We start from the raw sequence: 72,089 nt of genomic DNA on the forward strand, positions 1-72,089 counted from the left end.
ATCACTGCCAGTTGATAGTAAATAGGGTATGGCCCATATCTCTGATATACAGAGACAATCAGTAATGCCCAAACTAACATATCCTCCATATAACCAAAAACTTCCCAACTAACATACCTCTCCTAATAAATGTCCATGATAGATAGGGGTACAATTGGATTGGGTTGCATGACTAGGCTTATAATGCCCTGGTGGTAGTTAGCCTGTTGTATACCTATGAACCTTTCTTAGTATGAGACTGAACTCCCATAATAAGCCAGTTGTAAGTTCAACGCTAACCCCCATTGTCATTCTCTTTGGATTGAAGTTATTCTTTTTAGGGCTGCCAGCTTATTAGAACACCATAAATTGAGACATTCCCAGCTCTCAAATGTGTTGGCTATATACTAATATGATAGTGTTAGCTACTTGACAAAGTTCATGTAGCCTATGCCAACTATCTCTTGCAGTCACCTGACCAAAATATATTCTCATTTTATCCACACTGTCTTACATGAGGAGGTCCTTTGCATCTCTGAAAAAATCTTGCATTTATACATGGCAATCAGTACCTGAAAAAAACACAACCATAAAACAGACACAATAACAGCAGTGATTACTTTTATCAATAAATGACACAGACATCATAGTAGGCTCTCATAACTTGGTTCCTTCTCCATTTTTAACTGCTGAAGATCAAACAGGATTTACTTTAAATAAGTATACATATGATAATATTAAGAGTACTAACCATAATTGAATATGATAATAATTCAAAAGATAACTTGACTCTAATCATCTTGGATATACATTGTGTTTTTGATTCTGTTAATAGGGATTATCGTTTCATTATTTTAGAAGAACCGAATTTCTGTAGTAATTTTATACAACCTATTAATCAACTTTATAAAGGATGTCAGGCCTATGTTAAGATAGGTACATACAACTCTCAGTCCATTCAAATTCTTAAAGGTTCATAGAATAGTACTAGGCTAACTGTCCTCATGGACCATTTTAAGCCTAGCCAGTTACCCCACTGGGGAACTAAATATGTTTGCCCTCTATCTCCTTTGCTTTGCACCCATGTTATTGAGTCATTAGCTAATTTTATAAGGCTGAATTCAGAAGTTGAGGGTATTAAATTAACTACTGATGTAACTTCTAAAATCCAAATTATGTCAGATGTCATCCTTCTTACTATTAAAGGAAATAATGGTTCCCTTTCTGGTATATTTAAGACTACAGAAAGTTTTCAAAGGAAATCTGGTCTAATCTTTAATGACAGCCAAACAAAAATATTTTCTATCGAATCCAATATTACTAATCTGAATACGAGATTTACCAAATATGTTGTTCAAGAAGGTGTAAACTAACATATTTAGGAATAATAGTAGCTAATGATATTAAAAAATGTAATAGATGTTAACATAATAATAATCTAACCATCATAAAGAATCTCAAACAAATGGAACAAACTCTTCTTCACAATGGAAGAGAGGCTTTATTTTTATTAAAATGTTTATTTTACCAAAGATATTATATATTACACTGTCTTTGTCTTTGCCACACCCTAAATCATACATAAAGGATTTGAATTAATTGATCTTAAAACTTTTTTGATTTCCTAATAAACCTAAAGTAGCTCTAGCTTATCAAGTAAGAGACTGGCCTACTGGGGGATTTGGTCTACCAGATTTAGATATGTACTCTGCTTCTTATGTAATAAAAACTATTTCACTATTAACTAACAAGTATTACTCAACCAACTGGAAAATATCTCAAGAAATCCTTTGTTTTAACACTAGTAAGACTTTTAATTCTAATAGAATGTTAATATTAAATAATTCATTTACTTGAGTGTTAAAAGATTATTGCACGGCTAATAATTTTCATATACATACTTCCCATTACATGTCACTTCTAGGAAAGACATTTAGAAATGTTATCTATAGAAATCAAGCTTATAAGGCTTGGATATCCCTTCTTTTTCATATTGTTTTTATGCAAAGCAATATTCCTTCTTCAAACCTCTCTAAGATGATGTTATTTAAGGAAAAGAATCTCATTTATTGCTTTCAACTGTTGACTAATGATAAACTGAACTGAGTAGATTACTTAATTAGTAAATATGACTTAAGTAATGATGTGTGGTTGGAAATATAATATTTTTTTTAATCTTTCTATTTAATGTTTATTTTTTCCTCAAATATTTTTTTTTCAATTAAAATAACATTTACATAATATTTTTAAATATTTTAATCAACTATATACAATATTTACAATACCCTGACTTTCAGTTATATACACTGTTTGTTATTAAATATAGAATTAACAAATCAGTTATCAGAGATACAATATTGATTATTGCAGAGTGTCCAACAAAGATATAACTTTCTTTCAATGCTTATTTATCAATGGCCTGGCATAGATTCATAGTTCTTTGATTTTTATTTCCATCGATGCAGTTGTCTTCAATAAAGTGCAGAATTCTTCCAAGATCGGGGTTGTATTTGAATTCCGTCTTCTGGTTACGCATTTCCTAGATATAGCAAGTATTGTCCATAACAAATACATATCTGTCTTATTCAGGTTTGGACCTTCATTTACATTTAGTATAATCAATACTTTAGTTAAGGTAAAGGATTCATTAAATAAAGCATGTAAAAATGATTGATTCCATTCCAATATGATTTAATTTTATTACATTCATAAAAATATGAATCCAGTCTGCTTTATTTGACTTTTCACACCTCCAGCAAAAAACATTTGTAGTAGTACTGATCATAGGTTCATAGGCAGGTACTAGGCTATTGGTCCTAGAGCCTATATAAGCCTAGCCAAATGGTCCCCTGGCTTTTGCCACCCAAGAAAATAATTTTCCTGTGCCCCTGTCAAGCAGAGCCACAGAAGTGATCCCCGGGGTGAATTTCCTATCTCCCATCCAATCATCAAGATTTTTCTTGAAGAGTGCTAATGAGGAGCTTTGTTTGATATAGATAGGTAGTTTGTTCCAGAGTATGGAAAGTCTCTGAGACAGGAATTTGTCCCTCCAGCATGTTCTGTTTATTGTGGTGACAAGTTTTAGGTCCCTAGAGCATGTAGCTCAGAGGGATTGGGATTTTTTTACGTGGAGCATGTCCAACAGCTCTGGGTTTGACATAGCTTTGTAGGTTAGGCAGAGATCACCTCTGAGTAGGCGATATGTGACAGAGTAAAGCTGGAGTTTTTTGAGACGGTCTGCGTAGAGCATCTGTTTGAGGCCGGTAATTCTCTTTGTGAGGTATTTCTGTGGCCTTCCTAGTTGTTGTAGATGTCTTGTGAGGTACATACCAAAAGGGGCATTGTACTCTATAATGTATCTAATGAGTGATGAGTAGAGGGGAACAATGACTTCTTTTTTCCTGGATGAGAAACCTTTTGTGATCAGTTGTGCTATGTAGAAGGATTTCCTGACTACTGTGGTGATGTGATTATCAAAGGAGAGACTACTGTCCACCTGTATCCCAAGGTCTCTTATCACACATTTGGTGGTAAGTAGACTACCGCCTATGTAGTAGTTCATGGGTACAGAGTTTTTACCAAAAGGGATGACAATGTACTTTTTGGCATTGAGCTTGAGGCCATGGCTTTGACACCAGGCATCTGTCTCAGTGAGGCCCTTTTGTAGAATGTCCACATCATTAGGAGATTTGATTATGGCTCCTAGTTTGCAGTCATCTGCGAACTTTGTTAGCCAAAGACCTTCTGTGATAGCCTGTACTTCAGAGAAGTACATACCAAACAGGAGAGGACCTAGGACTGAACCCTGTGGTACTCCACTTGTCACTGGTCTGAAGTTGGATTTAGAGTCTGCTACTTTCACAGTGTGGGTTTGGTCAGTGAGCCAGTTGGAAACCCATCTTGTGACATAGGGATTTATACCTAGTTTAGTGAGTTTGTCTATAATTCCAGAGTGGGGGATGGTGTTGAAAGCCTTGGCGAGATCTAGATAGGCTGTGTGTACCATCATACCCTCATCTACAGCTTTGGCGACCGCTTCAAAGAAGTCTATCAGGTTTAGGAGACATGATCTGCCTTTTGCAAACCCAAACTGGGTAGGGTCCTGAGTTTGGAGATTACCAATGTCATTGTTTATAAGTTCCATGATGATATGCTCCATAGCCTTGCAGACCAGGCTCATCAGGCTAATGGGGTGGTAGTTCCCAGGGTCCGTGATGGCTCCCCCTTTGTGGAGTGGGATAACCGTTGCTGTGCGCCATTCAGTGGGCACAAAGCCTGAGGTGTTAAAAATACCCTATGTAAGTATTTCCAGTTAAATATTTTCCAGTACTGTGCGCCAGTGGTGTAATTAACTGATAGTAAGATGTTAGTTTTAATTTCTTCTGTTAACTGCAATGACTGACCTTTAGTTAAGAACTACCAGTATGATGGTTTGGGAATTGTTTTATAAGTTATTAACTCTTTATATAGATTTGAAATGAAATTTTTCTTTTCACAACTATTTTATATATAAATTCATACAGAAAACTTATCAGATTTGGAATATCTTTAAATGAGGAATTATTAGTTAAACTGCATAAATCTTGAGTGTACATTAGAATGATTTGTAAGGTTAACCAGTTCTGTGTTGGAATATTGTAAGCAGTTTTTATCATATGTATATCTAAAACATTTAATGTATTTACACAATGAAACCAGCATAAGAATCCATTTTGTTCCCAGGAGGTTATTGTTTCCCTATACATTTTGTGAGGAAAGTTCTTAGTGATGGTAAATGGGGTTAAAAGGTCAAACCAAAGTTTTAGATCTATGTTTGCATTGATAAATTTCTTAAAGGAATTGATGTAACGATTAATCAGTGTTATTTTAGAAGGTTTTGTTATATTATATTGTATACTTATGCATAGTATATACCAGGGTTTATTTGATTTGTCTACTATTAATTTTTTTTAACAGATTAAATTAATTTCTTACTATAGCCATTGCTAATTCTTTCTAGTTGGCAAAATAATTTGGGTTTATCCAGTCTATTGTAGTTTTAAGCACAGATGCTTTTATATATGTTTCTATTTCTGGGAAGTTCAATCCTCCTTGTTTCCAGGGCTTAATGTGATGAGTTTGAGCTACCCTATTCTTTTTGGGATACCATAAAAATTTTATTAAACATGAGTTTATTTCTTTAAGAATGCATCTTTCAGGAATTAACTGTATTGCTAATGCTACATATAGTATTCTTGGCAATAAGACCATTTTTATTAATTGCAATCTGTCTTCAAAAGTTAATATAATTTTTTCCACTTTTCTATATATATTTTTATTGTTTCAATAATGTTTTTATATTTTATTAATATTGTTTCCTTTATATTTTTGCATAACACTATTCCTAAATAATTTAGTGTAAGTTTTTGTTTTCCTATGATGAATTTATCTGTAACTTGTAGTTCTTTTTTCTTATTTAAAAATAGAAATTTTGATTTTGATCTATTAAAGTGTAGACCTGAAATCTTATAAAATGTCTCCATTACTTCTTCTAGCTCTCCTAATGACTCTCTGGAGTTTGATAGGGTTAATAAAATATAATCAGCAAAAAGCATTATTTTAGATATGTACTGGTCATAGACTTCTATTCCTTTTATTCTTGGATTATTGCATATTATTTCTGCAAGTATTTCTATAGCCAAAGCAAATAAAATAGGAGAAGGGGCATCCTTGTTTAGTACCTTTCATTATATGGATAGGTTCTGAGGTGAAAGGACCTAATTTAATGTAGGCTAAGTTATTAATATATATGTTTTTAGTAATAAGATGAAGGGAGGAGGAAATTCAAATAATGCTAAAGCTTTAAATAGATATTTCCAGTTGAGGGAATCAAAGGCTTTTTCTCTGTCTAATCCGATTACAAGTGTTTCTCTAACTTCTTTATTCACATAATATATATGAGTAAGTATCCTTTTAATATTATCATGTGTGTGCCTGTTATATAAAAATCCAGTTTGATCATTATTGTCTTTGAAAGTGGGATTTTCATTCTGTTAGCTAGGATTGACATGAATATTTTGTAATCATTATTCAGTAATGATATAGGTTTGTATGAGGTGCAAAGGTCTGATGGTTTATTATCTTTTAGAATTGGTGTTATGAGAGGATATTTCCAAGAGGGTGGTATTTTTGCTTCTGACTGGACTTCTAGCAAAGTTTTATGAAAAAGGAGATTACTGTTGAAGAGAAGAGTTTGTAAATTTCCGTAATTATACCATCTATCCCTGGAGCTTTGTTAGATTTACTTTCTTTTATCTTGTCAATGATTTCTTTGTAGGATATAGGTTTTTGTAGGTATAATTTTACGTTTTTTAGAATTTTTTTATATTGATAAGGTGTGTATCTAAGTTTATTTGGTCGGTATCTAAATCTTTTTTGAAGTGTTCCATATAATGGAACCAAAATGCTTCAAGGATGTCTCCTATATCTGATACTTTTTCCCTTTCTTTTCATGATATATACTACTAATGTTATTTACTTTAGATTGTATTTTAATTCTTGTAGATAAGTTATGTAGATATCTGGGGTGGTGGCTAATGAGTTTATTTTTAATTTTAAGGCTAGACAAATTTTGTGTGTTAGAATTTCATTATATTTTTTTATTTAATTCCTCTATTTCTTTTTTGACTTCTGGACAACTCTGATTTTTTTTTTTAGATTTTGCTGTCAAGAGTCTGGTTTGCAAGTCTAATGATTCAGATTCCCACTCTCTAACTTTGTTTTTGTACCAGCTAAGGGTCTTACCAAATAAATATGCTTTTAATGAGTCCCATACCATGACTCTACTGATTTCTGTTGTATTTTCATGTATGTTATTTCAAGAAATAATTGTAGTTCTGACAACATCCAGTGTCTGAATTCTTTAATTTTCATGATATATGATGGAATTCTAGTTGAGAGGATTAAAAGTTTAAACTCTATTTGGAGCTTCATTATCAGAGAGTCATGATCTGAGAAGGGGCATGGAACTATTGAGAAGTTGAAGATTTTTGTTTATAAATCTTGAACTACAAATAATTTGCCTGTTCTTGTTTGTGTTCCAAATCTATGGTCTTTATGTGAAAATAATAAGGATTTAACATCTTTTACTTTAAAAGTGTTTATTAAATGAAATGAATCAATCCATCTTTTTAAGGATTTTGAAATAGTTGCTATGCGAAAAGACTTTTTGATGGTTTCAGAAGCTTCTAAGATACAATTAAAGTCTCCTCCCAGTATAAGATTTAGTTTATAATTGTTGGAAATAAAATCTAGGTGTTTTTTAACCATTCCTGCTCCAATTCCTGGGAACCAATATAGATTAGCTAAGGTCCATATTCTGTTATTAAATTTAATTATAACAAATGCTAGTAGACCTTCTTTGTCTTCATATTTATAAATAACTTTTGGAGTGATTATGTTTTTCTTCCAGAGAATCAATACTCCTTTTGTCTTTGTTCTACAGGAGGATTGAGATAAGAATGTATAGTCCTTAGGGTTCCAAACAAAGCTATCATTAGTCTTAAAATGCGTTTCCTGGAGAAATACTACTTGTGCCTTATTTAGATTTAAATATTTTAGTAAGTTTGATCTTTTATTTGCATTATTTAAGCCATTAGTATTTAATGATAAGAATGTTAAATCCATTTCAAGTTATTGTTGGAAGAAACATTTTGCTTCTTTTTTATTTTGATTACAGTAGTTATACCATATTCTCTGATAACATTGAATGTTATTTTTATGTGTGTAAACTTGGGAGTGTAATTTAATGTTCTTTCTTCTTTAAATACATGTAGGGTAAAATTCTGGTCAGGCTTTAAAAAATTACTTCTATAAAACATTAATTGTAAAGTATCAAATACAAGTAAATATGAATTTCCCATTAAACATGGAATGAAAGTCATTCCTTATCCAATAGATAAAGATAGATCTATTGGATATCACTCATACCTTTAACCAACAATATCAACTGAGCTCCATGTGTTAAATTATTATATGGAGAATTTTCTTAAAAGAGATATGAAAAGTTATATTATTCTATTATTGTTCTATAGTATTTTATATATCAGGATGGAATGTTAGTAGTGTAAACAATTATGTTGACTTAGAAAATATCCAATATTTGGTTACCATTAAGAGATCCCAAACATGTCAGATATGTCATTTTGGATAAATTAAATACAACAGAGGAGCATACACTAAATAAGCCAACAACAAACAAATTATTACTAAAAGAAGTTGACTAAAAGGATTCTGCAGGAGACAATGAGTGATTGCCAATGAAATATGAATTTACTGTAGGTGTACTGTCTTCCTTTACTTTCCCACTCTTCAGCTCACCAACTTCAACTCACAGTTATGAAAAGACATGGCTTATCAGTGGTATCCTGACTCTGAGTAGAGGTGCCCTACATTCTAGTGTGCAGTGCTTTTACATATTTATAGATTTACACAGCAGAGTCTAAGAATGAACTATGATGACCCTGACAATTCCTATCCTGCATAGGGCACCTCCTGCTTCTAGAATGGGTAATCACATTAGGTCTAAAATGAATGTGAAGGTACCTATATGGTAATCAAGACTTACCTTAGGTAAGTATTAATCAAATAGTATTTAGATCATCTTAGAGAGTTCTCAGGACAGTTAGAATACTCTTAAGCCTCTCCTCCATTGACCAAAAACAGAGATTTCCCTTCCCTTTCTTTCCCTTGTTTTAAATCAGTACTAATAAAAGAAATTCAGCAAGCATAGGTAAACAGAGATAACATTCAGTAGTTTGTCTTTTACATGACTCACAAACTATTAAACAAGTCAGTGACTAACATCACTTTAGTAAACATTATAAAGACAAATTAGAAATAATTTCCTAGCTCTTTAAATTTTCTGATAAAGCAGAATGTTAACAATAAGCTATTTTAACTAAAAGTATAAAGCATTTAATTTTTGCCTTGCATGTATACATTTCTACTTATATTGTAGTGTCAATAACTGTCTTTGAAATCTGTACAATACTTCACTTCTTCAAATTATTCCTTTTTCAATTCAGGTTTTGTTTTGTTAAAACAGCAACAATATTTCAAGGGCACAATTAATATTTAGACTGATAAAATAAATGAATGCACCACTAGGAGTTAATGCTCTAATGTTCAAAGCTATTGCCAAGTAAATAAACCAATAACATAAGAGCAAGGCAATGAAGAGGTATAAAATGCAAATATACAGTCCCATATACAGTCCCATATACAGGGTAACTCAATGTCCATAAAATACAGTCTGATGCGATCCGATATGTAATAAAAAGAAGGATTTATTGCAATAGAGGTAAGCGCTTTCGCTAAAACAGCTTCATCAGACCTTAAAACAAATAAAACAGCAATTAATCAATGTTTAAATACACAAAAAGGTGGGAAAACCAAAAGCATCCCTTAAAGCTGTATACATAATACAAAAACACAATAATTGAGCATACTATTAAAAGATATATACACCTGTATAGCATAATATCCCTATAAATCAACAATACTCATAATTTCTATACTATAAAATATAAATAATAAAGAATATTATTTATCTATTATGTTTCAATCTCCTCATTTTCAAGAGGGGTCATAAGGGAACTTTACCATTAAGCCCAGGGGACACATCGGATCTAAACTTAATTATCCAGTTCGTTTCCCTAGCTTCAGTGAATGTCTCTATGTCTCCTCTCCTATGGGTTCTTGAAATCTGTTCCAAAATCCTAAATTTAAAGGAGTGACCTTCTCCTCTCTCTTGAGCATGCTTAGCAAGGGCATTGTACTGATGGCCTTTCCTGATATGGTAAACATGTTCACGAATCCTGTCTCTAAGACAGCGATTCGTCTTGCCAATGTAGAACGCAGAGCATCCTATACAGGATGCTATGTATATAACATCTGTTGACATGCAATTACCATGTGCACGTATGGTGTAACTACCAAGACCTAGTGGATGTATAAATACAGGATCTGTTAAAATGTATGAACAAAAGTTACACCTGTTGCATGGTGTGGAGTATGGTGGACCTGCACTTCTATCTGAAGGTGTACTTTTGGGATAACATAACAGATTCTTAAGATTCTTCTTGTTCCTGTATACAAATCTAGGTTTGTCTCCAATCAATTCCCTGATCTTGGGTTCCACTAATAAGACATGCCAGTGTGTCATATAGATATCTTTAATGGAACCTATATCCTTGGTATAGTATACCGGAAAGGTAACTGACTGAGTGTCAACCAATGTACTAGCTCTCACATCTGTATTTCCAGTATTGACCATGTATTGATCAAAAGCACCCCTTGAAAAATATGGCTTGGCTGTGGTATCCCTTAGTCCAGTGATGCCATTGGTACCGTATCTGAGGTCTACTGAGCTATAACTACGTGCTGTTAGCATGTCTTCTAACTCATTCATGCCTGTTAAATATGCAGATTCTATCAGAGTGTATCTAGAAATCCGCATTGATTGTCCTCGGACAATATTTTTATACATATACCCAGGATGCATACTGTGGCGATGCAACAATGTATTCCTGTGGCATGGTTTGCGACACAAGCCTGTGTTGACCATTCCATTGGCTAACTTTTCTACATAGATGTCTAAAAACGGAATGTTGGTATCGGACATCTCTACTGTGAAGTTCAAAAAGTCTGTGACTGCATTAATTTCTTGAACAAAGACACTCAATTGTGTGGATGTACCTGTCCATAAAAGGTACAGGTCATCCACAAAACATCTGTAAAATGGGACATGACTAATATAGAGATCATTCTGAAACAGGTGCCGAATCTCCCATTCAGCCATAACAAGATTGGCGTAGCTATTAGCACATAAAGTGCCCATAGCTATGCCATCCTGCTGTAAATACGTCTGTTCCTGAAAACAGAAAACGTTAGACTCCAATACCACTTCTAAAAAATTCAAGAGCAAATCTATATCTCTATCTGATAGCGTCCCCAATCTTCTCAGGTATGTATCCATTATGTCCACACCCTCTGTGTTGGGGATCACTGTAAAAAGAGATTGGACATCCAGCGTCACAAAGATATAGTCCTCCATAGATGTACAAGTGCTAGTATACTGATATAAATCTAAGAGAAATTGTTTTGTGTCCTTCAAGATATAACTATTCGCATCTACAACCGGTCTCAACTTACTCTCAAAATAAATAGAGAGGGGCTCTGTGGACCAGCCCCTACCAGCCACTATGGGTCTCATAGGTGGATGGAGGGAGTCCTTATGGATCTTTGGAAGCCCTTGTATCATAGGTATCAATGGATGTGGAACTTCCAATAAGTTAAACAGAACAAAATCTATAGTATCGCTAACAAGCAAATCTTTCAACATATCATGAATCCTTTCAATAATAGAATTGACCCTCTCAAATGAGATTGGTTCATAGAACCTCCTATCTTGCAGCATAGTAATCATATCTCTATGGTACCTCCATGTATCAAGAACAACTATCCCGCCCCCTTTATCTGCAGGACGGATAGTTATGTCATGATTATTACGTAGTCTACTTAAGGCCTCTCGTTGTTTAAAATTCAAGTTATGTCTAATTCTATTATATGAACCACATTGTCCCTTCATCTTGTAAAGATCATCTTCGACAAGTTTGCTATATGCCGCCACCAAGGGATGTATTTGTGGTACATAAGTACTCGGCCTCTTATAGGAGTGGCTAGATATCTCATTAGATCCATTATATTCAATTCTCAAGGACAAATTTCTAATAAAAAGTTTAAAATCTCTCAGGGTCACCTCAGGTCTACTAAAAGTAGTAGGAATAAAGGTCAACCCTTTCGATAAGACCTGAAGTTCTTCTTGACTCAAACAATAGTTAGATAAATTAAAAACTATATCATTTTTCTCTCTTCCCACATTTTCTTGATAGTTCGATTGGGTTGTCTGTCAACAGGCAATTTGCGTTTCTGTCGCCCCCTGCTGATGGAACGCGTTCTCCCTTCTCTGGTTAATGACATGATGGGGAAAGGGTGTGTACTATCAAAAACATGTTCTGAATTAGTTACCAATCTGAATTATTGTGACTATCACTAACATTATTGCCATCAATATGTACAATCGCTCGTACATTGTTGACCTTTCTCCGAACCACTGGTTCTGAGTTAGATATTTGTCGCATATCATTAGTGACATTGTCAGTCATAATCTGTGTAGTAGGTGACACAATATCATTATTAACATTAACTATATCAGTTAAAGACTCATTGTTATTACAAGTATTGGTAACTCTATTAATCACATTAATTTCAGAGGTTGAAATATGATTGTCATTTCTCATTACTGTGGATGACATCCACTAGGTCTTGGTAGTTACACCATACGTGCACATGGTAATTGCATGTCAACAGATGTTATATACATAGCATCCTGTATAGGATGCTCTGCGTTCTACATTGGCAAGACGAATCGCTGTCTTAGAGACAGGATTTGTGAACATGTTTACCATATCAGGAAAGGCCATCAGTACAATGCCCTTGTTAAGCATGCTCAAGAGAGAGGAGAAGGTCACTCCTTTAAATTTAGGATTTTGGAACAGATTTCAAGAACCCATAGGAGAGGAAACATAGAGACATTCACTGAACTAGGGAAACGAACTGGATAATTAAGTTTAGATCTGATGTGTCCCCTGGGCTTAATGGTAAAGTTCCCTTACGACCCCTCTTGAAAATGAGGAGATTGAAACATAATAGATAAATTATATTCTTTATTATTTATATTTTATAGTATAGAAATTATGAGTATTGTTGATTTATAGGGATATTATGCTATACAAGTGTATATATCTTTTAATAGTATGCGCAATTATTGTGTTTTTGTATTATTATGTATACAGCTTTAAGGGATGCTTTTGGTTTTCCCACCTTTTTGTGTATTTAAACATTGATTAATTGCTGTTTTATTTGTTTTAAGGTCTGATGAAGCTGTTTTAGCGAAAGCGCTTACCTCTATTGCAATAAATCCTTCTTTTTATTACATATCGGATCGCATTGGACTGTATTTTATGGACAATGAGTTACCCTGTATATGGGACTGTATATGGGACTGTATATTTACGTTTTATACCTCTTCATTGCCTTGCTCTTATGTTATTGGTTTATTTACTTGGCAATAGCTTTGAACATTAGAGCATTAACTCCTAGCGGTGCATTCATTTATTTTATTACTTGTCTGAGCTTATCTGTTCCGCCTGGAGGCATGATGGAAGGGGCACAACAGCAAATTGAGCTACCGTACACTTTGCGAAACAACCAGGAAGTTCTAGAGATGTCACATCCTGCCTCTGACCGTTTGGCAGAATGTATGCGACGGGGCTCCAATCCATTGGAAATGTTTGGCGACGAAGAGAGTGTACAAGATGATTCCAATAGAACTGCTTACGATAGAGAGGGTCTACTTCTAGCGACGGAGAAATTAGAGTTGGATTTAATTAAACTGAAATGTATGCAGACTCAGAGACAGCATTTCGAAGTCTGCATACAGCGACGCTTGATTCCAAGAGGGCTGAGGGTTCTCAAAATGCCGACTACTGCCACCCTGTTTCCTGAATTGTTGTTTGAATGGCAACAATTGAATATTGAGGTAAGCCTCAACTATATGAAACTAATGAATAGGTTTTTCAGTCCGCTTGAAGAAGCGCTAAGACAGGACATACAGAAACAGAACACAGCGATTTATTCTAATTATCCAACTTCTGCTGTGGACTGTGTTTATAACTCAATGTTGGATAATGTTATACAATTTGAAAAACGTGTGTTGAATCAGAAAAGAGCGAAACTTCAAAGAGACATTAATGATTTTAAAATGGGCCATATTTTCACTTGGCTCAGGGGCAGTGGGACTCAAACTGGACATATGGTTTCTACTAATAATGTAAATATCTCAAATGGACAGAACAATGATGGGTCATCCACAGTAATGAGAAATGACAATCATATTTCAACCTCTGAAATTAATGTGATTAATAGGGTTACCAATACTTGTAATAACAATGAGTCTTTAACTGATATAGTTAATGTTAATAATGATATTGTGTCAACTACTACACAGATTATGACTGACAATGTCATTAATGATATGCGACAAATATCTAACTCAGAACCAGTGGTTTGGAGAAAGGTCAACAATGTACAAGCGATTGTACATATTGATGACAATGATGTTAGTGATAGTCACAATAATGACAGATTGGTAACTAATTCAGAGCATGTTTTTGATAGTACACACCCTTTCCCCATCAGGTCATTAACCAGAGAAGGGAGAACGCGTTCCATCAGCAGGGGGTGACAGAAACGCAAATTGTCTGTCAACAGACAACCCAATCGAACTATCAAGAAAATGTGGGAAGAGAGGAAAAATTATATAGTTTTTAATTTATCTAACTATTGTTTGAGTCAAGAAGAACTTCAGGTCTTATAGAAAGGGTTGACCTTTATTCCTACTACTTTTAGTAGACCTGAGGAGACCCTGAGAGATTTTAAACTTTTTATTAGAAATTTGTCCTTGAGAATTGAATATAATGGATCTAATGAGATATCTAGCCACTACTATAAGAGGCCGAGTACTTATGTACCACAAGTACATCCCTTGGTGGCGGCATATAGCAAACTTGTCGAAGATGATCTTTACAAGATGAAGGGACAATGTGGTTCATATAATAGAATTAGACATAACTTGAATTTTAAACAACGAGAGGCCTTAAGTAGACTACGTAATAATCATGACATAACTATCCATCCTGCAGATAAAGGGGGCGGGATAGTCGTTCTTGATACATGGAGGAACCATAGAGATATGATTACTATGCTGCAAGATAGGAGGTTCTATGAACCAATCTCATTTGAGAGGGTCAATTCTATTATTGAAAGGATTCATGATATGTTGAAAGATTTGCTTGTTAGTGATACTATAGATATTGTTCTGTTTAACTTCTTGGAAGTTCCACATCCATTGATACCTATGATACAAGGGCTTCCAAAGATCCATAAGGACTCCCTCCATCCACCTATGAGACCCATAGTGGCTGGTAGGGGCTGGTCCACAGAGCCCCTCTCTATTTATATTGAGAGTAAGTTGAGACCGGTTGTAGATGCGAATAGTTATATCTTGAAGGACACAAAACAATTTCTCTTAGATTTATATCAGTATACTAGCACTTGTACATCTATGGAGGACTATATCTTTGTGACGCTGGACGTCCAATCTCTTTTTACAGTGATCCCCAACACAGAGGGTGTGGACATGATGGATACATACCTGAGAAGATTGGGGACGCTATCAGATAGAGATATAGATTTGCTCTTGAATTTTTTAGAAGTGGTATTGGAGTCTAACGTTTTCTATTTTCAGGAACAGACGTATTTACAGCAGGATAGTGTAGCTATGGGCACTTCATGTGCCAATAGCTACGCCAATCTTGTTATGGCTGAATGGGAGATTCGGCACCTGTTTCAGAATGATCTCTATATTAGTCATGTCCCATTTTACAGACGTTTTGTGGATGACCTGTTCCTTTTATGGACAGGTACATCCACACAATTGAGTGTCTTTGTTCAAGAAATTAATGCAGTCACAGACTTTTTGAACTTCACAGTAGAGATGTCCGATACCAACATTCCATTTTTAGACATCTATGTAGAGAAGTTAGCCAATGGAATGGTCAACACAGGCTTGTATCGCAAACCATGCCACAGGAATACATTGTTGCATCACCACAGTATGCATCCTGGTTATGTGTATAAAAATATTGTCCGAGGACAAGCAATGCGGATTTCTAGATACACTCCGATAGAATCTGCATATTTAACAGGCATGAATGAGTTAGAAGACATGCTAACAGCACGTAGTTATAGCTCAGTAGACCTCAGATACGGTACCAATGGCATCACTGGACTAAGGGATACCACAGCCAAGCCATATTTTTCAAGGGGTGCTTTTGATCAATACATGGTCAATACTGGAAATACAGATGTGAGAGCTAGTACATTGGTTGACACTCAGTCAGTTTCCTTTCCGGTATACTATACCAAGGATATAGGTTCCATTAAAGATATCTATATGACACACTGGCATGTCTTATTAGTGGACTCCAAGATCAGGGAATTGATTGGAGACAAACCTAGATTTGTATACAGGAACAAGAAGAATCTTAAGAATCTGTTATATTATCCCAAAAGTACACCTTCAGATAGAAGTGCAGATCCACCATACTCCACACCATGCAACAGGTGTAACTTTTGTTCATACATTTTAACAGATTCTGTATTTATACATCCACTAGGTCTTGGTAGTGACACCATACATGCACATGGTAATTGCATGTCAACAGATGTTATATACATAGCATCCTGTACAGGATGCTCTGCGTTCTACATTGGCAAGACGAATCGCTGTCTTAGAGACAGGATTCGTGAACATGTTTACCATATCAGGAAAGGCCATCAGTACAATGCCCTTGCTAAGCATGCTCAAGAGAGAGGAGAAGGTCACTCCTTTAAATTTAGGATTTTGGAACAGATTTCAAGAACCCATAGGAGAGGAGACATAGAGACATTCACTGAAGCTAGGGAAACGAACTGGATAATTAAGTTTAGATCCGATGTGTCCCCTGGGCTTAATGGTAAAGTTCCCTTACGACCCCTCTTGAAAATGAGGAGATTGAAACATAATAGATAAATAATATTCTTTATTATTTATATTTTATAGTATAGAAATTATGAGTATTGTTGATTTATAGGGATATTATGCTATACAGGTGTATATATCTTTTAATAGTATGCGCAATTATTGTGTTTTTGTATTATTATGTATACAGCTTTAAGGGATGCTTTTGGTTTCCCGCCGTTTTGTGTATTTAAACATTGATTAATTGCTGTTTTATTTGTTTTAAGGTCTGATGAAGCTGTTTTAGCGAAAGCGCTTACCTCTATTGCAATAAATTCTTCTTTTTATTACATATCGGATCGCATTGGACTGTATTTTATGGACATTGAGTTACCCTGTATATGGGACTGTATATGGGACTGTATATTTACGTTTTATACCTCTTCATTGCCTTGCTCTTATGTTATTGGTTAATATTTAGACTGATGTTTCAAATAAATAACTTGTCATTTGCCAATTGAGTTAGTTTAGAATGCATGGTTAATGCAAATATAGCATGTTGCAAAAATAATATGTATTTTTTGTGTGCTCTAGAGACTGTAATGTGCAAGTGACATATATAATGTAGCATATATAGAGCAGATAGCTTATTGATTCAGGCAGTTTCATTTAAATTCACAAGTAATTTGGGGACATTTCAGTTGAGTTTCCAGGAATGTGTAGTCCAAACTGAGTCCACTTTTCCTCATAAACAAAGCAGAGTCTAACATCTTATAGGTTCATAGGTTCATAGGTTTATACTAGGCTATCTACCCTAAGGCATTTATAAGCCTAGCCCAAAGTTTTTGGCTTACGCCACCCCTTATATGAAAAAATACTGTGCCCATTAGTTTGTTGTGCCTCTGTCCAGCAGTGACACAGAGATGATTCCCAGGGTAAACCTACAATCTCCCATCCACAGGCCAAGATTTCTCTTGAACAGAGCCAGTGAGGTGCTCTGCCTCACATGGACCGGGATTTTTTTCCACAGCATAGGGAGTCTCTGAGTGATAAATCTATCCCTCCAGCACGTCCTATTGATATCTTTGCTAAGGTTTAAGTCGCTTGCTCTGTTGGTTTTGGTGGATTTGGATTTTTTGAGGTGGAGCATGTCCATTAACTCCGGGTTGGACATGGCCTTGTATGTCAGGCACATGTCACCTCTGAGCAGACGGTATGCGACTGAATAGAGCTGGAGTTTCTTCAATCTGGCAGCATATAACAGATTTTGGAGTCCCTTTATCCTTTTGGTGAGGAACTTTTGGGGTCTCTCCAATTGCTGCAGATGTCGGGTGAGATACATCCCGAATGGGGCATTGTACTCGATCATTGTTCTGATAAGTGAAGAGTACAGGGGAACAATGACCTCACTAGATATGGATGTGAATCCCTTCATGATCAGGTGGGCAATGTAGAAGGTCTTTCTAACCACTTTAGCAACGTGAGTGTCAAAAGAAAGGCCACTGTCAACCTGGGTCCCCAGGTCCCTGATAACCTCTTCTGTGCTTAGTGGATTGCCACCTATATGGTAGCTTGGGGTTACCTTGTTTTTCCCGAAGGGTATGACTATACATTTTTTGGCGTTTAACTTCAGGCCATGGCTCTGGCACCAGCTATCTGTTTCTGTGAGTCCCTTCTGAAGGCTATCCGTGTCTGATGCACTTTCCACTATGGCACCCAGTTTGCAGTCGTCTGCAAACTTTGTCAGCCAAAGTCCTCCCATGTTGGCCTGTACTTCTGAGAAGTAGATGCCGAACAATAGGGGGCCAAGGATCGAGCCCTGTGGGACACCACTTGTGACCGGCTTGGAGTCTGACATAGCGCCAGCAACTCTAACCCTGTGGGTTCTGTCCAGTTTGCAACCCATCTTGTGACATATGGGTTTACATTTAAGCTGGTAAGTTTTTCTACAATACCCGAGTGGGGTATTGTGTCGAAAGCCTTTGCAAGGTCAAGGTAGGCTGTATGGACTGCCTTTCCCTCATCAATGGCCTTGGTGACTGTTTCGAAGAAGTTGACCAAGTTCAAAAGGCATGATCTGCCCTTGACGAAGCCAAACTGGGTCGGGTCCAATGTCTGCAAGTCCCCTATATCTAAGGCCAATTTTGAGAGAAAAATTGCCATGGATTCAAAGGACAATCATAAGGCCTTTTTCAGCTATGTATCTGTCTAATAATAATTATAAAGACAAAGAATAGTAATTTCCTAGCTCTTCAAACTTTCTGGTATCGCATAATGTTGACAGTAAGCTATTTTAACTGCAAGACACATATACTATGTATGTTGATTTGCAGTATAAATATTTTATGTGCTATACATAGCTGGCCTAAAGCATAGGCCAACTAGGTGGCCGCCTAGGGCGCCAGTCTAGCAGGGGCACTTTTCTAGTATTTATTTGATGTAGTTAGACCAGGATGGGGGCACCAGGTAGTGTAGTGGGTGCGCCATGGAGCCCTTTTGCCTAGGGCACCAGTTTACCTAAGGCTGCTGCTGGTGCTATATAACCGTCCTTCTGTGAAAGAAAAGTCCTCTGTTTTACATACCTGAGGTAATGTGAAAACTCTCATGTGTCATCTATTTTCAAAAAATATAAAGATTCCAGTAGTTAGTTAACTTTGTTTTAAAATTCCAAGCAGTAACATTGGTCCTTTAAAGTAATGTTAAAATAATTCATATCACAGTAGATGCTTTGAGAGATTTAGTTGTAACAGCATCAGTCTTTTGCTTCTTCTTTTTAACATCTGTCCAGACATTTGTTTCTTTTGTTCTCTTGAGAGAAGGTGGCATCCAGTCCATATCTTTTGGTAAAATAATCACATTATTATTTTTAATAAATGAAGAGGCTTCCTGTAAGTCAGTAAAAGTCCTCATCTCGTTGGCATACAGTATTCTTATCTTAGCTGGATATGCAAGTTGTGCCTTGATGTTATTCAGTTTCAGAAACTGTATCATTGGCCACACTTTTTCCTTTGTTCCATTATTCTAGGTGAATAGTCGTTATCAAACCTTATCAGGCTTTGTTTATATTTTAGAGGTGCCTTCCTCCAAGCAGATCTTAAAATTAATTCCTTGTCCAAGTATGAAAGAAATTTCATAATTATTGACCTAGGAGGAGGTTTCCCAAGAGCTTGGTGTGCCTTTTCAATGCCAAAGGAAAGTCCTTCTTTTAAATTTAAAAAGTCAGGGATCCAGCTTGATAAAAAGGAAATAATATCCTCACCTTCTGTGTTTTCAGGTAATCTGAAAATCCTGATGTTTTCTCCTCTCCCTGTTTTCCAGGTCATCTACTTTATTAACCAACCAAGTGTTTTGTTTAAGAAGCAGTTCTTTCTGTGTTTCCTCTTCCTTAAGTCTACTTTCTAAGTCATTTAGAGAAACCTCTATTCCTGTTATCTTTGTCTTGTGGTGGTGTAGCATTTCCTTGAAGGTGTCAGCCTGTTTTTGACTGCTTGTTTTAAGATTTTCTAGGTACTCTTTAAAATCATCCATCTTCAAAGGCAACTCCTGCAGGGTATATGCCATCTGCTGTAGTTTCTTCTTTAAGGCAGCATCCTGGTGAGAATTCCTTGAGTTGCTCATTTTAACAAGTGAATATATCTCCAAGCTTTTTGACAGGAAATTATTTGTAAAACTTCACCAGAGTTTCTAATTATGTAAATTAGTTCTTTGTCTATAAGATTTTATACTTTGAAAAAAAAAATAATATTTTTTCCTGTCTTATTTAACTAGTTATATGGAGCTCTAAAATACTGCTGCTTTCAGTTAGACATTCAGGCTCCACCCCTCTATTTAATGTTTAATGGATCTGGAAATATAATCTTGTAGACAGTTTGTGGATAGTAAAATTGACTTAATGTCACCAAGAATAAGAATTTCTGTCCCTAAGTTATTACATTTTTTGATAATATTTATACAGGATAATTTATCTAATAAATGCATGCTTTTTAAACTATATAAAGTGATTTGAAATGAAACAAAAAGTTACACTGAGAGTTACTGAGATTACTTTACATTAGTTAATAATAACCCACCTAATGAAAATGATAAGAACAATTCTGGTATCATCTAAACTCACTACCGCTTCTCTTAAATGGAGATTGTTATCCTGGAAAGTTAGGTATGGGTCCTTTTTTTACATCACATAAAATTGAGCTAATCAGTAAGAAAAAGGTAGCTTGTTGGAGATGTAAATTGGAGACTAAGGCTGATTGGTCACATGTTTTGACTGTGTAGCTCTTAAATTCTACTAGTACAGTATTAATATTTTCTTACAGGCATTATTTTCTGATAATTTCATTTTAATCAAATCACTGATTCTGTTTAATATATTGATTTAAGTAATTTTTTAAATTTAATTGCATTTATTTTAAATGTATTTGCTTTAATATTGCTACACACTCAAGTGTGCTAGCTTGCACTGCATTTAAAATATTTTTATTACTGTTTTAACTGTTTTTTTCCTACAAAAAACAAACAAAAAAAGTTCTAAGCTTGGTTCCCACCCTTTCCTGTTACTAGAGAGTCCAGATACAGATTTGCCATGTCCTGGACTGTTTTCTAAGTTTCTGAATTCCCCAGACCTTTCTGTGTTAGAAGGAAGCCTTCCAGCTTATCAGTGGGAGTGGTAAGCACTAGATAGCCTATCTACCACAAGAGGAGTGTTTTTTGGCTCTGAAATTGTAGTTCATTGGCCGTTTGGGCAGTTTTTCTATCCCTTTCAACTTTTTGATTTAAAAGCCTGTGTTTGCATAGGTTTGCGCTTGTTTAAGCTCAGAGGATCCTGTTTTGGCATCCTGCAGACTAAAAGAGCAACAGAAAGGAGAAAGAGAGAATTTAAGTGCCTCCATTTTGATTTTTTTCTGATTATACTGCTTTCTGCACTTAATTTAAGTCATTTTTTTTCATTTTACTGCATTTATTTTAACTGTAACTGCTTTACTATTGCTACACACTCGTGTGCTAGTTTGCACTGCATTTAAAGTATATTACTGATGCCAGAAAGTCTGCTCTTCAATTTTCCGTTAGATCTTGCTAGCTCTCTTCTCTCTTGCACTTTAATTAGCTTATTTACCTAGCACTTCATCAGGCATTTTGTAGCAATTATTGTAGCACCAGGGGCGGCTCGTGCCATAGGACTGCCGGACTGCAGCCCTCCCACCTACAAAACAAAATAAAAACAAACTGAGAAACACAAACATTAATTCCCGGACAGTACGCATGTGCACATGTTCTCAGACTGCTTTCTCAGCAGTCTAGATAAGGGGAAAGGCAAGATGCCCAGAAGTCTATGCGGCGATGACATCACGACATAGAGGCACTCCGGACTGCAGCAGTCACAGGCAGGACCAATCGTGGGTTTGGACTGCAGGGAATCCTTTGGGATGGACCAATCGCGCAAGGAATGCGGGTAAGGGGCTGTTCGGATATCCTGAGCGTTCGTTGGTGGTGGTGGTAATGGAAGCAGGTATTTCGCTCGTTGGTGGGCTGGGGCCGTTCATCGACAAGGTAGGAGTGTGTGTGTGTGTGTGTGTGTGTGTGTGTGTGTGTGTGTGTGTGTGTTTTGTTTTGTTTTTTTTTAGCAGCATTGTATTTATATGAAATGAAGTTGAAAATATTACTGTAGCCTATATCTTTTATTTTGTTACAGTCAGCTATCAGAGATGTACACACACAAAAAAGTAAGTATAATTGCTGGGTAGGGGGTGATCTGTGGATTAACATGACTGACTGCAATCATTTGCTCAATATTTTGGTTTTGCAGGCCTGATGTGATTTGCGTGAAGCAGTTTGGTATACTTTGGCAATGTTTATGTGAAACAGTTATATGCTACCATGACTTTTACATTTATAAGCAATGCAAATGCTTTATTAATACCACATTTTAATTCTTACATACTGTGCAAGATCCTTACATGGTGCACTTTTTATTTCAACACTAATTGCTATTACAGATATATGTTTGTATAATATTAATGAACTACTTAATGTCAATCAGTTGTTGCAATTAATGTTCATTAATTTGCCATTGTTAAGCATGTAGTGTATTTACTGAAATCAGTATAAACCTACCGCTGCTGCAGTTTATGCTTCTGTGTAAGTGTGTGTTGCAGTGTATTTTAGAGTAACAAGTTACCCATAATTTCTTTAACTTTCCATCACAGACTGACATCAGCACTATACACAATAATCAGATATCTATGTATGAAAGCAACTAATCACTTGCGCAGTGACGTAGCTGAGTAACCTTGTCAAAGTTTTTGGTTTTCTATGGCTACTTCTGTGTCAAATCTGAATGTGCATCCTGTCTCTTTTTGGGGTTATTCAAGTGGTCGCAACAGATGAATTGCTAATCCTCCCATTTCTCAGCAGTTAAGTGTCCAATGTTCTATCTTTTGATGGACAGTGTGTGTGTGTGTGTGTGTGTGTGTGTGTGTGTGTGTGTGTGTGTGTGTGTGTGTGTGTGTGTGTGTTTAAACTGCCCCAGTTACTATATACTGGTGGCTAGAGTAGACTCAATGGTGGTGTGTAGGGAATACCTCAGGCTTGAACCCTGTACCTTGTATGCAGGTGTTAAGGGCCTAAATTCCCTACACACCACCATTTGTAAAAAATTTGCAGATTTTTGCCTCATATTTGATCTGTTCTGTTCCACATAATATCTGCATTTTCTAAATATTTAAATGCTTGATGTTTGATGGTGCAGTGGTAGCATTGTTGCCTCACAGCTGTAGGTTCTCAGGTTTGATACTTGGCTGGGGTGCCTTCTGTGTGGGGTCTGCATCTTTTCCCTGTGTTTGTGTGGGTTTGCTTTTGTGTCCTCCCATGTTACAAAGACATGTCTGCATTATTTCTTCCTGGGCCTCTGCTGAAAATAGTTTTTTTGTTCCAAGTCAGACTGTCCTGGTTAACAAATGTTAAATAAAAGTGACAGGCATTTGAATTTCAGACTTCAGGTTTCTGGATGTTTAATTGCTTACATATTTGATGGTGCAGTGGTAGCATTGTTGCCTCACAGCTATAGGTTTTCTGGTTTGATTCTTGGCTGGGGTGCCTTCTGTGTGGAGTCTGCATCTCCTCCCTGTGTTTGTGTGGATTTGCTCTGGTGTTCTGCCATTTTACAAAGACATGTGTCTGCAGTATTTCTCCCTGGGCCTCTGCTGAAAATTGTTTTTGTTCCATCAGAAGCAAAATTGACATGCATTTGAATTTCAGACTTCATATTCTTCAGAAAATACATAGTAACACAACCCTTTATTCTAGCAATTTTCTAAGTTTATAAGATGAATATTTGAAATTTGTCCCTATTTTTGGGACTGTATTCCCCCATTATTGGCTTTGTCCAGGTTGTTTGTGCTAAGGTTGACAGCTATGGCAAGAAATGAATTCACTGAATATGTTTGAGGGCTGTTTTCCCTCATTACTGGGTTTGTCCAGGTGTTTTGTACTAAGAGGTTGACAGCTATGGTGAGAAGTGAATTCACTAAATTATAGCCATTTAAGTTTCAGTCTTCATCTCTTTCACAAAGCAGCTGATTTGGCGTAGTTATATGTTGCTCTGACTGTTTTGCATAGGGATCTTGTCAGTAAAATGTATGGTGGTAACACAGCATTTCTCTTTGACAAAGCAGCTGATTTGGCGTAGTGGTATGTTGCTCTGACTGTTTTGCACAGGGACCTTGGCAGTAAAATATATGGTGGTAACACAGCATTTTATTCTAGCAACTTTCCAAGATTATACAAGCAATGTTTATTGTGTCCCTGGTTTTTGGGCTTTTGACCACCCCCCAATAAACGTTAGCTTTTTCCAGATTTCTTGCGCTGCAAAGTTGAGATGCAGTTGAGTATTGAGTAGATTTTACAAGGAGCTGAGAGCTGCAGGGGAATAGAAGTTTAGTGCTGCTTATGCTGAGTTGGCTTGCATTGTTAATAGCACAACAGGTTGTGTATTTGCTGTTGATGCAGAAGGCTGTGGATTCTACTCCCACAAGGGGTGGATGCTGCCGTACTGAGAATGTCCTCCTTGGTGAAGATACTAACTATGAGCCTGTTATCAGTTTGCCATCCATGTCCTCTTGCAATATTGCTAGCTTATCATTTTTTTTAATGTAATACAGGCAATTTATTCCTCAGGGGCAACAGACACTATTTTTCAATAAAACCATGAAATATAAAGGTGTTTGCTAACAGCAACCTCTTCATTAGTTACAAATTTCTTTAATGTGGAATTATTTAAATGACTTTTGCTTCAGAGATTATGCATATTTACTGATAATGGACTGTAGAATTGTGCATATTTGCTGATAATGGTGGACTGTAGAATTGTGCATATTTACCAATAATGGTGGACTGTAGAATTGTGCATATTTACTGATAATGGTGGACTGTAGAAGTCTGAGTAGACTTTTATGATGGAAATGTTCTGAACTGGGCAGTTTTGTCATTATGGGTGCATGCATTTTGTTTCATTGCTTACTGGAAAAATGTTCAAAACAAATTTAAAACGCCCTCTAACAACTGCACTGTATTGTACAAGGAATACAATTTAGTACAATCAGAACGGTATATCAAAGAGCACATGTATGTTTCATATGCAAGGGGCCTATGATTTGGAAACAGCCCAAAATTAATCTTTATCTGCCACTGGCAAAATGTATTTTCTTTGAATGTGGGTTTCAATGATGTTTCAATGAATGTGAGTTTCAAGGGCAGAGAAGTTTTAATGCTAAGTCTGTTTTCATTGTGAGACTGCATTGCTTTGTTTAGCAGATGTCTTAGTGTTTGTGCTGTAAAATGCAAAATAAAACTTTCAAATGAAGTCCAAATCATCATAGAAGTAATGCAGTATGCACATTAGCGTTTATGGTAAATGGAGTGAAATAGCCAAGTAATGGATCATTGGAATGGCTGCAGATGCTCCATTCGACAATGATTTTGTGAGGGGGGAAGGGCGGCAAACTCAGAGGCTCAGCTGAACTATACCTCCCAACTGTCCAGATTTTCAAAGAATTAATACATTTTTGCTTCTTATTTTTGGTTTGTTCCTCATAAAATTTGTAGTTTTCTGGCAAATCATTTAGGAATTAAGTCACTAAATAATGATACACTGAGTTTCAAACTTCATAACCTTCAGAAAAATGCATGCTAAAGTAAGACCTGTTATTCTATCAACTGTCTCAGTTTATACAAGAACAATTTTTAGTACTGTTTATATGTTCCCCCAATATATTTGGCCTTGTCCAGATTTATTGCATTAACAGTTTGAGAGGTACATGCAAATAAATTGCTTTATAGAATTAGGCATAGCCAGCCTCTCAACTGTCCCTGATTTTGGCTCAAAATGTTGCTCTTCCCCCTAATAATCCCTCTGCAAAATAGCAATGTTGGAAGAAAACATGGAGGGTTTACAATTAAGAAATAACTGTAATAATCAAAGTTATGGATTACTTGAAATGCATGTAGATTCTTTTATTTTGTCAGCTGCTCAAGTTAGCAGTACTAATATTAAAGTGTCCCTTCTTTGACAGGTTCCCAGCTGTATTGTGTGGCGATTTTATATTTTTGCATCACATTTTTGGTCCCTTTTTCATAAAATTGTGGTTTTTGTTTTGGAAATTAGTGACAAATCATTAAAGACTGAAGTTAGAAAATAATGACAGACATTTTGAGTTTCAGATTTCATACCCATCCGAAAATTCATACTAATGCAAGACCTATTATATTATCTTTCTAAGTTTATAAGAGCAATATTTAAAAATTGTCATTTTTGGGCCTTTGTCCCACGTCTATGTATGGCTTTGTCCAGATTTCTTGCTCTGAGGTTGAGAGGTAGGCCAAATGTGTCAGGGCCATCACAGTCAGCCAGAGACATTTCGAATTGTGACATACTTGTTGCACCCCACTCCCCCATGTAGTGACTCAGGATGTGTCCAAGCAAGGCAAGGAGTAGTTATGCAATGTAACATGTGCAGAGTGTCCCCCCATCCAGGGTAGACACAAGTACTACAGTGGCTTTTCATCTGTCCTTGATTTTGCAGAATAGTCTGGTTTCTGTCATATTTTTGTACTGTTGATTTATGCTTATTACTCAAAGTGCCCGTTGCTTTGTGTTTAAGTAGCAATGCTTTAATGACCATAAGATAAGCTTGTCTGAGATCGTAAGATGCAAGTAAGCTTTAATAAACATACTGTTAAAGAATTGCCAACATTGAAAGCCTTTCTGTTGTTGCCATGCAGAGAATACTTAACTAGATAATGTATAAGCCTTGGGTATTGAAGGACAGGATTACATTATTTTAAAAAGCTCATTACACTTGTTGGAGACTTCCAGTCATCTCTACAGGCTTTACTCGTAAACTAAACAGAATGACAATCATGTGTGGTCCATAACCTGTACAGTAATCCTTTAAGCAATGTATCTTGAGCTTGTTTCTTGTTTGCTTTTCATTTTTTTACTTTGATCACGTTTTCCCCGTGAAACAAGTAGACTGTTGTCAGGCAGCAGGTCTTTTTTGGATAAGAAACATTTTTACAAGTGGGGGCATCACAGAGATTTCTGCTTTCAGCATGTTACTTGGTACTTTAATAAAGCTGAATATAATTTATAATTAGAACTGCAGTGCAAGGAGAAGTTGTTTGAGTTGAGTGCTGCTTGTTTTTCTTATACTTGATTTTGACTGGCATTCCAGTAATGTATTTAAAAAGTAATTTATTTTTTCATGCCTCACAACCTTTTGTTTCCATCTATATATTAAGTAAGCTGTCATGCAGCCAATGCATTGAAATATTTGTATTCTTCTACACTTATTTTTGTCTTGATTGGACTCTCATAATGACAGTTTGGCACCCAGGGCAGCATATTTAATTAAAGTTTTAGTTTTTGTGGTTTTGAACATAGCTCCTCCCGTTTCTAGTTGGTCGCACCCCTTCCCATTGACCCCACCCATTCAGCTGTCTCTTGCAGCCCCCCTTTGATTTGAAGTCACCAGCCACCACTGTGTAGCACACATAAGTGCTATCAGTATAAGGAAACAGCTCCAGTACTTAGTAATGGTGACATCCCTCCTGGCATGTCTAAATGTCAGTTTCCTGTACTTTCTCCTAATAACCTGGGGAACTTGGGCATTCTGAGGTAGTGTAGTAACTGCCTCATGTCAACCCTCTCCTCTTACCTCCCAATACTCAGACTTGTGAGAGATGCACTTATATCTCCAACTTGGAAGCCATCCACTCTCCAGTCAACCATAAGAGCTGATCAAAAGGAGAAGGTCAACACCTGCACCACATCACATGGAACACATAGCCCTCCAGTACACCCACCATCACAGCCCTCACATAAAAACACAAACCAGACACCCACCTTCACAGAGGCTGTCAATAGAAATCTACCCAAACAGCAGAGACCTCCAAGGCAGAAACACATAACTACCACAACACAGCACAAACCACAAGACACACAGCTCACCTACACAGTGTGCCCCTCAACCTAAGCCACTAAGGTAAGACAGCTTGCCCAATACAGTAATCATAGGTGACTCAATAGTGAGGCACACTGATGTCCCACTCACTAGGTTGAATAAGAAGAAGGTAACAGTCAGCTGTCTATAAGGTGCCAGAATCCAACACATACCACACGCTCTCAGGTCACTCTACAACAAGTACAAGTATGACTCTATCATTGTCCATTTGGGTGTGAATGATCTGAGAGACACCTTCCTGGACTACATGAAAAGAGACATAGTGGAGCTCTTAGATTATGTGGCCCAGGCAGGTATGACTCTAGCCTTGATCAGCATCCTACCATTGCCCAGAATGATACTGCAGTACAAACAGAAAATGATTGACTTCACCAATTGGCTAAGTTTCTGGTGTCATTCTAAGGAGATCCAGTATCTGTCTGCTTGGGATGACATGATTGACAGACCTTGATGCTTTGCCAGAGATGGCCTGCATCTGTCACCCCTGGGTTTCTGGGTACTGGCTAAGGCTCTTGCCACCCCTATAGTGCCTTTTTAGGCAATGTTCCAAAGACCAAATTATCACAGTAACAGCTATAAATAAATGCAATCTGAGGGTCATGCTGCTCATTGCTAGAAGTCTAAATCTCAAGATGCACTCGCTCAAAGCACTCCTCAAAATGGAGAACATCGACAGTTGTGCTGTAATGGAGACCTGGTTTAAAGCAGTAGAAAGCACCCCTGCACTACCAGACTATAACTCATTCCACACCTTTCAGCCCCAGAACATGAACTGAAGCTCCAAAGGTGGTGGTGTCTCCATATTCATAAAGGATATGCACACTTCCGGACTAGTAGCCCAGCATAATGCATCTGAGATACTCCAGGTACAACTAACATTGGGTAAGATGGCGATTCCAGTTGAGAGATCGCCATTGCTATAGGGCCCCAGCCATGTCCCAGGACTCTCACTCCAAATTCCTAAGCACCCTGGAAACTAAGATCCAACCCAACACTGTCATACTAGGTGACCTCAACTACCCCTCCATCAACTGGGAAAACTACTCATGAACAGGCACAGGCCCAACACTTCCTGGAATTCATCAGTTCCAATGTCCTGGACCAGCTCATTCTTATCACCACTAGAGGAAGCAACATCCTTGACCTGGTTATTACTAACATGGGCAACTGTTGCTCTACACCAATAGTCATTTCTTCCCTAGTTAGAACCGACCAAAAATTAATCACCATGGAAATCCTCATCTCACCCACAACCCTCACAAAGGTATCCACTATGAAAAACTTCTCCAAAGCTGACTTTAGACTCCTATAAAAAAGAGGTAGCTAACTTCATGGCATCCATACCAATGGAAAATAGATGCATGACTGCCGAATCATACACCAGTGCACTGTACAAACATGTACATAAATGCATGGAACTAGCCATACCCAACAGAACCAAGACACTCTCATCCAAAAAAAAGGAAGCCAATCTGGTGATCCCCTGCCATTAATAAACACTACAACGGAAGGAAGAAACTGTTGCAGAAAAAGGTGAAGTCCCAACACTGGACAGATTCCCGTATTAGCCTCAACAAAAAGTTAAGATCCTGCATTAAAACCTCCAAAGCCAGCTATGAAGGCAGAATTGCAGCAGACACTAAAAACAACCACAAAGCCTTCTATAGTTATATCAAGAATCTCCACAGCAATACCCAGATTTGCTCTGAGTTACTGTACAATGGTACCACCTGTTCTGAGCCAACAGATATTGCCAAAATACTGGTTGACAAATACAGTGCCAACTTTACCCCCCCAAAGGACTAGTCTCAATACCGGAAGAATGCCAGGCACCACCATTACTGCAGCACAGGTGAAAACTGCATTGTCCAAGTCCACGAATACAACTTCCATGGAACCCAACAATATCCCTGGCTGTGTTCTACATGAAATACAAAGTGAACTGGCACCACATCTGTGTGTCCTGTTCACTCACCGCCTCACCTCAGGCTTTGTCCCTACAAAATGGTGGACTGCTACAGTCATCTCTTTCCATAAAGGAGGAGGAGTGACTACAGACCCTGGAAATTATCACCCCATCAGCTCGACAAGTCAAGTCAAGTAAGACTATGGAGCACATCATCATGGACCTAATTAACAAGGATATAGGGAATCTCCAAACTCTAGATCCCACGCAATTTGGTTTTCCCAGATCTCGTATAATGCCTTCGGTGTTCAGTGTGCTACCATCAATGTGGTAATTAGTGGGAACTGAGTTTTTCCCAAAGGGAATGATGATGCATTTTTTGGCATTAAGCTTAAGGCCATGGTTTTGACACCAGTCATTGGTCTCAGTGAGGCCTTTCTGTAGGATATCTGCATCACTTGGGGAGTTAAGACATCCTCCCAGCTTGCAGTCATCTGCGAACCTAGTCAGCCAGAGTCCCACTGTATTGGCCTTGACTTCTGAGAAGTAGATGCCAAACAGGAGAGGACCCAGGACAGATCCCTGTGGAACTCCACTCGTGACTGGTCAGCAGTCTGATTTGGAGTCCACTACTTTCACACTGTGTGTTCCATGTGTGAGCCAATTTACAACCCACATAACAATGTAGGGGTTGATGCCTAGTTTGGTGAGTTTATAAACAATTCCTGAGTGAGAAATGGTATCAAAGACCTTGGCCAGATTGAGGTAGGCTGTATGAACTGCCTTGGCCTCATCCACAGCTCTGGTGACTGACTCAAAGAGGTCAACCAGGTTGGGCAGGCATGATCTACCCTTCACAAAACCAAATTGTGTGGGATCTAGAGTTTGGAGATTCCCTATATCCTTGTTAATTAGGTCCATGATGATGTGCTCCATATCATTACATATCACTCATCAGGCTAATGGGGTGATAATTCCCAGGGTCTGTAGTCACTCCTCCTTTATGGAGAGGGATGACTGTAGCAGTGTGCCATTCTGTAGGGACAAAGCCTGACGTGAGGCTGTGATTGAACAGGGCACACAGGTGTGGTGCCAGTTCACTTTGTAGTTCATGTAGAACACAGCCAGGGAAATTGTTGTGTCCCATGGAAGCTGTATTCTTGGCCTTGGACAATGCAGCTTTAACCTGTGCTGCAGTAATGCTGGGTGCCTGGCATTCTTCCGGTATTGTGACTGGTCCTTTGACGGGGAGAGAGGGGTAAAGTTGGCACTGAATCTGTCAGACAGTGTGTTGGCAATATCTGTTGGCTTAGTATAGGAGGTACCATAGTATAGGAGGTACCACCAGATTGCCACTGTGGTCAGAAAGTCCTTCTATGTGGCACATCTCATTACCAAGGGTTTTGCATCCAGGAAGAAAGAGGTCATCATTTCTCTCTACTCTTTCCTCATTAGACCAATCATAGAGTATCGTGCCCCATTTGGCATGTACCTCACTAGACACCTACAATAGCTAGAGATGCCACAAAAGTACCTCACAAAGAGGATCCTAGGCCTTAAACACATGTCCTACATAGACTCACAAAGCTCCAGCTATTCTCTGTCTCATGTTGTCTACTAAGAAGCAATCTCTGCCTGACTTACAAAGCCATGTCTGACCCAGCTCTGTTAGAAATGCTACATCTAAAGAAATCTCAATCCCTCTGCACCACATGCTACACAGACCTCAACCTCATTACCACAATCAACAGAACATGCTGGAAGGACACGTTCATAACCAAGAGACTGCCCATGCTCTGGAATAGACTTCCCATACATGTCAAGCAGAGGACCTCACTGGCACACTTTAAGAGAAATCTTGATGAGTGGATGGGAAATAGAAAGTTCACCCTGAGGATGAGTCCAGTGGCTGTACTTGATAGAGGGTCTGGGAACTAACGTCGGGCGGCACAATGCCAGGGCACTTTTATGGGCTAGACTTGTAAAGGCTCCAAGGCCATTAGCCTAGTATATACCTATGAACCTATGATTTCTGGCTGTGTTAAAAAAATAAAATATCCTTTGTTATAGTCCATTCTGGCTGTTAGCAGGGAGGTTATAACTAGAAATCGGAAGAGTGAGACTTCACCTTCTTTTACGCAATTTAAGAACACTGCAACCTAAATTTGTTCCTTGGAATTGATTTCTATTAAAATAAGATGCATCAGAATGACTACATCTTATAACCTGTGGACTAAGCTCAAAGAAGTATTAGACAAACAGTTATCAAACATTCAAGAGTAACTGATCTATAAGAAGGACTTCTGTAATTCTTAATTACTAGACGCCTTTGTAAATGCTTTAGTTGTTGATTGTTTTTTTTTCTCTTCTTTGAATTATTTCAATTTCTATATTGCATTTTTTTGTCATTAATTATTAGTTTGTTAAAATTCTATAAAGACCAACATCCCAAACAACATGTAAACAAAAATGTAGGAAAAAACATAACATTTTTTACAGGGGAACAAGACCCCACCCCGGATCCCTCTGTGGGTGGCTACACTCCTAAATCCCCTGCTAATTAGATATATTTACTCCAAAATTGTACAATCCAAATAGAAAGGGGTATAGTACCTAACCCCAGAGACTGCCAGTCTTGCACACCAATCCACCATCTGTTTATTTCATACAAATGGTATCGACCAAACATATGTCAACATTCTATAGTTTCATCCAAAGTAATGGCCTCCATGTGTGTGTGTGTGTGTGTGTGTGTGTGTGTGTGTGTGTGTGTGTGTGTGTGTGTGTGTGTGTGTGTGTGTGTGTGTGTGTGTGTGTGTGTGTGTGTGTGTGTGTGTGTGTGTGTGTGTGTGTGTGTGTGTGTGTGTATAAAGCATGTATACATCATTCCAAAATGAATTTCTGTCAAAACTTAACACATTCTGGATGGTTTCCACTGAATGTATTACATAATGACTGTTCTGCGTCTATATAGTCTGTTATTTATATTCTGTGCATCAGTTTAGATTTCATTTGACAGAATTAACCAGCAGCAATTTAACATTTATAACCACATGATCACTACACAAAGGTGGTAAAACTTGACATGAAGTTAACAATCATCTCCTTAGGAAAGCAAACAGTATCTCAGTGTGTTCTATTCCCTGATAGGTTTGTTTCTATCTGCAAAAACTGTTCCTGTATACACATTATAAATCATTTACTAATGATGCTATACATTTAAAGTTGGTTTAGAGTTTGATTTCCATTTTTTAGTAATTGCCTTTTTGGCAGCCATATATACACATATGTATATATATATATATATATATATATATATATATATATATATATATCTATATATATATATATATATATATATATATATATATATATATATATATATATATATATGGATCTACTTCACAATACCGACATTTCAGAATGCTGACAACCATATGGCCGACACTATATGACTGATTTCCGAAATCTCGACATTGTAAGTAGACCATGTAAAAGGAAAATACATTTTCCGTTCAACTGCTAGCAGGGGGGCTATTCCCCTGCACCCCCATAACTTTAAAATGCCAACTCCGAGATCGCACTACAGTGCAGGAATGGAAATCTTTCCATTCCGTACTATAGTGAGATGCTAGTTCTGCATTGTCGGCATTCCGAATGTCGATCATATGGTGTCACCCATATGATTATCGGCATTCTGGACTATCAGCAATGTCAGGCAGACCTATTTTATATATATATATATATATATATATATATATATATATACACATATGGGTCTACATGATAACACCAACATGCCAAAACACTGACAATGAAATAACCAACACGACAAAACCGAAAGTACAAAAACACAAAACTTCACATGCCTGACAAACCACAATCCCGACAATTAACAAAACAAATAACTTTCCCGAAAAACACACACACAACACAAGCACACCAAAAACCATACAAACCTACACTAAACCTTACATACACAACTAAATATGCACTAACCTTAACCCAAACCCAAACCCTAACCCTAAGGTGTGTCACTATCGCACACCTACCTTACCCGCACCCTAACCCTAACTCACTTAATCTGCCCCTAACCCTTAAGTCTGTCACTATCGCACACTTACCTTACCCGCACCCTAACCCTAACTCACTTAACCCACCCCTAAACCTAATGTCCGTCGCTATCGCACACTTACCTCACCTGCACCCTACCCTAACGTCCGTCATTATCACACACTTACCTTACCAACACCCTGACCCTAACGTCCATCCCTATCACACACTTACCTTAACATGTCGGTGTTCTCAGCGTCAGGATTCTCAACTGTTGGTCTTCTCTGTTGTCCATCTTCCAGTGTCAGTTATCACGTTGTTGTTCTTCTCAGCTTTCAGCGTAATCAGGTAGACCCATATATATATATATATATATATATATATATATATATATATATATATATGTATATATACACACATTATATATATATATATATATATATATATATATATATATATATATATACACGCATATATATGTATATATATACACATATATATATGTATATATATATGTATATATATATATATATATATATATATATATATATACATATACATATATATATATAAAATATATATGTATATATATCTATATATATATATGTATGTATATATGTATAAATATATATATATGTATGTATATATATATATATATATATATATATATATATATATATATATATATATATATATATATATATATATATATATATATATATATATATATATATATATATATATATATATATATATATATATATATATATATATATATGAAAAAAAAAAACTTCTGTGGATAGGAAGAAAAATCAGTCCGAACTGTAGTTTAGCACTTTCATCTTTTTATTGGTATAAAGAACTTCATCAGAACTACAAATGTGCAAGACTTGGGCTTAATATTTATTTATATACTATATTTATTATATTTATTATATTATTATTATATTATATATTATATTATTATATTATATTATTATTATTATATTTATATATTATTTATGTACTTTATATTTAAGCACAAGTCTTGCACATTTGTAAATAGTTCTGATGAAGTTCTTTATACACATAAAAGGACGAAAGCGCTAAACTACAGTTTGGACTCAGTGTGACTTTTCTTCCTATCCACAGAAGTTTATAATTTTTCATTAGTAAGTTTCTTCAGTTTAGTTTTAGTTCAGTTATTTGGATTATATATATAAAAAAAAATGTATATATATATATATATATATATATATATATATATATATATATACATGTATATATGTATATGTGTGTATGTATATATATATATATATATATATATATATATATATATATATAGATATGTGTGTGTGTGTGTGTGTGTGTGTGTGTGTGTGTGTATATATATATATATGTATATATATTATTTCCTGACTACTGTGGTGATGTGATTATCAGAGGAGAGACTACTGTCCACCTGTGTCCCAAGGTCTCTTATCACACTTTTGGGTTAAGTAGCCTACTGCCTGTGTGGTAGTTCATGGGTACAGAGTTTTTACCAAAAGGGATGACAATGCACTTTTTGGCATTGAGCTTGAGGCCATGGCTTTGACACCAGGCATCTGTCTCAGTGAGGCCCTTTTGTAGGATGTCCACATCTTTTGAAGTTTTGATTATGGCTCCTAGTTTTCAGCCATCTGTGAACTTCATTAGCCAAAGACCTTCTGTGTTAGCCTGTACTTCAGAGAAGTAGATACCAAACAGCAGAGGACCCAGGACTGAACCCTGGGCTTCTCCACTTGTCACTGGTCTGAAGCTGGATTTGGAGTCTGCTACTTTCACAGTGTGGGTTCTCACAGTGAGCCAGTTGGCAACCCATCTTGTGACATAGGGATTTATACCTAGTTTAGTGAGTTTATCTATAATTCCAGAGTGGGGAATGATGTCAAAAGCATTGGCAAGATCTAGATAGGTTGTGTGAACCACCTTACCCTCATCTACAGCTTTGTTGACCGCTTATCAAAGTCTATCAGGTTTAGAAGACATGATCTGCCTCTTACAAACCAGAATTGGGTGGGGTCCAGAGTTTGGAGATTACCAATGTCATTGTTTCTAAGTTCCATTATGATACGTTCCATAGCCTTGCAGACCAGGCTCATCAGGCTAATGGGGTGGTAGTTTCTGGGGTCCGTGGTGGCTCCCCCTTTGTGGAGTGAGATAACTGTCACTGTGTGCCATTCAATGCACACAAAGTCTGAGGTTAGGCTATGATTGAACATGATACTTAGGTGGGGTGCCAGTTGGATATTCTCCACTTAAAGAAATCCCAATCCCTCAGAGCTACACACTCTAGGGACCTAAACCTTGTCGCCTCAATAAACAGAACATGCTGGAGGGATAGATTCCTGTCCCAGAGACTTCCAATACTCTGGAACAAGCTACCTATCTATATCAAACAAAGCTCCTCATTAGCACTCTTCAAGAAAAATCTTGATGATTGGAAGGGAAATAGGAAATTCACTCTGGGGATCACTTCTGTGGCTCTGCTCGACAGGGGCACAGGAAAATAATTTTCTTAGGTGGTGAAAGCCAGGGTACCTTTTTGGCTAGGCTTATATAGGCCCTAGGGCCAATAGCCTAGTACCTACCTATGAACTGACTAGAAAGTTAGGGTTCTGGTAACATATATAACAGTAATCTGGCCTTAGACCAACACGTAGCCAAGACAGTGAGAAAATCATTCTGTGTCACCCAACTCATAAGTAAAGGTATAGCTTCCAAGTCCAGGGAAGTTATAATACCACTATATTCAGCCCTTATAAGACCCATTATTGAGTATAGTGCCCCCATTGGCATGTGCCCAACCAGGCACTTGCAACAGTTGGAATGCTTTCAAAGGTTTGTTACCTGGAGAATCCAGGGTATGAGTACCCTGTCCTACACAGATCACCTTAAGGCCCTATTTCAATACTCAGTCTTCTACAGGTTACTGAGAGATGATCTATGACTAGCATATAAGACATCCTCATATCCAGCTGTGAGAGATCTCTTGCACATCTGCAAAACAAACTGCACCAGAAACACTAGATCAAATTACTCAACTTTGCCTGTGACAAATAGAACTCCTGGAGAGACTGCGATGTGGCTCAAAAGATTTCTGTGCTACTGAATAAGCTCCCCTTCTATGTGAAGCAAAGTTTATCCCCTGACCCTATTCAAAAGAAACCTTGATCATTAGATGGGAAACCACAAATTCATCCTCCCCCAGCCCCATGTCTCTGATACACAGAGGGCTAACGTAAATAATTTAATCCCCGACTAACATATCCCCTCATGCAACCCTTAGCTACCTCTTTACTAACATACTGTACCATATAGGCATAAATGCACACACCTGTGGTAGGGGGAAGAAGTAAAAGCAGGCCAGCAGTGCTTCCCAAAACTTCAATTAAAACGTTGAGCGCTTTCATCCCCCAATATTAGAACTTCATAAAAACTAAAAACAAGTACACACCAAACACATCACATCACATGAGACCAAATCAATAAATCAAACCTTAAAAACAATTATTAACAATTAGAAACATTATAATGCTTTAATCTTAAAATGGAATTTATAGAGCAGGCTTCATTTATTCCAGGCTGGTTAGGTTAGTGGTATTTAACAAAACCAGCCATTTAAATTTACAAACCTCCACATGTTCCTTGGTAAACCACCCCTGTAAATCTTATTTCACCCGCTCAGTAAGTAAACATTTAAAATGATGATTACTAAACTGTACAATATGCTTATTTAATGCATTGGTATCCCTTTTTTCTTTATATCAAAGAGGTGTTCGTATACACATAAAAAGTCGCACATAACAGGCATTGGGCTAAACAGACCACCTCTCTAGAACAACAAGTTAAATTGCCCATATATATCTTTTCAGTTATTCCATTAATACAAAAATTATCCCCTACTAATATACTTGAGCATTGTGACCTCCTACACTTGAACGTCCCTAACTTTTGTGAGGTTGAAACCTTACAGCTTTGTGAAATTATAAATAATTTTTAAAAGTTCTGTTTTTTCTAAACACTATGTGGAGCGCCTCCCATAATTTACCTTTAAACTCAATATGAGTTGTAATAAAGCTCCAGTTTTTATGAATACATTATGTAATTGCACCGCTCTCTAAAGTAAAAGTAGAAACAAATTTTATCTTTTTACCAGCAATCCACAAATCCTTGTTAATGTTAACTGCCATATTGGCAGCTAATGGTTGACCAAGAAAATCATCAATAAACAAAGGATAAAAAAAAAACTTTTTTTTACAGGGCAAACCCTTCCCCCCCACCCTGCAACCCTCACTCCTCCTGCTAATTATGTATACAAACTCTGAGTTTGCAGAACAGTGAAGAAAGGGCACTCTCCATGATACCCACTGTTAAACAATCTGATAGTGAAAGAGATGGTAAATTCTCATTAGCCATTGAGAAGTTTTTTTTCCCATAGGCATACACACACACACACACACACACACACACACACACACATATATATATATATATATATATATATATATATATATATATATATATATATATATATATATATATATATATATATATATATATATATATATATATATATATATATATACATTTCATAACAACGAAAGTCACTTCTTCGAAACGAAAGCATCGACCGTTCAAATCATCGACATGACAGCTATGCGATGTTTACGTCTCCGACAATAAAATACAATGCCCAACCAGTAAATGACAACGCTGTTAAGGTACATTGTAAAGAGTCACGTAACACCCTACCCGTGTCTACACGAAAACAAGTGCTAACATGGGTCCTGCAAGGGGGAAGTAAAGGATATGATATTGCGGAGTTTAGTATGGGTACAGTATCATATCATATCCTTTACTTCCTTTACTTGTCATGTCGATGAGTTGAACGGTCGATGCTTTCGTTTCGAAGAAGTGACATTGTTGTTATGAAATGTCGATGTACTCATATGGATTCATATATATATATATATATATATATATATATATATATATATATATATATATATATATATATATATATATATACATGGAAGCACTTTAGTATCTCGAAATACTGAAATCTCGAATTTCAGTATCTCAAGACAAAAGTTCCAAAAGTGCAGTTGAGCAAAACAGCACTTGATCAAATTCAAAATGTTGAATTCACAGTTGTGATGGTGTGGTACATGAGATTTGCTGTGGTTCTAAGGTGCGGTGTGCTGTGAGATATGGTTTGCCTGCCATTGTGTGGATATATGTGGAGACTGAGGTAAGTGCTGTTTTTTAAGGGTTTGGGTAGGGATTTGAGTGTATATGAGTGTGTTGGGAAGTTTTAGTTGTAGGTTAGGGTAGGTAGGTAAGAGTGTGAATGTGTAAGTGTTGAGAGTGATGGTGTTTGTATGAATGTGGTGTGTGTTTATGTAAGGGGAGTATAGAGTATGCAGTGGTAGGTTTAGCGTCTTTGTCTTTTTAGTGCGACCTCAGAGTTAGTATATATAAGTAGCGGGGATGCAGGGGGGCTAGCCCCCTGCTTATATGTAGGGTATATGTGTGTATTTGTGTTGTGTTTTGTTGGTTTGTTGTAGTGTGGGGAGGAAGGTGTATGTATGTTTGTTTGTGTGGTGGAGGGTGTATTTAAAAGTCGGGATTTTGAATTTCGCCCTTTTTAAAGTGAATCTATATATATATATATATATATATATATATATATATATATATATATGTATATATATATATATATATATATATATATATATATATATATATATATATATATATATACACACACACAGAGAGAGAGAGATAGGTATGTATGCATGTATGAAGAACAGGTAACAGGAATGGAAGGCAGCCACAGGAACAGTTAAAACTCCACAGTTTATTTATTAGTCAAAGGTGGTACACAAGGTTAAGAGCTTTCTTCCCTCAATGAATAGGGACTTCTTCAGAACACAAAAACGTATACACCCATGATTAGGAAACCCAGCCTTAAATAATCCTCCCTTAATTGGAACATCAATTACGTATTAAAGAAATTTGAACATTTAAAGAAATATACATCTAAAGTCCAAAAACGAACTACGCACATGTTAAAACACTAAAATAAAAAAATATTAAAAAATTACACACAAATAAATAAATAAATGTTAAACCATTATTGCCAAATATACTATATATAAATCCAAACATAAATCTGAACAACTCAATAAGAAGTTCAAGTAAATCATGTTATATGAACAATAATCCTTACCAAATAAATTTGTAAATGTTGAATATAAAATCTAAATACCCAACATCTAGAATGAAAAAAGTTCATGTGTGTGTTGTAATATATGCCACTCACAAATGGGGATAATAATTATCATAAATAATAAAAAGTTGCTAAAAGCAACCAATTATGCCCCCTATCTCAACCCAAAATATGTCTCAATTTTAAAACACTAGAAATACTAATAGACTCATTTAAACCAGGACAGTTGGCAGCATCAAGACTGAGCTGCTATCTTAATTCACTCATGTCCAAATGGGCATCTAAAACTCTCCCCTGTGGTTCCTTAATTAAATGTTGTATAACCAAAAATTGAAAAAAAATGTGATTGCCCATTTGATGAATATGTCTTGCCAAAGCATTAGTTAATCTATGATGTTTAATATCGGATAGGTGTTCCCCTATCCTATTCTTAAATGATCTAACAGTTTTTCCCACATAAAAAGCAGGACACATTAAGCACTTAGCCAAATACACAACATTAGTGTTACCACAGTTATAATGTCCATGTATCCTAATGGTCCTTCCATTTAACACAAATTTGTCCCGTCTCCAAAATGTGTGGACAAAAACTACAATGTTGGCATTTAAAATTCCCTTTTACTCTATTTGAACTAAAAATGCTATATATCTTTGTCCCTTCAAAAATGTCCTTAAAGGACCTATCCCTTTTATAAATTATTTTTGGTCCTTTGCCCACCTTTTGGACAATATTCATATCAAATTGTAAAATATCCCAATTATTATAAATGATGTCAACAATCTTTTGCACATCTTGGTTAAAACAAATGACAAAACCTAAATCACTAATGGATTCCATTTTTTGAGTCACAGCACTATTACCATCCTTACCATAAATCAAAATTGGTTTATAAAGGCCCCTTTTGCGTTTTACCAAAACTTCCTGAACAATCTGTCTTAACAAGGCTTCTGGATATCCCCTTACTTTGAACATGTTCAAAATGTTCCTTACTTCTTCATTAAAATTAACATCTGACCTGATCATCCGGGCCGCTCTAACCAATTGTCCTTTTATTATAGATGTTTTCTGGCAAAATGGGTGTGCACTTGTAAACTCTAAATATGAATTAGAAAAGGTTTGCTTTTGGTGAATTCTTGATTCTATACCGTACCTTTCAGTAATAAATAACTCACCATCCAAATATACAATGCTTTTCCTACTATGTTGATGAGTAAATTTCAAAAAATTAACAGTCTCATTTATATAAGCATAAAATTGTTGAAGCTCCACATCAGTGCCTTTCCATGAAATGAACAAATCATTCAAAAATCTTGTATAAAAAGCAATATTTGATTTAAATACACTCTGGAATACAAATTGTTGCTCACAGTAAGATATAATATAATTAGCAAAGATGGGGGCACATGCTGCACCCATGGCTACCCCCGTTCCTTGCCTATAATACTGGCCCTCAAAGCATAGATAGTTGTTTGTAAGCACTACTTCCATGAGGGTGACACATACATTTATAATATCCTGGTCATATAAACCAGTATTAAATAACTAAGTTTCTAATCAAACTAATCCCTCTTGGTGTGGTATCACCGTAAAAAGATGTACAACATCTATAGTGAACAAAATGCTGTTCTCATCAAATTTAATTTTGCCCACCTTGTCAAGGAATTCCCAAGAATCCTTACATATATAAAAAAATGTTTTTAACCCGACCTGCAGTTTTTGATCTAAAAATTTACTAATAAAACAGGTTTTTGAACGTTTACCATCCAGTATTGGCCTAAACTGTGGATTCCTAAGTCCCTTATGGATTTTGGAAATTCCAAATATATTAGGTACCATTGGGAATTTGTTAATCATATATGCATGCTCATCCTCATTTATTTGGCCCTGATACAACATGTCATCTATTAAGAGATCAATTTTCTTATACATAACATATATCTCATTAAGGGAACTTTCAACATAAGTGCCATCCAGTAATAAACTATTAATTCCATTTAAATAGTCTGACTTGTCCATAATAACCATCCCATTGCCTTCATCTGGTTTCATCAAATGCATTCCACCATCATGTACTAAATCATAAAGCAAACCCTTCTCACAGGAGACATATTTGTTGGAAACTGCCCTGATCTGGTGACCAGTACTTTTCTTATTTCTTTTTCACATTTACTTTCAAATAACCTAATAATATTATTTAATGGTGGGTTGATCATATTAGGTCTTCTAAGATGTTCATTCCTTTCCATCCCACCATCTTGTGAATTAAACCAAACCTTAAAATTAAGTTTCCTAGTATAACTTTTTCAATCAATCAAAGTACTGTCCACGTTTTCCCTTCTATAGGGAACAAATGTTGAACCCTTTGCTAAAACATTTGCGTGCTCAGTATCTATATATTTGGTAGAATAATTATAGGCCTTAAAATATTTAAATGTGTTTAATATGATTGCAGGTTCCATAATTCTGACCACTTATTTATTTTATTATTATTTTACATTTGTTGACCGGGCTAGTCTAGCTGGATATATGTCCATTTTCAGTAGAGGCCCGGGGAGAAAAGCTCCAAACAGGAATAATGACAAAGTTAACAATGTTCAGAACCAGTAATAATCACAATACAGAGGTAGTATTGGTCTACTGAACAGTTGTAATAATACATTTGTATATTAAATAATTATAGTAAAAATTAAACTAAACAATTCTACAAAATTTAAACTAAACAATTCTACAAAAAAATAAACTAAACAATTTTTACAAATCACACTAGAAGGTATGAGCAAGTCTTAGATAAGGGAAATAATATATATGTTATTCTCAATATAACAGAGTAGGAGTTGTAAGTAGAATTGAAGGCAAAGGTTACAGGAGTAGGGATAGGGTTAAGAATATAAAGTGGAAAAAAGATGTCAGTGAGGGTTAGTACATGGACAAAGCCAGTGAGTTTTCAGATGTTCTTTAAGATGTTTTTTAAAAAGAGAAGTAGAAGCGATGGTAGATAATTCAGCAGGAAGCTGAATCCAGAATTTACTTGCAGTGTTTGAGAAAAGTGAATCCCCGGCTTTGTTGTTAGCTTTATTTGATAAAACTAGAAGCTTGTTAGCAGAGCGTAGTGTAAGTAGATTAGTATAAGGAGTAATTAGATTAGTCAGGATAGGGGTGTTGTTAGGGAGGTATAGAATCTTTTGCGTAATAAGCAATTGTTGAAAGAGTATATGGTTTTGCAGTTCTAGCCATCCAAGTTGTTTGAGGTTAAGGCAGTGGTGAGTTTTAAAGGGGGAACTCGTGATGAATCTAGCTATGCTATTATAGCATGTGGAGAGTTTAGAGAGGTTGTTTTTGGATAGGTTGGTATGACAGAGGCATAGAAAAGGGTGGAAATGAAGTGGGTCTGAGCAATTGATTTCCTTGCAGAAAAGGTGAGGAAGGTTTTTATTCTATAGAGGGTGCCAAGTTTTCTGTTAACAGACCTTATAGTGGAGTTTATGTGTTCATCATAGTTGAGATGATTATCAATAGTTACACCTAGTAGGTGGGTTGTAGTATCCGGGAAAATGTTGGTACCATTGTTAGAGGTTATAGAGAAGAAAGGAATGGATGATTTATGAGTAGGAGTAAAAAGCAGTTTTGCTTTTTTTGGATTTAGGAGGAGGCAGTGTTGCATAAACCATTTTTCAACATTCTGAAAATCAGTTTGGGTGAGGGAGTGGAGCAAGGATATATCCTTGGCTGTACATATTAAGGTGGAGTCGTCTGCATATTGAATGCAGGTGGCTTGAGGTATGTTCATGTGTAAGTTGTTAATAAATAAGGAGAAGAGTAGGGGACCTAGGATAGAGCCCTGGGGTACTCCAATATTTACTGGAAGTAGTGAAGATAGACTGTTATGCCAAAGTACTGCTTGCTGTCTATTTTCCAGATAAGATCTAAACCATTGTATGGCTTGGGGATCGAGAGAGTGAGCCTTTAGTTTGTCAAGCAGTAGGTTATGGTTTATGGTTCACTTCAACTGAATTTTTACTTTGCATATCAAAAACACCATCTATAACTGCATTTGCATTTTCAAAATCACCACCATTATCGCCATTATAAGAGTTCAAACTTTCAAAAGTATCAACATTAAAGTCACTGAAAGTCAAAGAAGAACCCAAGTTCGTCTCCCTTAAGTCAGTCACAATTTCACTGAGAGATGCTTCACCGCTCGGTGGGGAGTGAGCAACAAAGGAAGAGAACTCACTATCTCTAACGGATACAGTACTTACGGAATTCATTAATTTGCCATAATCCCACTGGCTTCTTGGTAAAAAACGCTGCTGTTGCTGCTCCTTTCCTCTCAGCCTTTCCAACCGCCTAACGTTTTCTTCAGTTGAAAGGGACTGCGAGTGGTGCCTGTTGTCTTTAGGTCCGCCCCATTGTATGTCACTCGTTCGTCTACATCAACTCGCTGATTGGACTTATCCTCATTAATATTAATGTTTCCTGCTAACAGTGGATATACCCTCTTACTCGCATACTCGTTCATATCCCATTTAATTTTATTGTTTTTCCGTGCAGAAATAGTGTCACAAACTGCAGTCACATTTAAGAAGCCATTATTAAACAAAGTTTGATTCCCATTAAATTGAGTATCATTAATAATGAGTTGATTCAACTCATCCAATTCCCTCATTGCCTTTTCCGCTGCCTGAATATTATATTTAACCATGAGTCTCATAATTTGCAATCCGGTATTGTCAAATAAACCATGCAGTTTAAAAATATAGTTCCTGGTTACACACTGAAGCACGCTTGCTAGTAAAAAATAAGTAATGTATGAAAATTAGTAAATTGTTCAAAGCAAGCGGTGACCAAGTGAGATGTACTGTTCATTCCATGAAACAAACCTCCGCTGGATACAGTCTAAATAGTGCATAAAACACTTTATTGATTAAAATATAACGATGAGCGCTTTCACTAACTTGTAGCTTCTTCAGATCGAAAACACTACGCATAAGATTCATTCGCCTTATATAACTGATGGCAATCATAATAATTAGTTAATTAATAAAAATTAATCATTTTTTATTTACATATGTACATTTATATACATAAACATGACATAAACACACAATACTCACTTATATTTTCATTCAATTGTTACAGTATCCTCTAAGATAGGTATAGTACTTTTGTTGTGCTTATGACTATTATAATGTTTTATTGTAAGATACATTTTAGGATGATTAGTTCTAATTCAGTTTATTTATGACAAGAAGGCTGCTTTTAATCACTGTGTTCTTAATTAATGTAAATTAATATAGATGACATTTCATTGAATGAGTATTGCTATATTTATTAGAGTTTATATCAATGGGATTGTTATATACAGTAATATTTACTTTGGGACATGCTGCATTTTATTGTTTTGTTTAAGAGATGTTTATTTTCTATGTTTTAGCCATTATGGTTTTCTCAGGTTTAATTTATTAATTTATTAATTAACTAATTATTATGATTGCCATCAGTTATATAAGTCGAATGAATCTTATGCGTAGTGTTTTCGATCTGAAGAAGCTACAAGTTAGTGAAAGCGCTCATCGTTATATTTTAATCAATAAAGTGGTTTATGCACTATTTAGACTGTATCCAGCGGAGGTTTGTTTCATGGAATGAACAGTACATCTCACTTGGTCACCGCTTGCTTTGAACAATTTACTAATTTTCATACATTACTTATTTTTTACTAGCAAGCGTGCTTCAGCGTGTAACCAGGAACTATATTTTTAAACTTTGTTTCTACGTTTACTGTTCTGGTTACGTGACCTTGAGTGAGCGAGCACCTATCGGATATACTGTGACGGCATGACGGATATTGAGTTACCCTACAAGCCCAGAAGTGAACACCGGGGCAAAGCAGCAATTGAAGCGAGGTTTAGACAGCATTTGGATGGCACCCTTACTACGCTATGGTCGCTAGCAGATATACACCAACCAACAGATATAATGGAACGCGATGTGGATTTACAAAAAGCGAATTTGATACTCAATGATATAGAAAAACATTTTTACAAACTGAAGCACCTGCAATTGCAATGGCAGCATTTTCAGTTTTGTTTGGACAATGCAATCATACCACGTGGATTAAGAGTATTTTCCATGCCGAGCCAGGGAAATGAATACCCGGAGCTGTTGGCATTATGGCAGCAGATAAACATCGAAACAAGTCGCAAGTATCTACAATTATTAATTAATTTCTTTAAACAGGAGGAAGAAGCCTTAACCACTAAAATGAATGAGTTACAGCAACAGCTGTTTAAAGAATATACTGAGCCAATTATACATGATCTTTTTGACAATATTCTAGATTGTGTTTCTGCATATGAACGTAAACTGTTCCAGCAGAAACAAAGCAAAGTTTCAAGAGACATACAGGATTTTAAAACAGGGCAAGTTTTTGTCTGGGATAGGCGCATCCCAGAGCATATTCCTAATCTATGTAGTGGGCAAGAAAGTTTGGCTCCTAAACAGCATTTAACATCGCTGAGAGTTAATAAGGTGCCACTACCTACTGCAACTGCGTCTAATTTAACAAATGATGTAGGAGAAGCCTTGACTGTTGACATTGAAAGAAATGACCTGGACACTATACCTGTTGTTACCAGTCCTCTTACTGGTTCAGCTACTATTAATGATGAAATAACTACATGCAATGACTCTTTGGACGTTATACATATAACTCATAATAGCATGAACCCAAGTGTGAATTTGTATCCTATTGTTAATGTTGTTAATGATAAAAGTAAGCCTTTGAATGATCAGGAACAGGTTGTTAGACCAAAGGTGAATGATAACAATAAAGGGACAGCTATAAATTTATCCTTCCCTTTAGCAATACGCCAGGAGAAGAATTTAAACAGAACACGTTCAGTCAGTCGAGGGAGACAAAAAAGAAAACTGTCAGGAGAGTTATCAAACAATACGACGTTGAAGAAAATGTGGACAAATCACAACAAGAATTAATATACAATTTGTCCAGCATTCCATTATCACAAAATGATATTAATTTATTAACTAAAGGTTTAAGTTTCATCCCTCATAGTAATAGCACATTGGATGAGACTATTATAGATGTGAGAATGTTCTGTAGAAATGTTATGCTTAAATATATTTATAATGATACTGCTTTAAGTGACGCTAACAAGGAAGCAACTACAAATATGAATAGGTTTGTATTTAAGAACTTAAGTGAATATATTCCAGCCAATCATCCCTTAATTGAGGAACTACAGAAGATGAAATATATAATTACTTTCATAAAAACAGTGCAAAGAATTTAAAGTATATACCTCACAATAATTTGTCATATCAAGAAAGGAAGAGCCTTTATAATCTAAGAAATGATCTAAATATTATAATAAGGCCAGCAGACAAAGGCTCAGGTATAGTGGTACTGGACACTGCACATTATCAAACTGAAATGTTTACTATGCTGAATGATATTTTTTATATAGGAATTGATTTTGCTAAGGTTCATGATATGTGTGTATATGTACATAATATTTTAACAGATATTTATAGAAGTAAACTAATAAATAAAAATGAATTTGATTATTTATATATTAAGATGCCCACTATTCCAGTTATACATGGATTGCCCAAAATACACAACAGTACAACTAAGCCGCCCATGAGACCAATAGTCTCTGGGCAGGGATGGGTCACCGAGCATTTGTCAGTTTTTATAGAGAAGCATCTTAGGTGCATATTAAACAATAATAAATTTGTGTTACGTGATTCTAAGCAGTTTTTAACAGATTTATATCATACCACTACTCAAATGGAAACTATAGAAAGTTTAATTTTAGTAACTTTTGACATTCAATCATTATTCACTGTTATCCCAAACGAGCTTGGTTTAACCTATGTTAATAATTACCTTCTGAAACACAGTACATATAGCAATACACTGATTGATTTATTAGTACATTTTCTTGAACTGGTTTTAGAGAATATTTTTATTTTCAATGATAATATTTACCAACAATTGGATGGCGTAGCTATGGGCACTCCATATGCCAATAGCTACGCCAATATGTTCCTAGCCTACTGGGAAGAACATTTATTGTTTGAAGAACCTATGTATAAGAAATATGTACAGTTTTATAGACGTTTTGTGGATGACGTGTTTGTCTTGTGGAATGGCAGCATAGATGAACTAAACAATTTTACTATGATTATGAACAATATAACACCATGTTTAAAGTTCACAATGAGTTATTCACAAATGAAGATTGAATTTCTAGATTTGCATGTAGAGAAATTAGATTGTGGTATGTTCAATACAGGAATTTTTAGAAAATTATGCTATAGGAATACATTGCTATTCAGAACTAGTATGCATCCTAGACACGTATTTAATAATATAATGAAAGGACAGACCTTAAGAATGTCTAGGCTTAATTCGAATGATAAAGGTTTTCTAACAGACTTAAATGATCTGAAAGAGAAATTTGCTGAGAGAGGTTATAAATCTGATGAGGTTAATAAACAAATTAACAATGCATTGACTTTGCGTTCAGCAACAGGTACCCCATATTTTGGGCCTCAACCTGAGATGACCAGTGATGCTAAAGTCATATCTGAAGTAACTACCAAGTTTCTGACTTCATATACAGCAGATAATAAACAGGTCAGAGGCATTATTTCTAAGAATTGGAATATATTACAAGCTGATGAGTTATTAACAACGATTGTAGGTAAAACCCCATCCTTTGTATATAGGAATAAGAAGAATCTTAAGAGATTATTATGCTATCCATCTAAGAAAGATATGTATTTGAATGATAACTATTACACGAAGGCTTGTGGGCATTGTAATTTTTGTCCATTGATAGACTCTAGCATAATATTTATACATCCAGATACACATATGGAAATATATACCCAGGTTAATGCTAACTGTATGACTTCAGATGTTGTATATCTTGCTGTTTGCGAATTATGCTCTTGTTTCTATGTTGGAAAAACCAACAGGGTCTTGCGTGATAGAATAAGGGAACATTGTTATAACATAAAGAAAGGCAATATACAGAATGCCTTGGCCAAGCATGTGGTGCAAACAAACTCTGAACATAAATTTAGGTTTAGGGTTTTAGAGAAAATTAATGTAAATACAAGAGGAGGAGATATAATGAATCATACAGAAGACAGAGAGAGCAGATGGATTATTATGCTTAGGGCTGATAAAGGTCACGGACTAAATGAGAGGGCATCTATTAGACCACATTTGAAGAAACGTAGGCACATTAAGATTTAAATTAAATTATTCTCATTTTTTATATATTTGTGATACATTTTAAACATTCTTTTATATATATATATATATATATATTTTTTTTTTAAAACATAGTCGTTAGTTGAACTATACATTGTATATATATATATTTTTATACATAAATATTATACATAAATATTGTGCATCTATTTATTTATTTATTCACACATATTCACATACATATATCTATATAAATTTTTTATATATATACATCTACTTTTATTTATTTATATAAATACATGTATATACATAGATTTATTTAACATACAATAGGTTATTAAAATAGTTATAGTATATACATATTTGTACATATATGCTTTGATATATCTATATATTTGTTCATTTTTTATTTACATATGTACATTTATATACATAAACATGACATAAACACACAATACTCACTTATATTTTCATTCAATTGTTACAGTATCCTCTAAGATAGGTATAGTACTTTTGTTGTGCTTATGACTATTATAATGTTTTATTGTAAGATACATTTTAGGATGATTAGTTCTAATTCAGTTTATTTCTGACAAGAAGGCTGCTTTTAATCACTGTGTTCTTAATTAATGTAAATTAATATAGATAACATTTCATTGAATGAGTATTGCTATATTTATTAGAGTTTATATCAATGGGATTGTTATATACAGTAATATTTACTTTCTGACATGCTGCATTTTATTGTTTTGTTTAAGAGATGTTTATTTTCTATGTTTTAGCCATTATGGTTTTCTCAGGTTTAATTTATTAATTTATTAATTAACTAATTATTATGATTGCCATCAGTTATATAAGGCGAATGAATCTTATGCGTAGTGTTTTCGATCTGAAGAAGCTACAAGTTAGTGAAAGCGCTCATCGTTATATTTTAATCAATAAAGTGGTTTATGCACTATTTAAACCATGCAGTTCTTTTAATAATTCCACATTCCCCTCGGCCCCATTGGGATACTTCCAAAGTCTTAAACCACGAGGAACCATTTCCATTTCAATGTTTTTTTGTAAATAGGAAATCTCTAGTTGTACCTTTTTGTATGATAACAATTTTTTCTCAAATACTTTGATTTTTTTCTTTGATAGAAGAATTTTCCACTTGAACATCATTTCCTGATCTTTTCTCTCCGCTGAAGGTGAAAGTATTATCCTTCCATTTGGAAGGCCATTTCCAAATGCCGTTCGACTCTTCAGTGCTAACGGACCTTTCACCAGTTGGATTACCTTGCTGTCTGTCAGCCCCATTGGGGCCATTAGCAACCGGTGTTGGCTGGGTTAAGGGGTAGCCGAGGCTACCAAACACATCATTATTCCCTTGTTTTTCCATTAATGTCTGAATTTGCACAGTATGTGCTGCCAATTGCTGTTGTATTTGCTGCAATAGGTCAAAAATATCACCGTTCGTTACACCTGCCGCCTCCATCTCTGTAATAGCCAACTCCACAAATTAGAATCCAAACTTCAGAACAGGTAACAAGAATGGAAGGCAGCCACAGGAACAGTTAATACTCCACAGTTTATTTATTAGTCAAAGGTGGTACACAAGGACTTTAAATGTTGTATATTTCTTTAAATCTTCAAATTTCTTTAATATGTAATTGATGTTCCAATTAAGGGAGGATTATTTAAGGCTGGGTTTCCTAATCATGGGTGTATATGTTTTGTGTTCTGAAGAAGTCCCTATTCATTGAGGGAAGAAAGCGCTTAACCTTGTGTATCACCTTTGACTAATAAATGAACTGTGGAGTTTTAACTGTTCCTGTGGCTGTCTTCCATGCCTGTTACCTGTTCTGAAGTTTGGATTCTAATTTATGCATGTATGAAGAGAAAGAGAGAAAATATAGCATCTACACACACTCAGTCTTGATACTCAGACACACTAACAATATCCCATTAAAACTATTGATCTTGTCTAAACTATACCATAAACTTGGCAATATTCCAGAGCATTTCTGTATTGCATAATTTCTTAATGAAGGCTATTACAGTGTGCAGCCTTCCTTTTGTCCATTGCAGCAACATAAGTTCTATATAATATAACTAAAAAAAAGTATGCAGATAACAGTATCATCTAATAAAATAGGTCTGAGTTAGAACACCGACTTGCTAAAATGCTATAACATTGAATCCACTTTGTCAAAACAGAGCAATATCAATGTCTCAGAAAGTTGAATGTGAAAGTTGAAAGTCAAAACATCACACAGTGCAAGAAGGTGGTTGTGTGAGATCATGGCACAGTAGATACTGGGGTTCTGCCCATAAACAGCTGTAGTGTGATCCCAGAGTTGAAGTATAATTAGCAAGGGTTGGGAGTTTGGGGGGGCTTGTCCTTCTGCAAAAACATTTATTTGTCATGGTATAACATTTGACTTTCTGGGAAGTCCATACTGTTTGATGTATTGATAATGTAGGCTGGATGTTATCATCATCAATATTTTGGCAAGTGGATGTTATAACACAGATCCCTAATAAAACATTTACACTGCTGCGGAGATTATATCTAATAGAGGTGTTGTAGTTCTCAGTAGCAACTGCCTTACTCCCTTAGGCATGCAGCAGTAAACTTAAAATATGATGCTAATCCTGTCCTTAAAATTCCAAACACTGATCCTCAATAATTGAAACATTTTCCATCAAGAAATACTTTTACAGTACAATCTAAGATAAAAACTACCCATTAACTTCCAAAGATTGAGTAAATTTGATTCTAGAAAATTGTAAAATATAAATTATAGCTTCTTAAGAGGCTGTTGTTACCAGAAGCATAGCTGGTTCAACCAGTGCCTCAGGCCAGTATTGAACCTGTTACTCCCTACATAAAAAGGAATGACATTAGTTTAACATTGCAGATTGGACAGTTGCAAAAAATCACAAGATATAAACATGGCAACTCTCTTTATATGTACAAGAAGAGGAGTTATAGTGATAGACGAGACTGTGTCTAAACTGTCAGAGCCCTCCGAACATAACAAAATGCCCCAAGTATTAATGCTAAATAATTTTCACCTTATCATATATTGACACAAACACACACACACACACACACACACACACACACACACACACACACACACACACACACACACACACACACACATATTAGGACTGTAATTAGTAAAAGTGAAACACATGGCTTAAAGTTGGAAAACATAATTTTATTTATTAAATAATGTTACTTGTGCACACACTTTTTCACTGTTACACATGCCACTTGTTTCACAGATTTCTGGTTATGGGTATGCTATATTGCTTGCCTTTTTATGCTGTCTTGCCTACTAGAGCAGGACTGATAAATGTGCACAGAGAAGCAGTGATGCTACAGTGGAACACAGCAAAACCTCAAAATGTGAGTATCTCATCCAAATGAACTTACCAGCTATCAAATTACTATTTGAGTCCAAAACCTAAAAACAAAACAAAAGAACTTAATCTCTACACTTCTGAAGCAGAGATGTAAAACATTAGCAAATCTGAATTAATTAATTAATTAATTAATTAATTATTCTACACCTGAATGTCATTTCCTTTAACAGGTTAAAAAAAATAGTAACGTACCCCAAGTAAATATGCAATAAAAGATAAAAAACATTATTTTTCTCGGATCTAAAATTTCTACACGATCATGGTGTTGACATTTGTTTTCAAGGGTTCACCATCAGCATTCTGCTGTCACTCAATTGACCCTGCCCACTGCCAGCAGATTCAGTGGAAAGCACATCCTAAAATTAAATATCACCAAAATATGTACTTATGTATCTCTGGGATGATTAATTTCTATAACTGAATAGAACCCCAGTTGCATATTACACAGAAATGCAGGAAATGACAACAAATGCAGGATAATAGTCTTCGTATGGTACTCAGGTCATTAAACCACAGGTATCAGTACGACTCAGTTATAGTCCATGTGGGCATAAATGACCTGAGACATATGTCCCTGGACTAAATGAAGAGAGATATAGTGGAACATGAACTGTGCCCCATGCCAGTATTAGCCTGGCATTGAGCACCATTCCACCTTTTTCAAGGATGATGCCATAATGGTGCAAAAGATGAGTGACTAACAGCTGGTATCATTTCTGGTATCATTCAAAGGGGGAACAATATTTGTTGGTCTGGGAGGATATGGCTGCCAAACCATGCTGCATCACCAGAGAGAGTGCGCACCTGTTCCCTACTGGCTCCCAGACATTAAATACAACTTTAACCATCCCCATAAAGGCCCTTTTCAGGCATTGCCAACCTGTTTAACCAGCCAACATAACTAAATCAACCCAGGATAATCTAAAGGAGTTCAATGCCAGAAATCTAAACAAACTCTACTCCCTGCAAGCTTTACTCGCCCTGGGGAAGACTGTCAACATCTGTATAGTTACTGAGACATGGTTTAAAGCTTAGGAAAGCAATCCAGGAGTGCAGGACTATAATGCTTTCCACACATTAACTGCATAGAAAGAGACAAAAGCTGAAGGCATCTCAAATTACAGTAAAAACAGACATACCTCAAGGCTGGTGCTGTAGTGTGATACACTTGAGCTTCTTCATGTATAACTCAGCAGAAGCAAAAGCCCATATCATATCTTTGCAAGCTATAGGTCCCCCTGTATGACTCCGGAAACCCACACCACTTACCTGAATAAACTAGAGGTGCTCTCCATTTCAGCTATCACCATACTCATGGTTAACTTCAAATACTCTCCATACATGACTCCAAATATTCAGGCCCAAAGATAACTTGACTTTGTCAATGCAAATGCCCAGGATCAGTTAACCCGTAAGCCCACTATGGGTGAAAACATGCTTAACATATTCCCCAGCAACATGCAAGAACACTGCACCCCCCTCCCCCCATCCTCACTGTTCAGGTTGACTATAAAGTTGTCTCTTCCAGAAAAAAACTGGGGCACCAACTAACCCTGCAACTTTTAGGAATTCATCTAAGGCAAACTTCCTACTATTAAGTGCCACCCTGGCAACATTTCAAGCACCCCAAACACAGGGAACACTGCTGTCTATGCAGAATTACTAAACTCTTTACAATCATGTATACAGCTGCATAAAGGCAGCAATACTTATCCAAAAAGAACAGAACAAACTAAAAGAAAAAAAAAAACAAGCCACCCTGATGGAATCCCAGCATCAGTAGGTAGTGTCAAAAAGAGAAGAAAGTCCTGGCCAAAAACAGAAAGTGCAGTGCCCAGCAAGAGAACTTCTCATTAAATTAAACAAGCAACAGAAAGTGCAGTGCCCAGCAAGAGAACTTCTCATTAAATTAAACAAGCAACATGGAGGACTAATGAAGCTTATCAAAGACAGATTTGAGTTAAAAGTAGCCCCCCACAATGAGGACAATCACAAGGTACTCAACCTATGTCCACAGCCTCAAAGGCGGTACACAACAATGTGCTGAACTGATTATAAATGGAGCAACTCATACCAAGCTGAAGGGTATAATAAATCTACTGACCAAGAAATTCATCTTCAGTTTTACTCTCAGCCCCAGACATCTCCTAAAAATTTGTTCCAGCCATAACTCCCCCAACCATCAGTAGGAGACAGGTCTTCAACGCCTTCTCCAAAGCTAAAAATATTGCATCCATGGACACAGATAGTATCCCATTACCTGCCTGATGCACTATAATCTGTACTTAATTGTAGCCTCCAAACAGGCTGTGTGCCACAGGAATGGAAGACTGCAAGTGCTGTACCCCTGCATAAGGACGGGCCATCCACAGACCCAGGAAACTACTGATGCATAAGCTTGACTAGTTTCACATGTAAAGGAATGGAAAAAATAAGGACATTGGTACACTGCAAACATGGCAGCCATCACAGCTCGGCTTTGTTAAAGGAAGGTCATTTGTATTAAATCTGGTGGAATTCTGTGACAGGGTCACCAAACCATTGCATGAATGTAAGATTGTGCACATAGCTTACATTGACCTGTCCAAGGTTTTTGATACAACATCACCTGCTGGATAGACAACTGGCTCACTGATAGGACCCAGTAGGTCAAAATAGGTGAGGCCACGTCCACAAAGAAAGCAGTAATTAGTGGAGTCCAGCTGGGGCTCCTTACTGGGCCTGATCCTTTTTTGACATCGATTTCCCTGAACTGGAAGCAAATGCTTTTGATTCATAGCTGATTAAGTTTGCAGATAATTGCAAGCTGGGGATTATTACTGACTCCCCTGCAGACACTAACATGCTTAAAGCAGGTCTATCTCTGACTAACAATTGGTGCCAAAGCCATGGTCATAAACTAAATGCTAAGAAATGCATAATTCTACCCTTTGGGAATTCAACCACTCCACCTAGTTACTATGTTGATAATACTGCCCTAAGAGTCGACCCAGTGGTCAGGGATCTGGTTATGCACTTAGACGGTAGCCTTACCTTTGACCACCACATCCACTAGTCTGTAAAAAAAGTCCTTTTATGTTGCTGAATTTATAAATAAGGGCATGACATCTATATCGAAAGAGGTAATCATCTCACTGTACTCTGCCCTTTTCAGATAAGTTAGAGTACAATCCTCCCTTTGGTATGTATCTGACCAGGTATATGCCGCAACTAGAGCAACCTCAGTGGTTCCTTACAAAAAGGATACAAGGCATTGGGAGGGTGGCCTAATGGTTAATGTGTTTGCCTTACAAACACAAGGTGCAGGGTTTGAGTCTCACAAGGGATAATTGGCTAAGCTTAAAATGACTCGCAAGGGCAGTTAGCTTAGTAAGAATCTATGAATCTATAACAGACGTGCCTTATGCAGAATGCCTTAAACCATTTGCCTCTACTCATTTCTCCTATAGATTGTTGACGTGACTTATTCCTGGCTTTCAAGGAATTTGTAAACCCCACACTTATGAATCTCCTAAATATTTGTAAGTCATAGTACCAAAAATACAATGTCTAGGGAACGGAATTTTGTCTGTGATGTAAATAACATGTCAGAGAAATGGATATGTGTCCTAAAGACTGCCCCTCCCATGGAACAGGCTTCCCATCCATGTGAAGCTAAATTTGTCTTCTACCCAGTTTAAGTACAACCCTGACCAGTGGAAAGGGAGCAAGAAGTTTACACCAGGCCTTGCACCCATGTCCCTTATGGACAGAGGTACTTTATAAATGCTTGGCTGTCAACGTCCTATTCAGATGCAGGACATCATTATTCTATTGGTAAAATTTGATTAGGCTTAGAAAGGCCCCCTGGGTCATTAGCCTAGTAGCAATCTGTGAATCTATGACTTATCATGGCTATGATGAATAATGACATAGGAAACCTTCAGACATTAGACACAAACCAGTTTGGTTTCATCATGGGCAGGTCATGCCTACCTAACCTAGTAGACTTGTTTGAGATGGTTACCAGAGCAAAGGATAAGGACAAAGTGTGCACATTGCCTACCTCAATCTGACCAGGACATTCATCACGATGCTCCATTTGGGTATCATTGACGGGCTATTGAAATTAAGGATAAACCCCTTATATCACCCACTGGATAGCCAACTAGCTCAGAGACAGGAAACAAGAAGTCTTAATAGGGGAGTCTACCTCCACAAAAAGGCCAGTGACCAGCACCCTCTTTTGTGCATGTCTTGTGCAGCAAAAAGTAGATGCTGAGAACCATTCCAAGAATGCACATGGATTCATTTCCACAAATGCCCAGAAAAGGCATTGTATCATCTATTGCTGTGGTGGAAACATTTTATGTGAAAAATATTTGTAGACCTGTTGAAAGTGAAAGGCTATGTCACTAACTTTTGATAATACCACTAAATGTCTAACTGCAGATATTAAGATCACTACCAGGAAGCTAGCTACAGCTAGGCAGACACATTCCTACAATAAACAGTAGAGGACTACTCCCAAACTGTATATTGCCTTGGATAAAATCACAGACTTAATAATCTACTTAATAATTCGGTTAAATAAGAGGTACCACATCATTATATAATTTTATTTAAAGTACATAAGGGTTATATATTATTATGACAGCTACTAAGAAGGGCAGGACCAGCTCGAATGTCACACTGATGGGGGAAGGGATGTGAATTTAACATGTGTACCAATAACACTTTTTTTACAGCACAATAAACCACTCCCATGCCTGATAAAAAGTATATATATATTTAGAAAGTTTGTGAGGAAATTATTACTCTATTTATGTTTTACTTGGATCACTTGTCTGTGTACTTAATAAAGGATTTTTGACTGGAAACAGACTGCCTGCCTTGCTTGGATTACTTTTGAATACTTAGTAATGCTGTACAATTATATATTTTCTATTATTACTTTTTGTTTTGTTTTGTTTTGACTTAAGACGAGTTTACGTTCACTACTTCTACTACTATTGTCTGATCTGATTAATATACAGTGATTAACTAGAAATATATGGACTGAAAATCTTCCACACAGAGAAGTTTCTTATACTGTTTTGTTTTTGGACCCACTACACTTTAATGGGTTGTTTTGAGACTTCGGGGATACCACGCAGATTACTTGTTTTTTGTTGGTACTTTGGTTTCAAATAATTTTATATACATGCACAAGTATAAAAATGTCCCTACAATCTGTAGAAAATGTTATATACAAGGTTTGGCTATCAAATAACACTTAATAAAAAGAAATAGCCTGGCCTAACAGAGTTAAGCAACCAGAAGTAAAGAAAAATGCGAGGAAAAATCTCACACATATTGAAAATAACTTGTTACATATACTATGCAGTAAAATGGGCAATCTGTAATAAATGAACCCTAGTTTACAAACTTTTAAACTATTTAAATCACAAAATGTTACAACAGAAAGTAGAGTCAGTTCATAGCTCTTACTTATCTGCTCCTCCAGCAGTTGCACCCCATCACATAAGTTACATAAATAATTCATCACAATTTAAATACAGATTTCACAAGCATTAAAAAAATCACTTACCTGTAATGTCCACCTGGGTGGTATAATTAAGTATTTCTTCTTCTACTACACTGATAGTTTCTCAAAATGACCTTCACATAATTAACCAGCTACCAAAACAATAAAACATAGCCATTATCTATAAAAGCTTACCACAACATATTCTGTCATTATTCTCAATGCTTAATTAAATGTAAAACGCTAGAGCAGAGGAAAATTTTTATTATAATGAGCTACTCAGACTGTCATTATTCTCATTGTTTTAACTTGGATGCTTGAATTTTAAGGTACTTTGTCTGATGAAGTCTAGCTAAGGGCTGACGAAACGCATGTACTTGTATGTTTTATAGCTGGACTTTGGACTTTGTGATTTTTTTTTTTTTACTTTGAATTTGAATAAAGTTGTGGTGGCGCCTCCGGATTCTTTTGTTTTACCACAACATAGCCCAAAGTCAGAAGTCTTCCTTTTACAAAACCTACCAAGTTCAGTCCATAATCCCACTGCTACCATCAACAACAAAGTAAACTTCTAAATAAATATTAATAATCAAGAAAAGACTGCACTAACCTCTCATCCAGCCTTATGATGTGATCATGTGCTCTCAACTGACTTGAATTCTGTAGAAAGTGATACAAATACATCATCTCCTAAAGAAGCATATCAAGCACCCCCTCATGATCCAATAAATAAATAAATGAAACACAAAACAAATCTGACAGCGGGTTCCCCAGAAGAAGCCCCCAGACTACAGCTGACTCATTACTTTCTGATGAGTGCGTTACCTGGTCGACAGACTGAAATAAAGAAACGCATTCAGCAAACGGATACATTTTAAACAGCCCATCACATAGTACGGCTGTCGTTCGCTTAAATGAAAATTAGGATCAATGCAGAGGACAGTGCAGACTGAAATAAAGAAACGCATTCAACAAACGGATACATTTTAAACAGCCCATCACTTAAGTACGCCTGTCATTCGCTTAAATGAAAATTAGGATCAATGCAGAGGACAGTGTCGTTAGTGTCTCATCAAGCTGAATATGGTCATTTTCACCTCTGCTGGCACCTACTGTTTAATCCAGGGGCAAAATCAAAAATATTTACCACATATCCAAGGGTGATGGCAGCAAGCTTTGAGTAATTCTATACAAGATGATTAACTCAAGCTTCTCTTATCACATACTGTCCCTGGGAGATGAGTAGAATATGTCACTATTTTATAGATTTAGTCAGCCTTTTAGTTCATGTAATAAACTTTAAGATAACTATTGATTTTGTGTGGATATTTCAATTTACAGAAAATGACAAAAAAAATCATTGTATACAATTTTAAGTGCATTATTTATGAACCTGTAGCAGACATGCAACAGATACCGAGAAATAATTACAATGGAAATATGGGGAACCACAAATATCAGATTCTCATGTGGGGAAAGGTTGTAAAAACAAAACATAGTTTGAGGGGAACACATTATTTTTAAATGACCGTCTCATATCACAGCAACAACCAATTTCTTTTGATTTTTGTGTTGGGTTGAGCTTTCCTAAATTAGCATCAGAGGATGGTCTGAAGCACAGATGCACAGTACAGCACATGGAGATGTTTGTTTAGGGATCATGTGAGTCTGTTATGGTTCCTAAATTAGCATTAGAGGGTGGTCTGAAGCACTGATGCACAGCACAGCACATGGAGATGTTTGTTTAGGGATCATGTGAGTCTGTTATAGGTTCATAGGTTCATAGGTTTATACTAGGCTATCTGCCCTAAGGCATTTATAAGCCTAGCCCAAATTTTTGTGGCTTATGCCACCCCTTATATGAAAAAATACTGTGCCCATTAGTTTGTTGTGCCTCTGTCCAGCAGTGACACAGAGATGATTCCCGGGGTAAACCTACGATCTCCCATCCACAGGTCAAGATTTCTCTTGAACAGAGCCAGTGAGGTGCTCTGCCTCACATGGACCGGGATTTTATTCCACAGCATAGGGAGTCTCTGAGTGATAAATCTATCCCTCCAGCACGTCCTATTTATATCCATGCTAAGGTTTAAGTCGCTTGCTCTAGTGGTTTTGGTGGATTTGGATTTTTTGAGGTGGAGCATGTCCATTAATTCGGGTTGGACATGGCCTTGTATGTCAGGCACATGTCACCTCTGAGCAGACGGTATGCGACTGAATAGAGCTGGAATTTCTTCAATCTGGCATCATATGCCAGATTTTGGAGTCCCTTTATCCTTTTGGTGAGGAACTTTTGGGGTCTCTCCAATTGCTGCAGATGTCGGGTGAGATATATCCCGAATGGGGCACTGTACTCGATCATTGGTCTGATAAGTGAAGAGTACAGGGGAACAATGACCTCACTAGATCTGGATGTGAATCCCTTCATGATCAGGTGGGCAATGTAGAAGGTCTTTCTAACCACTTTAGCAACGTGAGTGTCAAAAGAAAGACCACTGTCAACCTGGGTCCCCAGGTCCCTGATAACCTCTTCTGTGCTTAGTGGATTGCCACCTATATGGTAGCTTGGGGTTACCTTGTTTTTCCCGAAGGATATGACTATACATTTTTTGGGGTTTAACTTCAGGCCATGGCTCTGGCACCAGCTATCTGTTTCTGTGAGTCCCTTCTGAAGGATATCCGTGTCTGATGCACTTTCCACTATGGCGCCCAGTTTGCAGTCGTCTGCAAACTTTGTCAGCCAAAGTCCTCCCATGTTGGCCTGTACTTCTGAGAAGTAGATGCCGAACAATAGGGGGCCAAGGACTGAGCCCTGTGGGACACCACTTGTGACCAGCTTGGAGTCTGACATAGTGCCAACAACTCTAACCCTGTGGGTTCTGTCCTTAAGCCAGTTTGCAACCCATCTTGTGACATATGGGTTTACATTTAAGCTGGTAAGTTTTTCTGCAATACCCGAGTGGGGTATTGTGTCGAAATCCTTTGCAAGGTCAAGGTAGGCTGTATGGACTGCCTTTCCCTCATCAATGGCCTTGGTGACTGTTTCGAAGAAGTCAACCAAGTTCAAAAGGCATGATCTTCCCTTGACAAAGCCAAACTGGGTCGGGTCCAATGTCTGCAAGTCCCCTATATCATTGTTTATGAGCTCCATTATGATCTTCTCCATAGCTTTGCAGACTAGACTTGTTAAGCTTATGGGGCAGTAATTACCAGGGTCTGTAGAGGCACTGCCTTTGTGGAGTGGGACCACAGTTGCCGTACGCCACTCCTTGGGCACGTATCCTGTGGTAAGGCTGAGATTAAACAGCTGCCTTATGTGCGGGTTTAATTCCTCATTTAGCTCATGTAGCACACAGCCGGGGACACCATCCGGTCCCATTGATGCTGTGTTTTTAGCTTTAGAGAGAGCAGCTTTCACCTGTGCATTTGAGATGTCTGGGAGGCTACACTCCACTGGGATAGTTATCTCTCCTTTAGGGGAGGGGGGTGAAGTTTGCACTGAACCTGTCTGCCAGTATGTTGGCAATGTCTGTGGGTTCAGTGATTTTTGTATCATTTTGGACTAATTCTGAGCATATCTGGGAGTTTCCACCCAGGTTCCTAACATAGCTGAAAAAGGCCTTATGATTGTCCTTTGAATCCATGGCAATTTTTCTCTCAAAATTGGCCTTAGTTGATTTTATGAGTGCTCGTATTTTTTTACTAATAATGATCAGGGGTGACTTCCCTTTCATGGATTTTGTTCTATCATGTAATAGCTTTCTCCTCTTATTGTAAAGTTTGTTAATGGCTGTAGTCCACCAGACTGGACGTTTGCCCTTTGTGGAAAGAGTCTTGGTTTTATTTGGGATTGCCTGATCCATGCAGTCCTGGAGGTGTTCATAGAAGGCATTTGTAAGGGCTTCCAGCTTGGGTTGTGGTTTCCACTGGCTCAGGGGCCTTGAAGGATACCACACCAGTCTTGAGTAGTGTGAAGTTTGCTTTAGAGAAGTTCTTCACTGTGGTCTTTTTTATTTGGGGTGGGGGCGGGATGTGGATTTCCAGTGAGATTAGTTTATGATCAGATCTCACCAATGAGGGATATACTTCCGGTGTGGAGCATTTTGTCCCCATGTTTGTGATAATGAGATCTAGTATATTTTCTCCTCTCGTGGGAACAGTGACTAGCTGTTCCATGGCATGGTTTATGGTTCCTAAATTAGCATCAGAGGATGGTCTGAAGCATAGATGCACAGTACAGCACATGGAGATATTTGTTTAGGGATCATGTGAGTCTGTTATGGTTCCTAAATTAGCATCAGAGGGTGGTCTGAAGCACAGATGCACAGTACAGCACATGCAGATATTTGTTTAGGGATCATGTGAGTCTGTTATGGTTCCTAAATTAGCATCAGAAGATGGTCTGAAGCACAGATGCACAGTACAGCATATGGAGATGTTTGCTTAGGGATCATGTGAGTCTGTTATCGTTCCTAAATTAGCATCAGAGGGTGGTCTGAAGCACTGATGCACAGTACAGCACATGGAGATGTTTGTTTAGGGATCATGTGAGTCTGTTATGGTTCCTAAATTAGCATCAGAGGATGGTCTGAAGCACAGATGCACAGTACAGCACATGGAGATATTTGTTTAGGGATCATGTGAGTCTGTTATGGTTCCTAAATTAGCATCAGAGGGTGATCTGAAGCACAGATGCACAGTACAGTACATGGAGATATTTGTTTAGGGATCATGCGAGTCTGTTACAATCCTGCAATGCACTGAATAGTGCACACTCAGTTTATATAGCATGCATAGTCCTGTGTAAATTACATATTTGTTTTGTAGCTATGTATCATCCACAGTGACTTGACATGAATATATATATATCTATATATATATATATATATATATATATATATATATATATATATATATATATATATATATATATGTTGATAGCAACATAAAAAAAGTGGTTCTGGCCAGAAGTGACTGTAAGCCCTTGGTACTACCAGCTGCTGGCAGCATTACTAGACACCACTGGACAATGCTACTTCACATTCCAAATTCAACACCTCAAAATCTAATCATTCATGCGCTAATATTTTCCTAACATCTGCACAAATAAGTTTCACAGCACTGCATTTTAGGAAAAAATTTTGAACAATAATAAGTACTGCTACTGGATTATATTACTTCATTACATGGAAATTGTTTAATGTACTCACGTGAACTGCAGTGAACTGTGAGGCTCACTGACCCCTTCATTCTGGTCAGTTAGGTCTGGACTGCAGAACTTACATTTGCAAATAATATACAAACACAGAGACTTGGCTCACATATGTCATTCATTACTTAGCCCTCCTGCATTGGAACATTAAGTATTATTTGGTACTGACAGTGCACATTGCCATGCATAAGCAGATAGCATTGCTAGTATCATTAGCATTCATTAAGGTTTACATACCAGCATCATAACCTGATGATCCATGACTGCTTCATTGTCCATTTTCTGTTTCACAAATCTGGCTGTCTCATGTATACAGCACAGGAACATGTCAGTCTCAGTTTTGTAATATACATTAATGACACCATAGCTGACCCAAGTCATAAGATTGCATTTACTCCTTCATATCAACATATATCAGTGACAGTGATGCAACATGGAGCACACTTGTCTTTATTACAGAAGGCTGTGAATTCTATTCCTACATCAGGTAGATCAGTTGTTGACACTGGAGTGCAGAATAAAGGGGGTGCTGCACTCCTGAGTGTGCTGTCCTTCAAATGAGATGCTGGACTGAGGCCCCATCTGCTTGAGTTGGTGGTAGCTCCAGTGGATATAAAAGATCCCACAGCACCTATCAAAAAGAGTAAGGGTCCTTTATTTATATATGCATTTGCATATATAAGTGTGCATATTTATAGATTTATACAATAATTTTAAATCATTTTCATTTTCAAATTGTAAACATCAAAACTTGTAATTTCTATATTTGTGTATCAAAACCCACTCCTTCTTTCATAAGCATAACCTAATTTTCATTAATATTAGTGACACTATCCATTTCCTACATTCGATATTACCCAAACTACATAAAATATTGTTTAAGTTTTCATAATATCCTATCATGTCCATATTTATGTGTTCATAATTTTTGATATTTTCAAAAACATTTTCTACTCATTAATTTATTCTGAACTGTCTCACATTTTATATAAAAACATATGCTTTTTTCTTCCTCTGCATAATACAAACATATTCTTTCACTTTTCTTTTTATATGGCATACTTGCCTTAACAGGTAATTTCTTTATTGCTAATCTCCATACAAAGTATTGGCATTCAACTTTATATCTACACCACTTGTTTCATTTTGTAATTGCTGTAATCTATACATCTGAAACACTTTTCCATAGATTAATACAATAATATTTCCTCATAACATTATTATACCATTCTTCCACTCCATCAATCTTTATTTTGCACATTTTTATCTTTTGTTGATAATTCTGTTTCTTCATTAAAACATTATTTTGTTCTTCTATTTATTATATTTCCCAAAATTCTTTATACGTATACTTTAATTTCTCATTCTTTTCATTTAACTATTTCAATTCCTTATATAAATGTTATGAAGCAGCATAAACTATTGGATTTATCATACCTAGTCCTCCTCCTTCCTTTGCTCATATATATAAAACATCCCTTTTGACAGAATTTAATCCTGTTCCCCATATAAAAGAGGAGCATATTTCTAATAAAAAAAAATCATGTCTTCTAGGAATCATAACAACACTAGATAATTATGCTATACTTCCTATTAACACTGAATTAAAGAAATGCACTTTTTTTCTTATATGCAGATCTGTACATTTCCATAATATACAGGCATCTTTTATTTCCTTTATTATTATTTCCCATCCCTTCTTATTTTCTTCCTTATGAAAACTTATCCCTAGAATTGATATTTCCCTCATAGCAAATTGTGCACCTGCTGTTTTTATTGTCATCTATTCCTTTACTCTTTTCTTTATTAAGCATCATACCTCTTTCCTTTAAAGTCTCAACTAAACAGATAACTTCTCTAATCCTCTCTCTATTTTTATTTGTTATAATAATATCCTCTGCATATGACATCACAATCGGAATTTCAACTTCCATTTGAATTTTATAATTTGCATTCTTCATTTGCTGGTTTACCTTTCTAACAATTGTATTCTTGACTAAAGCAAATAAAATACTACTCCTAGGACAACATTCTCATATCTATTTCCTTACTTTACCATCCATTAATTAAGATTTACTTTATTATTCTTATAAACTGTTCTTCACACTTACGTGATTTTATTAATAATATTCTACATATCCATTATTTTCCACAATGTCGTGCTGTATAGAATCAAATGCTTTATTAATGTCACTAACTATAAGTTTTATATCTTTCTTTTTATCGCATCCCTGAATTCTCTCATTATAGTTAATAATTTCTTACATCCCTTTCCTTTTATACAGTGCACACTTCCCTCCATTATATATTGCAGGGCTATCTGATTTGCTGATGGGTATCATTACACATTTTTTAGCATGCAGTCTCAAACCATGGGTTTGGTACCAGTTGTGTGTCAGGATAATCTGGGGATTCAGTGATTGCTCCCAGCTTACAGTTGTCGGAGAACGTGGTGAGCTAGAGGCACCAACATTGATCTTCATTTGAGAGAAGTATATACCAAACAGAATGGGTCCTGACATGGAGCCCGGTAGGACATGATGAGTAACAGGTTCCTTATCATAAGTGGATTCAACTATCTGATCAACATGTGTCCTGTCAATGAGCCAGTTGGCTACCCATCTGACAATGTAAGGGTTTACCCCTAACTCATTTTATCCATGATCCCTGAGAGGGGGATTGTGTTGAAAGCTTTTCCAGGTCTAGATAAGGGATGTGCACCATTTTACCATTAGCCATGGCCCTGGTAACTTTCTTGAAGTCCACCAGACTGAGCAGACAATACCTTCATTTAACAAACCAAATTGAGTCTGGTCCAATTTTCAGAGTTCCTATGTCATCACAGATCAGGTCCATGATAATTATCTCCATGGCCTTGTAAATAAGACTGGACAAGTTTATGGATCTATAGTTACCTGGGTTAGTTGATGGGCCCCCTTGTGAAGAGGGATGACTGTTGCAGTCTATCATTCCTCTGGGACAAAGCTCATTTGGAGGTTGTGGTTAGACATGGTTTCTAGTGGCCCTGACGGATTCTGTTTTAAGCTATTTAAGAAGCATCCTGGAATCTTGTCAGGACACACAGAGGCTGTGTTTGTGGCTTTAGTGGGTGCAGTACAGACCTATTCCTTCATAATGACTGGTAGGGGATGATTGTGGGTATTCCTTTGGGTGTGGTAGGAGGTGATGGGGGGGGGGTTTGAACTGAACTTGTCAGCCAACAGGTTTGCTACAATTTCAGGATGGGCATAAGTGTTGTCATTCATAATTAAGTCAGTATATTGCTGAGCATTTCCCTGAGGTAATGAACATAATTAAAAAAGGCCTTATGGCTATCTTTGCCGCATAATTTGCTTTGGCAGATTTGACCAGATCTCTAATTTGTTCATAGGTTCACAGGTGTTTACTAGGCTAACGACCACAAGGGTCTTTTTAAGCCTACACAGTGACAGAGAAACACAAAGTGATAAAATAGTAGGATTTGCAGGCAGAACAAGAGCAATGTGGAAGAAAAATACCCAGACAGTTCCAGTAGTAGGAGCAACGGGTCTTATAAAAGAAAACCTACAATCATATTTAGATATGTTACCGATACATGTAATTCCATATGAATTGCAGAAGAAGTCATTACTGGGCACATTGCAGCTGCTGAGAATAGCACTTCTGGCTAAGGCCAAAGATTGAAACAATACTAATTTCATGAACTTCCATCATACTTTGACTTAGAAATGGGGTCCATTCCCATCATGGTTTCACAAACCCAAAAGATTTGGAGAAATTTAAAAAAAAATACACCTTAGTAAAATGATACAAGGCCTAAACAACAGGTCCTACAAGGGCCAACTGAACCCCCTGTGGCTATACTGTGTGTCCTACAGGCTGCAAAGATGTGACCTGTGTCTGGCATAGAAGGCATCCTGTGACCTATTACAAATGTATTTTCTCTTCTCCCATTTCATCCTCTCCTTGCTTCTTTCCCTGTTAACTATCTTAACCTGCTTTCTTCGCCTCAAACCCCTTCATATTCCTTACCCCATTCTTATTGTTCCACTTTCGTTACTTATTATCTTTGTATCTTTATCTCCAAGTATTTTTATTCCTGTATGATGTTATTTGGAATTTCTCTGTGTGTGGTAGTAATTAATTCATGTTATACTAACTTATTAGAAGAGTTTTGAAGATTTTTGCTGTTTTTTACTAACCTGATTTCTAAATTTCTAAATGTCTTATTGTTATGTATGTTGATTTTTATGTATGCATAGATTTTTTACTTCTGTGGAGCTTTTCTCCTCGGGCCTCTACTGAAAATGGAAATATCTCCAGCTAGACTAGCCCGGTCAACAAATGTAAAATAAATAAATAAAATAAAATATTTACTGCACATCAGTAAGTCAAATGGCATCAGAAATACTTGGCCCAGGGATCTAAAACTCTTCTGCAACATTAATTGAACAGTTTTATTAGCAGCATTAATTGAACAGTTTTATTAGCAGAAGTATATTTCACAGAGGATGCCAATGCTGAGGAACAGGATTCCCCATCCACATAAAACTAAGTTCACCCCTGTCCATTTGCAACTGCAACTTAGATCTATGGATGGGAAACAGAAAATTTACCCCAAAATAAATGGGCAGATGTGGCTCCTAAATGCTTTATCCCATGCACGGGTCCACTCAAATTATCTATGGTATGATCCCAGTTATTTTCATTAGGGGTAATATATAATTGTCAAGCATGGGACAGATAAGGCCAATCTATAACCAAGTGGGATAAGTTATTTCAAACAGAAAAATGGAAATTAGCTAGACATAAAATGACCTGCAAGAGCAACTAGCCTAGTACTTGCATATGAACGTATAACCTTACATTTGGAATGCATATGCAAAACTCACAAAAAAACTCAGAATGCTTTACAGATCCAAAACCTTTCTCACCAGCACAAGAAAAGTTACACTTGCTCTTACTTACCTCCTCCCCTCACTACTTTTTGGAGCTCCCATTCTTACAAACTTCCAAGCAGCAGAAAAAGCAAAAATAAAATTCAGAAACAAAAATACTAGCCACCAAGCAAGGTACTCACTATGTACAACAGTCAAGATAAGGATAAAAAACAAGTGGTACGCCAAGGCAGAAAAATAATCCAAACCACAGTATTCACTTCAAGGTTTAATAGGATCCAAAAGTAAGCGCTTTCACGTTGGTCAACAACGCTTCATCAGACTTCAATAATTACAAACAAATCCTGGCATTTAAATAACGCTCTCAATCAATTAATTAGTCAAGTCAATCAACATTTAAAGACAGAGTACATCCATCATAACTTGCATTTAAATAGAAAATACAAATAAAAAATACATTAGGATAAAAGCATAATCTAATAGATTAATAACAATCTATTATATATAAACAAATCTATGGTTCTTTGTGCAATATTTTAACTATTTTAAATATTTCAAATAAAATAAGACAAAAACGTCCCAATAATAAGGAACACTATTAATAAATAATGTCCATAATAATGATAAATATAATGACATATTAATATATGTTGCAGATATAAATCATCAATGAATTACATGTATTCAAACTATCAATAATGTCCAAAAAACATAGTTGACTATCTAATGACTATAGGGTCGAGCTGCAAGGAATGGTTTGAGTGACACTTTGTCATTCAAGCCATAACCTTGATGTGCCTGTAGCCTAATAATCCACCTATTCTCCAATTCCTCTGTGTGGTTCTTAACATTGCCTAACCTAGGTGTTTTTCTTATTAATTCTAACACTCTAAATCTAAAATTATGTTTAAGGCCATTTTCTACTACATGTTTAGCAAGGGCATTATTGGTGTTTTCCTTATTGATTGCATATAGATGTTCCCTGATTCGTTCTCTCAGAGTCCTGTTTGTCTTACCCACATAGAAACATTTGCATACTTGACATTCTGCCAAGTATATCAGATCCCGAGATCTACAGTCTGCATAAAACCTGAATATATACTCACGTCCCGTAGTCGGGTGTGTAAATTTATTATCTTTGGAAATATATGTACATTGATTGCATGTTCTACATGCAAAAGTCCCTACTCTCTGTGAGGGCATAGTTGTTATGTTATTGGCATGCTCATAACATAGAAGTCTTTTCAAAGACTTCATGTTCCTATAGGTTACACTTGGTCGCACATCAACTAAATCCTTTATCCTCTCATCTATTAATAATATTTTCCAATTATTCTCAATAACTTGCCTTATTTGTGTGTTCCTATTGGTGTATGGAATAATTAATCTATTCCTTTTATCATTCCTATTGTTGTTTGTTCCATCTCTGATGCCCTTAGTATTACTTACTCCTGCTAAATTCAAATCCTGTTGTCTTAGAAAGAATGGTGTTCCTTTGTCCGAACTATGCTTAGTGCAACAATCAACCGTTTCATATATTTCTGTCTTATCATATCCTCTTTTGAGGAAATTTTCTTTTAGCATATCTTGTTGATGTTCATATTCTTCTTGCCTGGTAGTTAACCTAGAGACCCTGTATGCTTGGCTCTTAATGATATTAGGATAAATATGCCTAGGATGCATACTGTCACGATGTAACAAATTATTTTTCCAACAGGATTTCCTATACATTACTGTATGAATGCCATCATTGCCATTGCTAACTGTAACATCAAGGAATTGCATACTGGTTAATGAATAAGTATGTTCAAAAAATAAAAAACTAGTGGTGCCATTAATATAGGTTATCAGATCTCTCAAATCCTCCTCTGTACCATCCCATACAAAAAACACATCATCTACAAATCTTCCATAATATTTGATGTGATCAGCAAAAATCCTGTTATTCAACAAATATGTATTCTCCCAATACGCCATAACAAGGTTAGCGTATGAATTGGCACAAGGTGTGCCCATCGCCACACCTTTGCCTTGTAGATAATATGTGTCTCCATGGCATAACACATTGTTCTCCAATACCAAGTCTAAAATCAACATCAATTTAATGACTTGATTATTAGGGACTCCCTGTTCTAATAATAGTAACCTTACATATTCAACCCCTATATTATTGGGAATAGATGTGAAGAGAGATCTCACGTCTAAGGTCACTAAGAAATCTGTGGTCACAATTGGTTTTATCACATTGGATTCTGCAAGATTTACAAGAAATTGTTGAGTGTCCCTTAATATTTGTTTTATTTTGCCTAATATAGGCTAAACTGTTTATCCAAATAAATAGACATTGGCTCAGTTAGCCAACCCTTACTGGACACTATGGGTCGTAAAGGAGGATAATCCTCTTGGGACTTGTTTGTTGGACTTTTTTTGACACTGGTTAGATATGTTTTCTGTTATCACAATTGGTTCTATTGGATCTGTATGATTTTTTGATGCATATATCATTGTTTGAACTTCCGTTTTAGGATTTAGATATATCTCTATGCTGCGCTCTATTTATGTTATTTATGTTTTTGATATTCAATTTTTTTACACATGTATATTAGATTTGTTTTTCATACTTTAGAGGATTATTTGGTCATACTTAGGGACTGTGTCATCACAGTGTTCTATTTTTTGTGATTTTCTGTGAGTCTGTACCAATGCATTGTGGGTTTAGGATCAATTCTTTTGTGGCATTTGAATTATTACCATTTACATATATTTACATATATTTACATATATTTATATCAGCAACTATTGTTGCTTTGCTTTAACTGTTTACATCTAAAATTCTACATGTTTATTTATAGACATATTGTTGGCTGTATTTTTCCTCCAAGACCTCATCCTATGTTATGTATGGTTACCTATACATATTTATACAAACAGCATCTTTTTGTTGACAGTTATGTTATTTGATTTTCTAGTTTACAGATCTGGTAATCACAGACATATTCATGTTTTTTAGTGCCAACACATATTTATATGTTGGTAGTGGCCATTTTTGTTTTTTCTACTATAAAATAATTTTCTTGATATCTGACTAATACCATTGGATATTAGAACGGGTACAAATACGCAGTATGATTATTGGATGTTTTCCACACTATTGAGACTGCTTATTGTATTTGTTAACCTGATGAATATTCTTATGCTGAAGACATATACACAGTATACGGGTATATAGAATACTTGATCTGTTCATTGTATATTGGTCTTTTTCAGCTTTTGAATTTCTATCCATCTTTGGTATTAACTATAGGGTCTGTGTACCATTCTGCATATTGTTTACCTAGAGTGATTTTTCTAGCTAAATAAATTTTCTTTATAACTGTCGCATTTTGGATTGCTGTTTTGTGTTTTGTTTTGTATGTTTGGATATTATATATT

The sequence above is a fragment of the Protopterus annectens genome, chromosome 9.part0 (genome assembly GCF_019279795.1).
Source record: "Protopterus annectens isolate FY-2018-M chromosome 9.part0, PAN1.0, whole genome shotgun sequence".
NCBI classification, from domain to species: Eukaryota; Metazoa; Chordata; order Ceratodontiformes; family Protopteridae; genus Protopterus; species Protopterus annectens.